The 60,948-nt window shown below is 40.4% G+C and overlaps 3 protein-coding genes across 3 annotated transcripts; 2 read left to right on the top strand and 1 right to left on the bottom strand.

Moving 5' to 3' along the window:
* Nucleotides 1–18,275: 18,275 nt before the first annotated feature.
* Nucleotides 18,276–18,929, top strand: LOC140243600 (uncharacterized metal-dependent hydrolase YcfH-like). Its single transcript, XM_072323266.1, has one exon. The coding sequence runs from the start codon at nucleotides 18,276–18,278 to the stop codon at nucleotides 18,927–18,929; it is 654 nt and encodes a 217-aa protein (XP_072179367.1).
* An 11,814-nt stretch (nucleotides 18,930–30,743) lies between these two features.
* LOC140243601 (histidine protein methyltransferase 1 homolog) lies at nucleotides 30,744–37,756 on the bottom strand. The gene is made up of 8 exons (XM_072323267.1): nucleotides 37,681–37,756; nucleotides 36,126–36,250; nucleotides 35,574–35,727; nucleotides 34,597–34,757; nucleotides 33,808–33,944; nucleotides 32,427–32,525; nucleotides 31,400–31,515; nucleotides 30,744–30,790 (listed from the first exon to the last, which is right to left on the bottom strand). Exons 1-8 carry the CDS (start codon nucleotides 37,754–37,756, stop codon nucleotides 30,744–30,746), a joined length of 915 nt encoding a protein of 304 aa, XP_072179368.1.
* A 4,877-nt stretch (nucleotides 37,757–42,633) lies between these two features.
* On the top strand, nucleotides 42,634–50,649 carry LOC140243810 (protein FAM221A-like). The gene is made up of 6 exons (XM_072323477.1): nucleotides 42,634–42,726; nucleotides 44,726–44,899; nucleotides 45,793–45,983; nucleotides 47,022–47,231; nucleotides 48,470–48,669; nucleotides 49,915–50,649. The coding sequence occupies exons 1-6, from the start codon at nucleotides 42,650–42,652 to the stop codon at nucleotides 50,095–50,097; spliced, it is 1,035 nt and encodes a 344-aa protein (XP_072179578.1). The 5' UTR covers nucleotides 42,634–42,649; the 3' UTR covers nucleotides 50,098–50,649.
* The last annotated feature ends 10,299 nt before the right edge of the window (nucleotides 50,650–60,948 follow it).

The following is a 60,948-nucleotide window of genomic DNA, read 5'->3' on the forward strand; positions in this document are numbered from 1 at the left end:
TTGGCACTTACAGTAGCACCGTAGTGGTTTCAGTATTTATAATAGACCTATTTGGATTTAAAATACTGTAACCTGTGTCGGCCATAACTTCGGGCCTCTAGAAAATAAGGAGAAAAGATGTTTCAATTAACGGTTGTGCAATGAGTTAGGTGCATTGATGTGTCAGTTCCCCAAAAGATAATAGGTCACAATGAAGCAATGATACTGTGAAATATGTGGGCTTGTCTCCCCTTCCCCTCTCCCCTTTTTTCTCCCCCTTTGTGAAGAACATGGCATTCCATTAATACCATGCACGACTACCTGAACAGCTTGTAAAGTATATTCCATGCATGTATCCTGGTATGTCACAGTAAATTAAATTATCAGAGGTCAGGTTGTTTGCTTTTTTTTCTAATCATGTGACTTCAAATTTAACATTGATATCTGTTCATATATTAAGTGGACTGTGGGCATGGTCATCATGTTCTTGTTTTTGTTTCTAATCTCATCAGTACAGTATTATGTAATGTAGGGCTGCCAATACCTGCAGAACAAGCAGCATTGACATTCAACATACAGACAGGTGCTCATTCAAAAGACATTTTGAAGGCAGAAATAATTTTTTGGTCTAAAAATGAAAAATTGGCACCTACAAACCATGTATTATGTGTGCAAACCTGAATTACAGAAGAGAAATATGATTCGAAAGGCATATCGTCGCTGGGGTGACAAGACCTTGTATCTGCAATTTTGGTGAAAATGGCTTTTTTGGATAAATAGTCAAATAATAGGTTAAGTGATGTCCTGTCCAAATCCCAACTGTCTTACTCCAAAAATGAAGCCACCACAGCATGTCAAAGGAAAGGCTTTCCCATTCGCTATAGTGCTTTGGCCGCCATGTTTTTTTGCTCTTCTGAACATTTGACATTTTGTAGATACGAGGTCTTGTCGCCCCAGCGAAGATATATTTTCCCCCTTTTATTTATGGATTAAAGAACAAGCTGAGAACAAGCTAAGAAATACGGTGGAAAAAGAAATCTAATGTCACAAGTAAAAGACTTATTTTACTACTTACCCAGCTTAGTGTGTGAAATTGAGATACTTGTAATGTGATACTCAGATTCTCATGAGGCACAGATATGTACAATCATAGTTCAGTATTTGTTTTTCATTGAGCATAAAATGTGTGTGCATTCCAGTTAATTCAGCAGATTCTGTAAACATTGGCAATGTTCTAAAGGTCAGGTCAGACAATTACATTATGATGTGGGACGGTATAGTTTATCTGTGATTAATCACAAACTATCGGCAAGAAGCTAGTGAGTTTGAAGTTCCATAGAAACCATTCCAAGCAAACCATTCAATACTTATCCTGTAGAGGGATTGTATAGTATTGGTTAAGGTGTGATTCTGCTGTTAACGTTTTGTGATAATTAGAAACAACTCCATGAAATTCAATATTGAAGAACATTAAATTCTATGGGGACTTGAAAATTTATTTGATGAAAATTGGCTTTGAAATGACTGTGATATCCAAAAACAAGGGTAAAGAAAGAGATCCTAATAAAAGTCGGTGGCCTATCGCATTTTCTTAGGATCGCTTTTTTGGATATCCCTGCCATTTCAAGATCAATTTTCATCAAATAGACTGTGAATTCCTGGAAGAATTACATGTTCCTTCTAATTTCATAAGAGGTTTTTCATTGTCTCACGAACACACCATACACAAAACAGTTGGAAAGCTGCAGCCGCATCTAAACCAAAGCTGTACCATCCCTTTAACATGTTGAGGACCAGTTGATTTTTGCTATAATACATGTTTTTAAAGACCTCTGCCCAAATACTTGAGACTAGTCTTGTGAATACACCTTTACAATGTAACAAAGTACATTGGATAGTGTGAATCCAGAAAGAAAGGGTGGCTGGACTGTTATGTTTGTTTTTTTTAAATCCCTTACTTTGCTTCTTTCACTGATTGACACGTTTGACTGCTTTCTTTGGCAATTCGCACAGATGTCTGTAAACCTATTGCCAATATGTAGAGATAATCTCATCCTACCAAATCCCCATCGTTTCACTATAGCCCTTCCTGTGGGACTGGGGTGCTCTGCTATACCTGAGAAGGCTTGCTAGCTTCACAACTACCAGTATTTAAAAGTCATGTTTGGATGGATAACCAAATAATTGTGACAACAGCATGGTGTGGTTGAGGTGAATGCTTGGGCTGATAGAGGATTATGCATCAGTATGTTTGATAGATTGATTTATTATTACTCAGATTCAGGCTGGACTGTAATCCCTACAGTACCCCTGTCAATGTCAGTCTTCATACTTTGTGGTGCCACTGTTAAACTGTGTGTTCATAATGCTCTTTGCAGAATTTAGAGGATTGAGAATGTGTATAAACAATGTGTATATAAATAATGGCCATCCATGCTGTTTGTGACTTACATGGATAGCATTAAAAATGGAAAATGAAAACAAAACTTGAGTTAATGCTGTTCATTGTCATAATGTGTCAAATCACTGGGTAGTTTACCTGTCCTTCTGATGAGAAGTTTGTTTAGATTTGATATTTAATGCCTTATTTTGTGAAGATAAAAATATGCATATATGTAATTCTTCCCTGTACTGTCGAAGTGTGTCTTCACATAAATGGCTTAGTGTTCTTGGATATAGCTTGATACATTTGTATTGCCCTCACTAGAATTGTATTGCTCGAGTCCAATACAATTCTGGTTTCGGCAATAAATGTACGTTTGTATACCCCTCCAAGGCCAGTCAATACTATCATGTACAAATACACCCACCCACACACACACACACACACACACACACACACACACACACACACTGATGAAGTGCCTTGATATTCAACAAAGATACAACAAAAGGGGCTTGGTCAACATCACTCATCCCAACACATTATATATTTTTTTTTTCAGTGTATGAGCCAAGTACTGATCTGCTCATAAAATTTTCATCAACCTCACTTTGGTTTAAATATCCCAAGACTGAAGTATACATTTAAAATCAATCTGTCCAAATGCAAACCACACACAAACACACACGCACACACACAAACACACATAATGAACACAAATGTTCACCCAACCAACGTCCACTGATTAAAGACCTCAAATAGTACGAAAGCAGCAACAAGGTCTAGGTGTAGAAATGGGTACACAGTACACAATTTATTCGCACCAATCCTGAACATTTTAGACATTTAACAACTGGACACTGATATTTCAAGATGATGACCATTATAAAATGAAATCATACACTGCCAACAGTGTTTCTGTCACTTGAAGAAAAGTGAAGTATGAACACATTCTAAGAAGGCTAAGCTTTCAAAATTTGACTTGCATTTTATTTCGTGAGTTTACGCAAGAACTCACAGTGAGAGCCCGCTCGACGCGCGCGTAGTCATATCGCTTCTTCGCACGTTATGCACGAGGGAATAAGTTCCCTCCTCGCAGTCTAAATCAAGTTTTATTCGTCCCTGTTACCATGCATCCTCGCACAATCTTATCATATTGTGGATTGTTATTATCTGTAGCTCAGTTACAGCTGTCTTTTGCTTCGAAAGTGGACTTTTATTCACGAGAATTGCGGGATGGAAATTCCGCTTACCGTTCCTGGTGCTGCCATCGCTGTATGAAAAGACTACAACAATTTGTGATCTTGCAAAATGACATAACAAAAATATCTAGAATTCCACAAAATTTCTGTCTCAATTGACAATGTCATTCACACTTTTTTTCACTTATGTTTGCAAGGATACTGTATAAGAAAAAATAATGCCTCCGGCACCACTTCGTGGCGGAGGCATAAAGATATGTATGGCAAAAATATGCATTAATGAGCATGAATAAGCATAAATGATACATTTTGTGACAGAATTAATTTTACAATTTTCTAGATTACATCTCAGGCAATTATTATCAAAACTTTTTTTTTAATCTAGAATCTTTAAAATTAAAATCTTTTTAAATTTTCAAAATGTTCGTGGATAGAGGAGATACACAAACAAAATAACTTGTGTAGTTTAAACATCTATGGTAACTAATAATATCCCGACCCATGCACCAGTAAATTATTCATTCATTGTTTATAAAAAATGGCATACTGAGGCATTGATATCAAAGCAACATACACGTATGCACTCCTCAATAGTTGTAACCAAGTAGTTTTTAACATCACACTGTGTGCATGAGCAACCAGTGTAATCAGTGCTCATAGTGATCAACAGTTGATAGAGACTTGAATACTAAATTTCTTGTGTTACTTCTTTTTCCTGGTGGTGATGGAAATGCTGTTGCCGAGGGATTCTGTTGTTACAAGATGATGCCCAGGGCGATAGGGAGAAACTGAAGTAAGCCAACGGGCATTATACACGCAGTTATGACAGAAACACAATGTTTGACTAGTTACAGTGAAGGAGAGTGGGTGTGGTTCAATGAAGTTCAATAAGAGAGAGGGTTGAGCCCACAACTTATAAGCAAATGGACTGGACCTTATCTCATTCCTTCGAAAATAACAGATGTAATCTATCACAACCAACAAAGTGCAAGAGAGAAGCCTAAAGTAGTGCATGTAGATAGACTAAAGAGGTATCATGCCCCCCCCCCCCCCCTCCTGCAGAACTGGGTGAACCTGAGAGATATACTGATCAATAAGATGGAACCAACTTTAATACTAAATGCAAAGGAAAAAAGACTACTATGGTAATGAAAATAACACATACATACCCTATAACATTATTCTCTTTGCATTCTTTCCTTCCTTATTTTTCATGAACACAGAGGCAATACAGTGCCTGCGTCCAAAATCTGTATGAAGGAAATCATGAATAAGGCAGCCATGCAGGCCCACCTACACAAAAAGCTGGAGTATCCCTTCACACAGAAGTGCCATTACTGTTCATATGTGAACGAAGGCAGGGCAGACACTACTGGCGGAACCGTCATGCACGTGCAGGTAATGAACACAAATACCTGACCTTCTTTTGAAGCTGCATCAGACAAATTTGTGAAAAAGGAGGAGAGCAAGGAATGTGAGATGGGAAGGAAAGACTTGACCACAAGAGAGAAAGAAAGGAGCTAACGCCACTAACAGGGTATTCAGACGCAAAAAATTTATACTAGAACAGTATAGTGAATTTCCCTAGATAATCACTGCCTATTGGTGCAAGCATATATATACTAAGTTCCATGAAGATACCTTGAACCATTTGCGAGATATGGAGAAAAACATGAAATTTCAATTTTTTTTTTCACAAAATAACCTGTGACCTTTGACCTTTGACCCTGTGACCCTAAAATCCACACAAAGTATTATCCCCCAAGGATATACCCTCATACCAAGTTTGATGTAAAACCACCACACGGTTCTTGAGATATCGACAAAAACAAAACGGGACGTACTTACGTACGGACGGACGGACGACCTGAAAACGTAATGCCTCCGGCCACTTCGTTGCGGAGGCATAAAAAGTGAAATTGTAACATTTTCACCTGACCTTTCACCCTTTGACCTTTTACCTCATGACATGAAACTCTCTGCAGAATCATTCACAGTAGTGCATGTCTACACTACCCAGATAGCTTTCTGCTCAGATGGTTAGTCTAAGAACGAAAAGCCATATTAACAGTGTAACATCATGCTAAGTATTCTCAATAATTACATTTAATTGTTCTACATGGCAATGTGTATTTCATTGGAAAACAAATTTATGAAAGGTATGAGGATAAATCCCAGCATTGAAAGTAACTCTGATGATCGGTTCAATTGAATGTGAGCCACGTAAATTTGAGTATGTGAACTGGGCAGGGACTAATCACGCAAGACTAACGGAAAGGCGCCGGATATTTGAATGACCCTGAGTTTGTATGCGTGTGATACGTGACTAACTATTTAGTCAAGATGGCGAGCAATCAGTCTACAGTGTTACAGGATGAGGTGGATTCCGAGGTTGAGTTTGATGTTGGAGACAACATCTCCTTCAAAGTAAGCGAAGCAGTAAAGATAGCACTGAATCAACTTGGTTCGGATGGTTCAGATGCAGCATCTGATCGTGCAAAGAAAGACTGGGGGAAAGTAATGAACACAGACATGCTTGGTAGTATTGTGACAGCCATAATCGTAGGCATACAGCCACTTCTACAGGCGTCTGTTGAGAAAAGACCACGGAGCAGGCTTTCAAAGAGCACAAGGGCACGAGCAAGCTGTCGTCACTCCAAGCAACTGTGCAAAACCAGAAGTGGGGGCTGGATGCCCTCGAACAGTACAGTTGGAGGGACAACATAAAAGTCTATGGAGTGCCGGAATCTCAGGGCGAGGATAGCAACCAAATTATCATCTACTTGGGGAAAGAGATCGGTGTGGAGTTATCCCCAATACATATCAGTGTAAGTGACCGGGTGCGAGGGGTGGCAATGGTCCACAGCCAATAGTGGCCAAGTTTGTGAGACGAGATGTGAAAACTGAGTTCATGAGGAACAAGAGACCCTGGGGTCTTGCGCTCACCTGAGTACTGCAAGTTCACCTTTCATGCAGTCACTAATCTAAATTACACAAAGGTCTACCAAAATTTGACCAGGCATTCTCAAGTAGAAGATGGAACAATTAGGGCCCAAATTTGGACCCCATCCCCCCTCCCCACTTATAGTATCAATTTTAGCTCTATTACTGCTTGCTACCATGGTGAGTACTGAAACATGAAACAGATCTATACCACATACCAGTAGTGAATGAGTGAACGCTAGAAACTAGTGTGTTGGCAAGGTTTACATGCTTCATTACAACTCATTATAACTTGTCTTTAATTCGCTTATCAACCCCTCTGGAGTTCTTTGCTTTCTGATCAAAAGAATAAAAAATTCTTTGGACACTGTCACAAGAATACTGCAAATCACAAATTGAGCTGTAGAACTCAGCATATAGGATTCTGCGAATCAAAATTACCTTCATAATATCTCTGCATAGGTGGAAGATCACAAGACATATGATAGCTTTGGGAAAGCACATGTGATACTCAACAACGCTGTCTTTAACTGGCTGCAGGTGTACTGCAGGTTTGGCAGACACTGATCGCCAAGATACCAGGCCAGCTTGGATTCCCCTCAGAAGCCAGTGCGTTACTGGGCACAGGCATGTGTGGCATCAAAGCTATAGCACTCAGCATATAAGATTCTGCAAATCAAAATTACCTATATAATATCTCTGCGTAAGGTGGAAGATCACAAGACATATATGATAGCTGTGGGAAAGCACCTTTTATACTCAACAGTGAAGTCTTTTAAGTGGCTGCAGGTGTACTGCAGGTTTGGCAGGCACCAATCGCCAGGATACCAGGCCAGCTTGGATTCTGGATCCCCTCAAAAGCTGTAGCACTCAGCATATAAGATTCTGCAAATGAAAATAACTTATAATATTTCTGCATAGGTGGAAGATCGCAAGACATATGATAGCTTTGGGAAAGCACATGTCATCCTCAACAGCGCAGTCTACTCTCTAAAAAATTGAGTGAAAATATTCACTCTTACAAGAGTGAATAAAAAAAGAGTGAATTTAGAGTGAAATTGAAGTGAATTTTGAGTGAAAATGTTCATTTTCACTCACTTTGGAGTGACCTCAGGGATCACTCGAAGATTATGGAGTGATCCCTGAGGTCACTCTAAAAAGAGTGAATAAAGATAGTGTTATAAAGATAGCACTGAGTAAACTGGGGAAACAAACAGTCAACAGAGTCACATCAATATCCACCATATCCCAGATTGCTGTAGAGGCCAGACACCTTGCAGATCTTGAAGTTGCTGAAGCCATGCAACAGAACACCCTTTCTTCTGCCCTGTGAAACTGCCTGCACGGTAGTGGGACAACCAAGTACCACAAGAAAATATCACAACCTACAAATTTTCCTATTAGATGGAATATCAAGGACTCTTGGCCTCAGCCAAATGGCCAAGAGCAATGTACAGAGTTCAGTTGATGTTTTCACAGAACGCATAAAGGAGCTAGCTAGTGCTTTGTCTGCATGCACAGGTGAAAAGGAAGAAAGCGACCTCTTTAAAGAATTGATTTGCAGCATCGAGTACCATGACGGATCAAGGTCCGGGGATGCCACAGTTCAGTGAGGAGATCGAGGCCCTTTGCAAAGAGCTACCTACCTCCATCTGTCATGAAAAACTGGGACAAGATGACAGAAGAGGTGAAACAATCTTCATTATCATTTCTGAATGAAAAAAAAAAAATCAAGGCAGACAAATGGGCACTCCTTCAAGAGAAACAACAAAAGAAATCAGAAAAAGAAGACAGAGCGAGAAGCTGGTAACTCTTGTCAATGACATCACCAAACTGGGGGGGGGGGGAATGTGGACTTCTGCTGCAGTTGCAGAAGAATAGTATTAAGAACTGCAGTCACAGGGGCAAGGGGTGTTGCGCCGGGCTCTTCACAATCAGCTCCAGTTTATGAGCAAAGTGTTGAAGTGCAAAGCTCCGGGAAAGGAATACTTTCAGTTAAACCACCATCAAAGACAGTTCACCAATGCCGAGATGCTAGCACATGTCAAGGAAGTTATCAACACAAACAACATCATAAACATAGATGAGATCCCTGAAGAAGTGTCCAGCACTTCTGGTCTGTCTTACACACCCCAGCAGATGAGGGAGGAGAAAATTTGCACCAAATCCTGACATGAGAATCTTGTTTTGATTGATTGGCTGAGATTTGAATATGAATGTAATGGGTCATAAGAAATTATTTCCTATATATATAAGTCATTGTTGCTATGTTGCCAGTAAAATCCACTCAAATTTTCTGGTATAGAGACATTATGGACAAAGTACACAACCTTTGAAATTATATAATGATACCCTGCTTGATATTATGATGCAAAAGAGAAGAGGAATCACGAACGATTCTTCGAATTTGTGAAGAGAAGGAACCGTTCATTTCTTCTTCTCACTGCCATGGTGTTCATGTTCTTTTCAGCGGGAGAACTGCGATTCCCCCGTCTTGCTAGGCATAATGGGATGCATTGCACCAATTTCTTGAGGTGATTTCACATTATCAAATAGCGCACTATTTTGGATTGGGTTAATTTCCCAAATCAGAAAATAGCACGCTATTTCGAAACATTAGAATTCCCTTTAACTGAAAATTATCGGGTCCTAAGAACTTGATTATGAGTGAAGCAGGATATCCCTTCCTCTTTCCAATAAACATTGGTTTGATCAGACAGACTGATCATGAAACATGGTCATTGAAGGAGAAGGAAAGCTACATCACACAACGGGCCAGGGAATTTGGAAGAATGGCAGTAGAATACAGAAAAATTACTGATAACACCAATGCTGATCTCACTAGTCTCATATCATGTCCCGAGAAATCTCTTAGTGTCACTGGAGCTACAAATCTGGTTGCTAGGTTAATTCATAACACTGACCTGCACAGTACCCCAAGTCTTGCCCTAAAGATAGGACACAGCTTGAAGACATGATGTGAAATCTTGCATGGTGAAGCCCTCGTGACAAACAATGAAACCTTGGAAACAATGTGTCGGGCATTCTTAGCCCTCTACGGGTTGGAATGGAAGGGCAGAGTGAGCCATCATGCTCTACTCAGAAAATGACACAACATGTTGTAAAGAAACTATTGTCGCCTTTCCCTACTCTGTTGCAGGAGTATCCTTTTCATAAACAAACATTTTGAGCTGTATATTTGGTTTCTTCACTCTTTCTGCGCGCTCGCCCAAGCCCTGGACACTGCTCTACATTTGCACTTCACTTTTTAGCTTTTAACTTTACTCCCATTTTGTTTCTCATTGTATTTTCATAAGTTAATTTTTCATTTCGACAAAATGAATGACATACAATGAAGTCACATCTTCTTTAGGTGTAGACAGGACGTCTGCAAGAATACAGACGTCAGCGGAGGCTACTCATGACTGCCCTGCTGACTGCTGTTATAGGTAAAGTGGGGTAAGTGGGATACTGGGGTAAGTGGGACACTGGGGTAAGTGGGACACTTGAAGGTATCGTGTGTATGTAGTGTTAAAGGGATAGTACAGTATTGGTGGAGATGAGAATTGGGCTTTTAACTTTTTGCGAGATACCAAGAAAACACTTATGATATATTACAGAGCATACCATTTCAAGAGGAATTCAAAGTTTATTTGATGGAAATCGGGTTTGGAATGACTGAAACATCCAAAAACAAGGTAAAACAAAGCAATCGTAGCAAAGTGTGGGTCCCACACTTTATCAGAATCGCTCTTTTTCGATATCTCAGCCATTTCAAAACCAATTTTCATCAAATAAACATTGACTTCCTCATAGAATTACATGCTCTTTCATATTTCATAAGAGGTTTCTTATTATTTCACCAAAAAATGTTAGAAACCTGAAATTAGGTCTCAACCCATACTGTACGATCCCTTTAAAGACATGCCATAACTGGAGGAAATATTTTTAGCATAAGCAAACATACATATACCAACAAAATGGACGCCAGTTCGGAGAAGATTTGACAACCATTGGAGAAATAATCCTGCAAATTCTTCAACATCTTACGTCTTGCCATAAAACAATTGCTTCATAGCTATGTAAAAAATTACGAAGAATAATACGCACATATTTTTGATGTCCAATTTGGTGAAATAATCATCGTATTCTTACGCGATTGAAGGATTGCATAGCAAATACCCACACATTCAAACGACGTAAGTGAATTGGCCTATTTCGTATTTAAAATATATATTTTTTTTTGCATTTTATGTATAATTGCCTTCATCACGTGATGATGAAAGGCCTAAAACAGTCACGTTGTGAGAATGACATCATCCTACTGAGCAAGAAAACAATTGTTAATTTCATGATCATTTTGCTACTTTTCCTTGAATAATTTGACTATTATTGTGTCAATTTATTCACAAGAGATGCATAAATTGTCCCAATATGCAATAATTAGGGAATCTGATTCTAATTTAATGGACCTTAATCGGTTAAGAAATTACACCATATTGATGGCTCTTTGCCAGTTTGTATTTCACATTATGCATGAGACTGCTGGTGGCAAATTTGAAAAATACATGACTCTTGTAAATTTGTGTGTTTTCAGAGTTTACTCTGTTTGGGGTGCTAAATTGACATGAAAATAGTTCAGAAAAAAAACATTAATACTAGAAGATAATCTAAAATAAAGTATAAAGTAAAATTTAAGTATTTAACACTAAACTGTCCCACTTACCACATGGTTGGGGTAAGTGGGACGCACCGAATTCATGTGGGCATTCGCATTGCTTCATTTCTTCAAGTTAAATGTTGTTATAATTTGCAGTAATGGTTATTTTGATAACATTTTATATCAAGATGGTCTTTCAGAAATATTAAGACAAATTTTCCTTAGATCTAGAGTCTAGACTAGCGTAGACAAGGTCTAGTCATTGAATTGCAGGCAGCCCACTGATTAGATTATTATTATTCTTTAATTCAATGTAAGTGTGCAAGCCTCTAGCAGGGTCTAGCTTCATCTTGCCAAGAAAGAAGAAAGACTGGACCCCTACTCAGGGGAAATGGAGTGCAGAGTCCATGGAAGCAGCAATTTGCTATCCAGAAGGACAGCTGGAGTGATCTTCTAGTGTCTGCAGATTGGATGGCGGTAGCATGCTTCTCCGTGATCATCGTATCGTCATCCCACGCTCTCTTCGACAGCGTATCATTGACATAGCACATGAGGGCCATCAAGGCATAACCAAGACAAAGGCTCTGTTGCATGAGAAGGTGTGGTTCCCTTCCATAGACCGTATGACTAAACACACAGTTCGTGATTGTTTGTCTTGTCAGATGAATACAGTTGAGCATGCCAAGGAACCACTTAGAATGACTGAGCTTCCGCAACAACCTTGGACAGAAGTCAGCGTAGACTTCGCTGACCCTCATAGCGGTGACCACATGTTGGTCGTCATTGATGATTACTCGCGTTTTGTTGAGGTAGAGATTGTTTCCTCACTGCAGCAAGTCAGGTCATTCCGAAACTTGACCGGATCTTCTCAAGCTTTGGAGTTCCCACTGTGGTCCGTACTGATAACGGCCCACCGTTCAACGGAGCGGAATTCAGCCAGTTTGCACACTATTTGGGGTTCAGACACAGGAAAGTTACACTGTGTGCTGTTCGCGCTGAATTGTTTTTGCAATTTCGGCTTCTCATACGTAGGCCAGCATAGTAAAAAGACTTAATCTTCAGGAGAAATAAAAAGAGCTTATCTTCAGGCGAAGTAAAGGACTTAATCTTCAGGTGGAGTAGAGAGATTTCACTTCGTAAAAAGACGCCAGAGTTTCATCATGTCGACAAAAACAGAACCTCGACAAAGACTGGAGTCACCGGAAATGCCGCCGCTGTCCACGCAGGGTGACAGACGTGAGACGAGGAGCGTGTCTTCGAGACCATCTAATGCAAGTAGACATTCGTCAGTAGCCTCTGAAGCACTATTAGCTCGTGCAAAAGCAGAGGCAACTAGAGTTAGATTAGAATTTGCTAGAAAGGAAGCAAATCTTACACAGCAAAGGGCGGCTCAAGAAGCAGATCTTGCAAGACAAAGGGCTGCTCAGGATGCAGAACATGTAGTGTTAGAGGCAGAAAGAGATGCTGCTGTAGCAGCAGCGCAAGTTTCTGTTCTCGAAGCAGGCTTAAATGAATGCGAAGAGTCTGTAAAGGGTGTTGAATTGAATCTTTCGCAAAAAGATGTCAATGAACGTGTGGAGGATTATTTGTCCTCACTTGATGCAGATGGTAAGATTCCAGTTGATGGAAATAACATCAACCAGGGGAGTCCAATTCCCTCCCCTAAGTTCGTAAAAGAAGAACAGGAAGGTCAAGTACAAACAAAACTTGATGTACCTCCTGAAGAGGGTGTGTATTCATCCCAGCATGTTGCAATGCCAAAGTGTGACAATGAAACAAAGGTCGAGAGTGTTAATCGTAGGGAAGGCACTGCTATCCCATCTAACCTAGACACTGTAAACGTAGTTTCTGACATAAGTAATGTATTGCTTAAGAAGGAATTAGTGTTCAAGTGGCTTGGGTAAATTCAATGACCGTGCATTCAGTTATAGATCCTGGAAAGCTACGCTCGGACGCGTTATCACAGAGCTCCAGCTGACACCCTCCCAAGAGATGGGTTTAATCATGAAGTGGTTGGGTAAGGAATCTTCCCAACTGGTCTCTGCCATTCATGACATCCATGTTGACCGGCCAAATGTTGGTGTGAGTAGAATGTGGGAACTCCTTGACAGGAAGTATGGCTCCCCAGAGGCAGTAGAACACGATCTTCGACAGAGGATTGAAGATTTCCCTAGACTTACACAAAGGGAGAACGAAAAACTAGAGCAGTTTGGTCATTTGCTCCTGGAGATTGAGTATGCTAAAGAGAATGGGGATTTCCCAGGTGCATTTGGATTCTGCCAGAGGCTTGCAGCCATTGGTACAGAAGTTGCCATATGATCTCCAGGAGAAGTGGGTAATGGAGGGATCCTGGTACAAGGAAAGGTACCGCGTGACTTTCCCTCCTTTCAAGGTGTTCAGCGAGTTTGTTCGCCATCACGCGAAGATTGTGCTGTCGCGGAACACAAATGTTGGAAGCAAGAAAGCGACCCTTCTCTTCGGACGACCGCTACGCATGCGTCTTTCAGAAGCACCATCCAAACAGCATCGCACTGACCTCCATGCTTCTGTTCGCGATCGCGATGGAGACAAGAAACAACAGAACAAATTAAACAAATAAACTGACGATACTACAAGCAGCTGAATCCAGGTCTTGCAAATAATGCCCCAGCTGACACATTATTTGCTGTGAGCAAGAGCTCGTTCATCGATGCAGAGCTATGTTCCTGGAAAAGATACCACCAGCAAGACCAGTGATACTCGTCCTCGATGGTCACAGCTCACATCTCACTCTAAAAACAATCAGGCTTGCCAAAGCGAACTCCATACACATACTCTGCTTGCCATCGCATACGACAAACCAAACTCAGCCGTTGGACAAGGCAGTCTTCAGGTCAATGAAGGCTGGCTACAATCACCGTTGTCAGCTCTTCATGCTTGATAATCCAAATAGAATTATCACGAGGTATGACTTCTGTGAAATCTTCAGGGAGGTCTGCCACAAAGAACTTACAATGGCAAATATCATTAGTGGGTTCAAAGCCACAGGAGTGTACCCCTTCAATCCAAGTGCCATAAGAGCTGAGCACTTGCAACAGTCGTTCATCCAGACTGACCTAATGAGAGAAACCAAGGGTCCAGATGGAACACAAGATCAGAGCCAAGAGGAGGGAGAGCCACAACCAGCCATGAACGATACGCAGTTGGTCTGGTCTTCTGACCCTCTCGTGCCTGACCCTTCCCTTGCTGCAACGACTGCAACAGCTACATGTATGATTGATCGCCCAAGTATGTCTACTGATTGCAGTTCAAGTGTACCAGTGTCAACATCATGTACAATGCCCTTGCGATCATTTCCTAAAACCCTCAAGAGACCCCTCATTCAGAAAACACTGAGTCGAGAGTAATGGCAGCTGATGAAATTGTGGAGATGGAGAAGAAGCAAAAAGAGAAAGAAGAGCAAGCTGCATTGAAGGAGGCACGAAAACAGGAACGAGAAAAAAAGAAAGAGCATTGTGAAAAGGAAAAACAAGTAGCAAAAATGGTGAAACAGTCACAAAAAAAAGACAAGGCAAACAGCACAAACAGCAAGAAAACAAAACAAGCGAAATCTCAAAAGTCTGTGGAACCTAGAGCATCGCTGGAAGATGAAAGAAAAGACAATGAAAACTACTGCGGTGGTTGTAATCGCTTCTACTTTGATGATGAAAGTGACGACGACGACTGGTGGCCATGCACCGTATGTACTCGCTACTGGCATGAAACATGTACAGGACTATGGAAGGTCTGTGACTTGGAGAACTTTAAGTGTGAAGACTGTGACAGGTCAACAAAATAAAAAAACAAAACAAAACAAATGAAATTGCCACATGAATTCAGAGTATTCAGGTCGTTTTGATGATGTACAATTTCTCGTTTAATTTATGTTCAGCAACATATCAATTGCTAAACCTCCAGACTTACTTGGGCAGTGGGTTATCCTCCATAAATTGAAACATATTCCAGCCTTTTGTATACAGTGGAAACTCAGTATAATGAGATCTTTGAGACCGAGACAATTTGCTCTTTATATCAGGTATTTTGTTATATTAGTAGTTAATAAACAATACAAATCAAAAGAAATAAATTCATTGGGACAAGAGATATTAGTTTGTTATATCAGGTATTTCGGTATATCAGATCTCTTTATATCGAGTTTCAACTGTACATGTATCTGAATTGCAACTAAACTTTATTAGGTGATACGCTGATGGTCAATCAAATTCATTGGACCTTTTCATACAGCCACAATTAATGCTTGTTTCTAATGGCCAGTCATTTACTACACTGTACACATGTATGCAGTGTATGTAACACATGCAGATCGTAACATTTACTCAGTACATGATTGCATGCATGTTATATTTTGCTGGATGGTCACATCCTGCTGGCATGCATGTGTACATGTACAAAGTTTTTTTTTTTTTTTTTTACTTTCATGTTGGCCAAATATTGCAGACTTGTAAAACCTTGTCTGAAGTTGCATGACTGAACATCTATTACTGTTACAAGCCTGGTCTGAGAATATTGATCTTGAATCTCATTCCAATCATTATAAGCTGTGCTTTTCTGAGTGATAAGTCTTCACATTTTCATTGATGATTAAAGATATTTAGCAACCTTTTTTTTTCTTTTTCTTTTTTTTTTTGGGGGGGGGGGGGGTCAAATTAATTCATGAAATTTTTTGGAAAATTTATTTTACAGTGTTCATAAAAAGTTTGTGAAAACGGCACTCCATGGCTCTATTGCATGAAATTTTTACCTGAGAAAAACTCAGGTAAAAACAAAAAAATCTGGTTAGTCTGACTTCTGCCATTGCCTTTAACACGGGAAAAAAATGTTTTTTAAAAAAAGTTTTCTCAGGTAAATGTGAAAGGAATTTCATACACGAAACACATTGGGTGTCTGTGCGTGTACTGTGTTAAAGGTAGACCATTTTAACATGTAAAAAAAGGCTAATTACACGTATTGTGTACATCACAGTTCGTATCTGTCAGTGGATTTTCAAAAATATGATCCATTTTCAAGAAAAAATGCCAAAACACAACTACGTCGTGAATGCCCCTAAAAAAATCAGGGTCAGCAGCGGGTGATTGACAGATATGTGTGTGACGTCACAACCAGAATATACGATCCACCTCGGCTTCCAAGGAGCTCTCATATCTGCATCGCACTACGTGTCAAAAAAACATGTGTGAGCAATAATTTTGCCCTCTTTTGAAAGCACGATTATGAAGAACTGAAATGGTAAATTAAGGAAAAAAGCCCATATTTAAGGAATTTGAACATTTCTCTACATACACAGACATACAATGTATTTTGATTTGGGCCCATATTTTACCAAGTTTATCTTATTTATAGTCAACATTGTTTTATTCTTCCCAAACCTGTTATTGCGAAAATGTGTTGCATAAGTAGACGTCAATACTGGCGTTTTATTTCTCCGCTCTAATACTCGGGCACTGTCTTGCATACACAAAAGTTTGATCAATATGACTGACTAGCGCAACTGGCGTTGTTGGAGCAGACGGCCAATTCTGCAATAATTCACTAGCGTTTGCATTCGGACTGAATTTGTAGCTTCGAAAATTTGAGAAAACGCCGCTTTTGGACAATGGATCTGGGGCTTGAATCAGATTTGGAAGACAAATCGTCTGAACCCGAATCTGAGATTGCGGAATCAGATGTTAATGATTTTCAAGATGAACTGCTGGACGAATGTACAGATGGAACAGCGTGAAGATCTTGCAGATGATGCAATTGATGATCCTTCACTTGTCATTGCTGATGAAATTGCCCATGTTATTGAAGACGAGTGTCAGCAATCATATACTTGCAATGAAAACAGTGATGGTGATGAAGAAGATCCTCCTTTGTATCCTGGTTCGACTAGACACCTTGGTGTAACTGTTCTCCTTCTGTGCTGTTTCATGATTCGATTCCGTTCGTCAGAAGAAGCTCGTACAGTAAAGTGTGCTAATGCTGAGTAAGATGATCTAGGGTCTACCAACTACTATCGTCATGGCGAATCTCCAGAGTTTGGGAAATGAACCTCCTCGGATATGCGAACGGAGTACTTGATGAGGAGGAGTTTGTACTCCTATACGATGCAAATCGGCCAGTAAACCCAGATTTTAAATACTCAAGTTATGAGCAATTTGATCTAGGGCATTACAACGATGATGAGTGCAAAGCATATTTCAGGTAAGCAAACAGGTCGCTCTCGTGATCAGGGACATATACTGCGAGTAGGCTAGTACAGTGGACTCCCGTTATAACGAAGTCCTCGGGACCGGCAGTTTTCTTTCGTTATAACGAAATTTCGTTATAACCGAATGAATAAACAATAAAAATACATAGAGTTGATAATGTTGCGGCCCTAAATTTTATTTCGTTGTAACCGGAATTTCGTTATAACCGTGTTCGTTATAACGGGAGTGCACTGTACGACATCCTGCCTCACTGCACTTTCCAAAGGGCACCGGATGACCCCTGCATTACGCAATGCTTGCAGGCTTATAGGAGGGTGCTGGTGGACAGAATAGGGGGAGCTGCCATCAGTGGGTCCACCCTCATTGCTGCCAGCTGAATGAGGCTGAATTTTCCAAATGGCTCCGGTTGTAGCCCAACTGTCACCTGCAGTCGAGAGAGTTTGAGACTGAGAGGGTTTGTCTGCAGCCGTAAGGAAGTCAATAAGGTCAAAGAAATGTTTGAAATCAACACAGGACTCAAGTTCAACATTGGAAGAGCTCAAGCTGGTATGGAGTTACATGTAGATCTAGGCCGTCCTGATGCTAACAAAACGAAACTCAAAACTGTACATGAAACAACCTCAAAAAGTGAAACATCCATCACTGTTACAAATAAGACTTGGTCTATACATTGATGTGACAGTTATAATATCAAATTGCATGAATCTTGACATCACTTCTATGTAAGGCAAGGATAAAACGACAAGGCAACCATCAGTAATGAAACAAGAGCTCTGTAATCAAGTCGTCATTGCTCTCCATATGGGACACCATGGAGCAACCAAGACATCCAAAAGTGAAAGCAAGGCCTGGTACAAAGTGACTAGATTTATTCGGAAATGGCCATAGACAAGCCAAGGGAGAGATGCTGGCTGGTGTCGGTGGTAATTCACCCAAATTATGCTAGCTCAGCAGGTGAAAAGGAGATAGATGACCTGAGTAAGCTCATCTGCAACCCTAATATACGGGTGTTCGGAGAAATAGGGTTGGATTACACCTCACCTACCCAGAATTGGGGCAAGCAACTTTCCTTTTTGAAAGCCTGCCTCAAGATTGGGGCGACAGGGAAGGTGTTAGTACTTCACATCCGGGCTCGCGAGGACACCGCAGATAAGGATGAACCCTCCCGGATTTGGCGGAAGGCGGTGCAATCATCCATAAACAGCTACCAGATGATCCATATCCACTGTTGTGCCACTGGGACATCCGAGTTAGTGGCCTGGCGAAGGATGTTTCCCAACATGTATTTTTGTTTCACAGCCCGGGTGCGATTTTACAGCCCCAGCCAGCTGGAAGCACTGAAGATGGTGCCACTTAACCGCTTTCTGGTGGAGACTGATTCGCCACATCTTCCCCCCTCCCAGGATCTCAAGATCACCACCCCGGTTTATATTGGGGAGGTGGCCTCGCTAGTTGCTCGAGCACGAGGGGAAGCCATCGCTCCCCTTTTGGAGGCAACCAGGTTTAATGCCCTCACCCTCTACGGGAATTAAAGGGAAGGCAATAGGACTTCCAGTGGGAGCTGGCACAGCCCCACACTCATCCACCGTCATTGACAGTGGGAGGATGCCCCCCCCCCCCCCCCCACACACATGTTTGAAAGAGTATTTTGTACAAAATGTTTGGCAGGGAGGAAATTCTATTTGGTGAAGTATTTTTTCTGGGTTTATACCTCATTTCACTCAGGGTTGCAGAGTTTATCTATGTGTGTCATTCATCAACCCCGTCACCGGACTTCAGCACGACCATTCTCCAAACGTGGATGCGGTCGCAGTCGAAGCCACCAGGAGCAACATAAACGGAAGAGCAGCAAGAGAGTTGACGCCGGTTTCAACATTGTATCAGCAGGAGCATCTAAACCTGTACCTGAGGAACAAAGGAGCGGCCGCACTCCTCCCATCATTCAGGTATGTTTGCCCCCTTTTCCCCCTCTTTTCCCCCAACTGTAGTTAAATGTCAAATGTATTATTTTGGTGCGACTAACGAACCAGAGCTCAGAGGCCTTGGTAGTATCTCTAAGGCTAATAACTCAATGCCCCACACGATCACGCTGCCGACATCCTTGCAACCATGATGGAAGCTTCGCATAAGGGAACACATGACGGAACATGATGGAACTTGACGGAACTTTGCATGACGGAACACATAAGCGAAGCGAATGAAAGACAGAAAAAGAACTATGATGCGAGACTGACAGTAAATAACTATGCAGCTGCTGACTCCAAAGCTAAATCCCTGTTGTGATGGGTCGGTCCCTGTGTAGTAATTAGGAAATTAAGTGACCTGAACTTTGAAATTCGAATCAAACAGGCGGGTAGAACTAAACTTTTGCATCATGACCGCCTGAAGCCATATACTAGCACCGATGTTCCACCATGGATCACAAATTTAGCTCAGAAGTTGAAAGATAAAGGCAATCCAATGAAACGTCAGGGCGGAACACAGACTAACCCCAAGGACACAATAAGCCCCCGTCAGAGCATGCGACAGTCACAACCCCCACAGCCATTCAGATGGTGATAGGGCCACTTTCAGTCTCGTGCCTGACGAACTGACATGCTCCCACGGCCACCTGTGCATGACCTTTGAGTACTTCAAGCCACTGGCCTTCTTTCATATGGTTCCCTGTCAATCCAGAATAAATTTCTATGCCCGCCATGTCTTACCTGGACATTGACATGACATTGATCTCTCCAGTCAGCCCCGCTGACACGACAAGGTCTCCTCCCGACTACAATTCAGCATTGGCGGCAACCTCAGCCTCTTGAAATGTGCAGTACTATGGGGGAAACATGACTACATCGACGTGGCAGCATGGACCGTCATCATCGCCTGGAGAGCAGGTATTTCTTCCTTCCGCCCTAACGATGCCAGCAAACAATAGGAAGAGCAAAGCAGACAGCGCTACCACTTTTATCCTCGAGGATGATTGCGACAAACTTGACATTATCCTGTCTGCAGTCAAGTCTATCAAAATAAAGCTGCAGAACGTTATGGCAGCAATCCGCGCCGATATAAACTCTCTGCATGCCCTCCTGGACGACGAAGGCGAGGGTCAATGCCAATGCACGACGGCTGTCCAGCAGGATTTCGCAAGTGGTGTAAACTTTTTAGCTGCTGCAATCTCGAAGCACAGGAAGTGGAAGTGAAGTGAACCCAGAACTTTATAATCAAGTCGTCATTGCTATCCGTATAGGACACCATGGAGCAACCAAGACAGCCAAAAATGAAAACAAGGCCTGGTACAAGGTGAATAGATTTACTCAGAAATGGCCGTCAGTACAGATGAAGAACATTTACAACCCAGTATCCAGTTTTCTAGCAGATAAGACTTATTATGCCGTCGAAAGATGGTACTGATAGAATTATGTTACATAAAGATAAATTTGATCTGATAGTAACATCTCCCTACAGAAGGCACGACAGATCTCCCTACAGGAGGCATGACGGATCTCCCTACAGAAGGCATGATGGCAGTTTATCTCACCCCTCCTCCAACTGATTGCCCCCCTGATATCAATATGCAGCCAGGATACCAAGTTGAGAATTGTGATGTTATCATCAGGAAGGGTCATGCTGAACATCATCAAGCATTCTAACTGCTGGGGTGAAAGATATGTTGGCTCGTTGCCAGAAAGCTTCTTGTGGACCTTGGAAACTTTGCAGTAAATCATCACCTAAATACTATCATCTATGTGTTCTGAAGTCTGTTGCCCTTGTATCCACTATTAGGGAGCGCTGAGTTGAACAAATGACAGATTGCATTTGTAGTAGTTGCAGAATGAAATTTGTTCGAAAACTGTTGAGAATTGTGATGTTATCAGTTTACTGGACTTCTACGCAAGACATCAGGAAAAGGACAAGGCAACCATCAGCAATGACCCAAGAGCTCCACAATAAAGTTGTCGATTGCTCTCCGTAAGGGACACCATGAGGCAAACAAGGTAGCCAAAAGTGAAAACAAGGCCTGGTACAAAGTGCATAGAATTTATTCGGAAATGGCCATAGACATCCCAAGGGAGAGATGCTGGCCAATGTCAGTGGGAACTCACCCAAAATATGCTAGCTCAGCAGGTGAAAAGGAGGTAGATGAGCCGAGTATTAAGCTCATCTGCAACCCTAATATCCGGGCATTTGGAGAAATAGGGTTGGATTACACCTCCCCTCCCCAGAATTGCAGCAAGCAACTTTCCTTGTTGAAAGCCTGCCTCAAGATTGGGGCGTTCATGACCGCCTGAAACCATATACAAGCACCGATGTTCCACCATGGATCGCGAATTTAGCTCGGAAGTTGAAAGATTGAGGCGATCCAGGGAAACGTCAGGCTGGAACACAGACTAACCCCAAGGACACAATATGCCCCCGTCGGAACATGCGATAGTCTCAACCCCCACAGCGATTCAGATGTTGATAGGACCACTTTCAGTCTCGTGCCTGAGGAACGGACACGCTCCCACGCCTACCTGTGCATGACCTGTACTTCAAGCCACTGGCCTTCTTTCATACAGTTCCCCGTTAATCCAGAAAAAATTTTTATGCCCACCATGTCTCACCTGGACATGACATTGATCTCTCCAGTCAGCCCCGCTGACACGACAAGGTCTCCTCCCGACTACAATTCAGCATTGGCACCAACCTCCGCCTCCTGAAATGTGCGGTACCATGGGGGAAACATGACCACGTCGACGTCGCACCCTGGACGGTCGTCATCGCCCAGAGAGCAGGTATTTCTTCCTTCCGCACTACCGATGCCAGCAAACAACAGGAAGAGGAAAGCAGACAGCGTTACCACTTCTATCCTCGAAGATGATCGCGACAAACTTGACATTATCCTGTCTGCGGTCAAGTCTCTCGAAATAAAGCTGCAGAACGATATGACAGCAATCCGCACTGATATCAGCTCTCTGCATGCCCGCCTGGACGACAAACACGAGGGTCAATGCCAGAGCACGACGAGTGTCCAGCAGGATTTCGCAAGTGGTGTAAACTTTTTAGCTGCTGCAATCTCGAAGCACAGGAAGTGGAAGTGAAGTGAACCCAGAACTTTATAATCAAGTCGTCACTGCTCTCTGTATAGGACACCATGGAGCAACCAAGACAGCCAAAAGTGAAAACAAGGCCTGGTACAAAGTGACTAGATTTATTCGTAAATGGCCATCAGTACAGATAAAGACCACTTACAACCCGGTATCCTGTTTTCTAGAAGATAGACTTATCATGCCATCAAAAGATGGTACCGACAGAGTCATACTGCCCAAAGATAAATTTGATCTCATAGTAACATCGAGATATTTCTGTGGAGAGGGCACCTTGCAAGGATTCTGTATAATGCAAGGACACCATGGAGCAAGAAAGGTAGCCAAATCTGAAAACGAGGTGGTACAAAGTGACCAGATTTATTCGGAAATGGCCATCAGTACAGATAAAGAACATTTGTACAATCCAGTATCCAGTTTACTGGACTTCTACGCAAGATATGGGGAAAACGACACGGCAACCATCGGCAAATAACCAAGAGCTCTATAATCGGGTCATCATTGCTCTCCATATGGGACACATTGGAGCAACCATGGATGCCAAATCTGAAAACAAGACACGGTACAAAGTGACTAGATTTACTCTGAAATGGCAGTCAGTAGAGATAAAGAATGTCCACAATCCAGTATCCACTATCCGTCATGGCGAATCTTCACAGAATTCGGGAAATGGTCCTCCTCGGATATGCAAATGGAGTGATTGATGATGAGGAGTTTGTACTCCTATATGACACAAATTTATTTCAATTACCGGTACTCAACTTATGAGCCATTTGATCTTGGGCATTACGACAAGTAAAAAGCATATTTCAGGTAAGCAAACAGGTCGCTCTCACGAGGGACATGCTGCTTGTAGGCTAGTACTACATCCTGCCTAAGTCATCATTATGCTCTCCCTATGGGACACCATGGAGCAACCAAGACAGCCAACAGTGAAAACAAGACCTGGTACAAAGTGAATAGATTTATTTTGTAAATGGCCATCAGTACAGATAAAGAACATGTGTACAATCAAGTGTCCAGTTTACTGGACTCCTACACATATGCAAGACATGGGAAAAATGACAAGGCAACCATCAGCAAAGAACCAAGAGGTCTATTCAATCAAGTTGCCATTGCTCTCTGTTGGTTGTACAGTGTGCATGTTCATGATTGTGAATTGTCGCCCTCTAGTGCCAAGTGTTGGCCAAGGCTTTTGCCATCATGGCCGAATAAAGCCATCCATTTCCCTCTCACCTCTATCTGTGATCGTCTGGTTTATTCTCCGTAATGGCGTGGCGACTTGCGTTGGAATAACGAACTCATTGCTAACTACCCAGGGAAGATTATTGACTCCAAGATGGAGGTCAGACGTGCGGCAAGCTGGTGCCGTGACCAAGTTGCAGATGGTGACGTGACAGACGTCAGTTCTATTCGTCCATCAGTACAGATAAAGAATTTACAACCTAGTATTCGGTTTTCTAGAAGATAGACTCATCATGCCATCAGAAGATGGTACCGACAGAGTCATACTGCCCAAAGATACACTTAATCTTGTGTTATCAAGATATGTCTGTGAAGAGCTTGCCCTGTAAGGATCTCATATAATGTAGGGACACCAAGGAGCAACCAAGGTAGCTAAATCTGAAAACAAGATGTGGTACAAAGTGACTAGATTTATTCAGAAATGGCCATCATTACAGATTAAGAACATTTACAACCCAGTATCCGCTTTTTTAGTAGATAGACTTATCATGCTGTTGAAAGATGGCTGTACGAAGACGTGGTACAAAGTGACTAGATTTATTTGGGAATGGCCATCAGTACAGATTTATAAAGAACATGTGTACAATCCAGTATTCAGTTTACTGGACTTCTACGCAAGACATGGGAAAAACAACAAGGCAACCATCGGCAATGAACCAAGAGCTCTATAATCATGCTGTCGTTGCTCTCCGTATGGGACACCATGGAGCAACCAAGGTAGCCAAGAGTGAAAACAAGGCCTGGTACGAAGTGACTAGATTTATTCGTAAATGGCCATCAGTACAGATAAAGAACATGTGTACAGTCCAGTATCTTCGCAAGACATGGGGAAAACGACAAGGCAATCAAGGCAAAGGATCTCCTTACAGAAGGCATAATGGCAGTTCAAAACTCCAACTGATCGCCACCCTGATATCAATATGCAGCCAGGATACCAAGTTGAGAATTGTGATGTTATCATCAGGAAGGGTCATGCTGAACATCTTCAAGCATTCTAACTGCTGGGGTGAAAGATGTGTTGGCTCTTTGCCAGAAGGCTTCCTGTGGACCTTGTAAACTTTGCAGTAAATCATCACCTTAATATCATCTATGTGATCTGAAGTCTGATGCCCTTGTATCCATTGTTAATAGGGAATGCAGAGTGGAACAAATGACAGATTGCATTGGTAGTAGTTGCAGAATTAAATTTGTTCGAAAACTGAAAAACCCAAAATACACTCCAGAAAAGACACATAGAAAAGAAAGAGGTATTTGTATTCTGTTTCATTATGATTGTTGTGGTGAGATATCATCAAGAGATTGTAAGTGTGATTTAGAGTCATTCACTGCTGCATTCTCCACAGAATGTACTTCTCTACCTCCTACTATATCCTTGGCTCCACCAAGCAGGGAAGAGAGTCATTTACTGACACTTCTACATAGTACAGTGGAAGATCAGTACAAGGTTCTTTGGATCATCAATTTTCTTGTTATTATAGAAATCTGGTGATGTCACATTTGTAAACATATAAAGAGCTAGATCTGGGTATATTACCTTGATGATGTATATAAGAGATATTTTTTATCAAAACTCAAAACTAGTTTACCAAGACCTCATTGTAACTAGAGTATTGGGAAGTGCCTTAATCATGCCAGTACTCGAAAGTGTGTGTGTTCCAGCAGGTTTAGCTTTTATAAATATATGTATACGTATATGATGTATTTCTTTCATCTTGCCAAGTTGCATGTTGTAATGAAAAAAACAAGAAAAAAAAAACAAATGAGTTCAAAGAAAAAAAAACTACTGAAATTTATTTCAAAGAGAGACTCAGAACACTGTTCATAATAGTGATTCTGAATCAGAAGTAACTAGTACTGACAACACTTGTCTGAGAGGTATATTAATAAATCAATTTGATATAAAGTGTGATATTTAGACATTCACTGGTATGGTTGATCACCTGATTTGTATTTTATTTTTCTTATTTTCCCCATCTCACAGCATGTCCTTTTGATAAAGCATTTTAAATTTTATCATTTGAATGACAAATCCCTAGTTTTAATATTTTGTTTCATCTGATTCTATACTGTATTTTGCACTGTATTGCAAAAGTCATACAAAATCCATGATACCTCACGATATTAGGAAAGTAATTACTGAGGACTTGTGTGTCAAGGATCATCTCAATTGGTCCCTTGCATATAATGGAAGCACAGTTCAGTCGTGAAATCCTGAGCAATCTCACGAACAAGTCGCTGGAAGGGGAGTTTGCAGATGAGAAGTTCGGTGCTCTCCTTGAGAGCGACAAATCTCACCAAGTGCAACTGTGCCAGGCCTGTAGCGACAGGGCTTCTTCACTCCTCTGGTGGTTGGAGCACTGTTGCGAGCAGCCTTCGTAGCCAGGTGCTCACGAGGAGCCAGTAACTAGCGAGCCGTCTGCATGGTGCAGGCCACATTTGCTTCAGGTAACGAGTGGGAAGTTTTTTTCAATGGTTTTGAGGAGTTCGAGAAAGAAAGGAGAGCCTACATTCAAAAAGTCACACGTGCAACCCTTGGAAGAAAGACGGGGAATGTAAACATAAACCACCATTATTTGGGGTATGTCACCCTCTGATTTGGCATTTTAGATTGCTAGATTTTAAGTTGTACATGAAGATGCAGGTTACCACGGGTTATAATGGGAGACTGGACATGTTACAATATCTTATCTATTGGATAACTTTTGGTTTTGTCTTTGTCTGTCCATATTTTTCGATTTGCATGTAGATCTCACTTGGTTGGAGTGGAGGTGCCACAGTTTGTAATATCATCAAAATGATAAAAATCATAATCATAATCATAAAAATGATAGTTTGTAATATTATCAAAATGAGAAAAAAAAAATAGTACATTTGTTGAAGACCTGACTGTAGCTGTCTTTGGAAGAACGTCACCAGCATTAAATGAGAAAGAAAAATAGTATGTTTGTCAAGGACCTGGTTGTGGCCATTTTGGAAGAACGAAACTGGCATCCAGTTCTGCTGAAGGAAAAATTAGTCCATGCCACTTGAAGATACAGGACAAAGTGGCAAAGCCGGCCCTTTATTCTGAGAAGCTTCAAAGATGTCTAATGTATTCATCCACAGGACACTGTGTGATAAGAAAGGCAACTGTGAACCATTTAGTGGGATTTTAATTCTTGCAGTGGGAGGTCTCCTGCAATTTTGTGCAGTTGCAAAAAGACCCACCTACACTAACCCCTTCAGATGAGATCGCTGATGTGTATGGCTCACTCTGGACATCTCTCTTCAAGTCATTGAATTCACAGAAATTGCAGAAGCAAGAAGATGACGAGCAGTTTGCACAGCTCCATGACAGAGTCTGTGTAGGACAACATTATAGCTATAGCCCCATGACTCTGGCACAATTAGCAAGTTTTTGGTGGAATTGGGTTTAACTCTTGATGAGTTCCTGAACCAGGTGAAGGTGGGTCCCTGCACCCCCCCCCCCCCCCCCCCCCCGAACCTGTCCCAAACAATGTGATGGGGAATCCCCCTCAACAAGATTAGGGCCTTTTTTTCTTTTCTTTTTTTTTTGGGGGGGGGGGGGGATGGGGGGGGGGGGGGTAAGAACTCAGTCAGGAAAATTGAAGCAGATTGGGAGACTTTTCATGACGTGGCCAGTGAGATTGCTGGCATGACAAATCTCTATGAAAGATCACGTGGGGCAAAATAATAACTCGACTTGTTTTGCCGGCAAAAGACTTTACAAGGCAAGCACCTCCCAATGCCAATGCAAGTGATCTATAAAATTACCTCCATGGGATTTATGGTGCTGAAGGGAAAAAAACAAACAAACTTCAGGCCGCTTGAACAAAAAAAAAGTGAAAACTTGTTCCCAAAGCTCCAAATACGACAGAAGAATGATTTTTTAAAGGTAAAACAACTACGACAACAAAAAAAAAAAAAAAAAAAAAAAAAAATCTGTACAAATCCCCCCCCCCCCCCATTCCCGCTTAGTCGGCGTTTATGGTGACTGGGCGAGATATCTACTAAAGATTTGTGTCTACTTTGCCAGCAAGCCCCGCAGCTGCTATCAAGGTCTGCAATCCCAAAACACTTTCCTAATATCAGGGTTCTCCTCCAGCTTGCGTGCACCGTTCCGGTAACATCATGTGCATGCGAGAGAAGTGCCAGTTAACTGAAGCATCTAAACACACATACTTGAGAGCCAGCATGACCAAAACTCGACTAACGTCTCTTGCGCTTCTCCATATTCACTACCACAAGGTGATCAACCTGGAAGAGGTGGTTGATATCTTCAGCAACACAAATCCGAGAAGGATGATGCTGAACTTGGTATAGATAATAAGCCAGTTCGGAGTTCCACTTTGCGCATGAGCAGAAACAAGTTCATTCGGACCAACATGCATGTTGGTTTTTAAATTCACTGGGATAAGCATCTGTGATGTATGACCTAATGATTATTCATGTAATCCTTATAAATGCCGCTTGCCAGCACATCCATCTGACAGCAAAAGTGGTATTTGGCAATATCAATAGAAAGAGGTTGTTAATACATTCAATGCAAAATAATGAAATGGATGCTTTCCCATGTGCTACTTGACAGATCATTCTGGTTATCTGGTGTGTACAAGTTCATTCTTTGTTTGATCAGGATCAATGAATTCCATAAATTGTTACGTAAAGCTTATGCATTATGTCGCTCTCAAAACGAATGAAGTGCCCCTAACCGACTGAGAAAAAAGAAAGGTCATTCGGACCAATGTGCCCATGAGCTAACTCCGAACTGGCTTATACAATTCAGTATATAGGCACGAAGATAATCAGAGACTTTTCTTCATGGCTGATACATGTGTCAAACCCAACTATTAAAGGTGAAGAATTGATTGTTTTTACTTTTGAAAATATACCCTTCCCAGAGTGAGACCCTATCCTGCTTGGTTGCTTAACTACCTAAAAAAGGTCCACTATTTCCAATTTTGAACCCCCCCCCCCCCCTAAAAATCCTAGTTACTGGCCTGAACTTTTCTGCCAAGATTTTATGTCAGTGGTACAAGACAAGAATGAAAAATCCTCTGATTTTCTAATACGATTTCAGCCAAGAAAATAAGACAGGTTTCACTGTATTGTAATATCCTGACAAATCAGTCTCATTTGACCTGTTGGTTGGTTTGGTTAATTTCTCTGCGGTCAAGATAAATTGAACTGATTTGTTGACATTGTGCAGCCTGCAGAGTGTGAGCTCTTGTTCTTTTCTTTCTTTCTTTCTTTTTGGTCAAATTCATTTGAGGTCACCACAATGTAAGGGATTGCTACATGACACACAGAATGACTGATATCGACATCAGGAATATGCGAAGCGCTCTTCTTTACTTATGCCGACCTTTCCATTGCTACATTTCTGACATTCGTAATTGATATTCACACATTGTTATCTATCTGTGTAATCAATCTCCTATTCCCACTTACAGTATGGTTGGTTACTCAGGCCAATAGATCACATACAAGTTGGTGGTAGTGAATTCTGCAAATTAGACAAATCCAAAGCTAGCAGGCACTGCTGTTACTGCTGGGGCGATGTTTAATCAAATAATTACCTTCATCGTTGAAAGTGATCACCAAACTCGATTACCTTGACCAGCCTATCCTGTCCTTATTGCAGAAAAATGAATGTGACTGACTTAAAAAAAAAATAATAATAATGTTAACATGACTACTGTGATGATGGGCTCTAGAAGGAAAATAAGAATCATACACAAAAGTTAAGACACTTAAATTCTATATGTTCTTTAGATTTTTATCTTATATCCTGCACTTATACCCTATTTGTTTTTACTTCATGTGATAACATCAGAACTATCGTATACTATGGTGTGTTAGTGTGAAATGTAGATTACGGGATTATGATGAAAAATAATTTTAAGTGAATTAATGACCTACAGTTTAAGAACATAAATTAATGAGTTGTTTGTTTCATGGAAACATTCCATATCGGCAGAGTAAGCTCAAGTAACATGCTCAAGTTCATACAGGTGTTGCTGCCCATGTGAGAATAAAGACACATTTGTATAAGAGTGTCCCTGGCACCATTTACATCCAGCTGCTGAGAAAGGAGCTTCCACCTTGCCTTTTACACGTGCTCATTTGCTTTGATTGCAATCTACCACTTCTTGGAAAAGTCATCAAAACACCACAAAGACTTCAAAGGAGAGAGAAAAAAAAAACACACCTTTGTGGTAATGCAAGCAACAAAATCTCAAGGGATGTCTGTATATGCCTGTAAAACTAAAGTCACCACTAGAGAAGTTGCTTGAGCAGTGGGAAGCTTTCGTGCTGTACTTTGGGGAGGAAACTAGAAATATTTCAGACAAAAGAAGTCAAGCTGATACTGGAGCCCATGCTCAAATCAGATAAATGAACTGAAAATACTAGATACTAGAGCTGTGATGAAAATTTGATCCTACATATTGAAGAGAAGATCAAAATCATAATTTTGACAGTCTACATAACCATTTAAGAGTTTATGGAGAGTAAACAGTAGGCATCATCTGTTCATGAAGAGGTATAGAAAATAGAAGTGAAGCATTTACTCATAATTTGTCTTGGATGGTTACAGTACAGCAATCAAAGTTTTTTTTTTTCCCACTTAGTCAAAAATCTTTGCAAGCGGCAAAGGTTCATTCTGAGTTGTCAGTGTCACAAAGAATATATCACAAAATGCTCACATGATTTGAAGTGTGATTACACATAAATCACATTTGGTGTGTTCACTTTTGAGGCATTAATTCCTCTAATATGGATATACCTGGATGGTGTTCTCGAGCCATGAGCAGCATTTTAGAGCCAAACAGGGGATGTTCACATACTCAGATTTTCCTCACGTTTGAATGGCCATGTTATCAGACCACCAGACACCAATATTCCTGCTGGGATGGAGTCCATGCTCACTTGTATGCGTTTGGCTTTTGCCGCTGTCTGATGTAATGTTCATCGGACTGCTCCTCTATTCATCTGATGATGTTTCACACAGGTTTCCATGCGACATCACCTGCCCTTCTTGAATTTCATCTGAAGAATTTCTCTCTGGACTCCTGGATACAGTTCACGCAGGAAATCAAAAGTACAAGATGGTGCATTCAGCTATAAAATAATTGTAATCTTCAATAATGTCTTCAGCATCAATACTGCACAGTCACCTAACTGTAATCACTACACTGAAGGAAAAGAAAAAATCTTCCAGGAATTACTTTCTTGGTTGTTTGTTTGTTTGTTTGTGTGTTTGTTTGTTTCTATATATCAGCAGTATGCAAAGTTAATGTAATATCAAGTCACTTTTATGCATCCCAATTATACAAGCAACTAAAAGGTACAAATAGCACCAAGACAATCAAATTCTAATAACCATTCAATTCACGACCGCAACACAGTCTGATCATGTATTTGATGCAAAGAAATTAGATGCTGCTACCTTGATGTTCAAGGTGATGATACACAAGGCAGTCCTCAAGCAATCCTTTTCAGTTATCAGGAATAACCTTAGTCCAAGTATGCATAAGTTTAAGTTGTATTATGTCACAAGAACAGCCTCAACTAGCTATCTGATAGTATGCACAATATTTGAATTTGTAAATAGTTCATTGGTCTGCTGCATAAGTTTACAATCAAAGTTCAAACACCTTTTTGACTATCCACAAACTCACCTTGAGATATGACCTTGCGGCACTCGATGTCAAACTCCTGAAGCCCTTGTACGTATTCCTCAAATTGTCTTGTACCTCCACCTACTCCAAAGTAGTGGGTTTTTGCAGCAATAAAGCTGGATACACAGACAGTCAAGGCCACTATTTATACATCAACTGAGTGAGTTCAAATAAAAGGTATCACAATTACCACAGAAGTTTAGATACTACCTACTTGCTTTCATTATGATAATATCTGTATTTCACAGAAGAACATGTTTCCAACTAGAAGCAAGAATTTGCAAATCAAGACAATGCATACACGATGATGTGACTTAAACAACAGCTAAACGAAACCACATGAAAAAAGGGAATCATTGTGAAACAAGAGAGGTAAATTCAGCTCAGTGTAAACTTGTAATCAGTATAAGCTTATGATCAAAGAGATTTCACATTCAGCAAGACTAAAAATAAACACCCCTTCCCTTCCCCACCCCCCCCCCAAAAAAAAGATGGCTTTGTGTATTTGAAATTTTCAGAAACTGACTTACCAAACATTTTCTTTTGTTGCTTACTTCTTGTTGAATATTACACCAAAATAATGAAAAACTGTACAATCATCGGCCAGTGTCCATCATCGGTCAGTCAAAGTTCATGAGAAATCTCTCTTAAGAAGCTATGGAGTACCACAATGCCACACATGTTTTGCAGGCAACTCCCTTTATACAAATGAAGTATATAGAGGTATATGTTTCAAAAGTATTTTGAATGAGTTTTGGTCTTGCAAACTCTGCAACATCTATGGTTTATATGGTACATTTCCTTCTTCCATTTTCAACGCTCTCCCATAGAGCGCATAGAGACACTATGGTAGTGATATGCGGTATATAAGAACTGTAGTATTATTCTACTATTTTAATCACTATAGATAATAACTTTGGGACCTGAATTTTCATTTCGTTGATACTAAATTCGTTATAACCGTTTTTGTCATAATGGGAGTGCATTGTAATATAGTTTCTTATTGTTCGTTGGTAGGAAAGGATACACTGTCCCGCTCGACTTCAGGAGAGCCTTGATAGTTTGATAGAGCCGAGGCTGCGAGTCTACGTTGTATATCGTTTCCGAGGTCAAGATGACATCATACCTGCAGTGGAAATAAGACAATCACATCCAACTTCATCAAACAATGTTGAGATTATGTAGATGTTTTCAAAAGCTGGAAAAAAAAAATGGATTGCATTTATTTACCCATTCACATAAAATGTTAGTTACATGCTTGATGGGACCAATAAACAGCCAATTTGTGATCATGTGAAACTGGTGTCATACGTCTATGGAATGAAATGCACATACAGCAGCACATTCTTCACACATTCTTCATATATCAGCTTTAAGTCTCTAAACAAGACTTTTTCTTGTCTAAACAACGTGTTTGTTACATGTTGTTATTGGCACATCATTTTCTTGACATGGGACAATATCGCCACAAAAAAAAAAAGAAACCAGACAATATCCTCATCTGAAAGAACACAACAACAAATTTATGATAACAGATTTAATTACACAAGGTAAATGAGACACTGTTAGCTTCTGGCAACAGGAAGATTCCAGAACCCTTTATAGAAAAGGCAACTATATCAGGAGGAAATGGAAAGAGATGACATTATAACCATTGTTTAAAAGACAATTTACATGATGTCTTCCAACTTAGGCCAAAAAAAAGGTTGTATTGGCGTAACATGAGATTTTCAAATAGGGTCGGTCGGGCAGATTTTTTTTTTTCTTCTTCTTTTTTGCTACTTGCATTTTACATGTAAAACTCGTGCTCAGCTCAGTAAACAGTTACAACTGCTGCTCCGAATGTGCTGTGTTCATCTATTCTACAAATCATTTATGAGGCCGATATTACTGGAATTATACCCCTTCACAGAATTTAAAGATGTTGAAATCCCTATCCTGAATGTTTTCACTTCATATTTTACTATTTTGACTTAGATAAGATAGATGCAAATTGACCCATATGTACGATCTTGTCATCGCACACGCGATCTCTATTACAGCCCACATATACAGATTCGTGTAAGTTCTCCACACAAGAAACCTATGGCAAAACTGTGCACAATACATCGCAGTCTGAAGGCTAAGTATACACTGAATAAATCTTGTTAGGGTACGTGTCCGTGTTGGAAACAGATGACGTACTGATCAAGGAAGGCTTATGCAAGGCGTTAGATCTCTCCCTTGTACATCCGATATCCCCAGAGCCGTTTCCACTTCCGGGTTTGTGCGATCACGATCGCAATCGACAAGATATTTGATATCGATAGCAAAAAAAAATAATAAAAAAACATGGGGTCGGCGGAATTTTTAGGGTCGGGCGGGTTACGCCAATGCAACAATTTTTTTTTTTTTTTTGTTGGCCTTACTGTATTGCTTCCTTCTCCAGCAAATCCTGCACATAACTCCAGTCTCCTGCAAAGAACCTGCACTGGTTGCCTGGCAACCCCTGAGCGGAATTCAGTAGCACATTGGGTATGGTCATCAGCTCCACAACCTCTTCATTCTGATGACAGAGGAAGGAATCAGATTACCATGGTTACCTTCCTGAAAGTGCCCGAGAAGCTATGTGGAGTAGACAAACAAATCTATTGGCAGAATATCACTGATGACTCTGAACTGACATTAATGATAATGTTATGCCAAAGCAATGGTATTTGTAATTTGTTGGAAATCATAATTGAAAAAAACAACAACAAACAAACACATAAATGATATCAAAAGAACACCTGTGCAGGCAAAATTTAAGTAATTAAATGTGATAGCATGACAAAAATTTTGTAATCAAATTACAAACACATTTTCACACACACACACACACACACACACACACATAACAGGAATGGAAGTAATAGTTCCACATATTCATGACTATGTATTTAAACAGCATGGTCTTAAGATAGTTTCGGGTAACTTTAGTTGGTTCGAATGATCTGGAGTCACAGATGACATTCTCTGGAAACACTGCTGTACTACCAACCCTCTCACAGAGCTTTTAACCCGTTGAGGACGGGCCGATTTTGCTACAACATGCATTTCCCACAGACACCTGCCCAAGTATACTCGGGACTCGTCCTCAACGGGTTAACAGTGGTTCATTTCATAGTCACTACTTACAATCTATGCTCTCCTGTTTTACAACTCTTCTTACTACTTACATAATCCTGGAAATGAACCCTGGCCTCTTTCTTCATGGCATAGATACCCGGCAATCCAGTGCCACAACCGAGCTCCAGAACAAACTGGTTGGACAGTGGTATGCTCTCCTCTTCCAGGAAGGTGACAAGATCAAGGGAACACTCCCAGACTTTTAGTCCTCCTGGAAAATTAAACAACAAATTATGAGCTAAGCGATACATCTGATGCGGCTAGACTACAGACAGTGGAACATCCACCGCCTATATCCACAAGTCTTGCTTTAGTCGTTTTCTTATGTACAAAAAATGGCACTGATTCATAGTCCATAATAAGAAAACAATGATTAAAGCAAAACGAATGGATATAGGCAGTGGATGCTTTGTGCACATCCACCGTTCTAATTTCACTGCATAAGATGCATCGCTTAGCCAAGCTACATACAGTCTCGCCACATCAGACGTTTAGCGCGACAGTAAAAACCATAGCTGCATCCTCCGCCTAGATTACAGGCTATAGTCGTTATAGATGGATATGGAAATGTTCTAATACTATTGTGTATAGTCAAAAGCCGAAGGAGGTTCTCCGGTCCCTTGGATTCGACTCACTGTCATCATCAGTTGGATGGTATCAAGGGTTTTAAACTCTTTTTGCACAAATAGATACTGCCATTCTTTTGAGTATCTGGCATACTGACACTCTATTGAGTTTGAGTTTCAAAGTTTTTGAGGGCTTATTGATATGAACTTCGATCATTTTGAATAAACTACCAGTCAAAACCTGAATAGCAATAGAAAACCAACACTTCAGAATACATTTACCAACTGGGAGACTGTGAGCATACATGCAATTGAGCAGGAGTCTGGAAAATAAAAGTTGTACATTTTGATGATAGGGTGATTTCTCGACTAAAAATGGAGCGAGAATGATTGTTATCATGAGACATCAAAGGCAAACAGTATAGTTGTTATGCATGCATTTGACTGATGTGGAGTAATACCTTCATATACACAAGGGACAAGATCTGAATGATCCGACAATGCCTCTTTGACTGCACTCAGCCCAACAGATGCACATTCCTTGACACTCTCCTCCACACGCTCTGGGCTGAGATATGAGATGTGAAAAGGACCACATTCCACGGAGACGACAGCCTGGTCAAACAGTAAAGAGAACAGCAAAATTATGAAGCTTCTAAAACTTCTTTTACAATCTTTTAGCCACTTTTTTTTTTATATACTACTCTTTGCTATAGCACTGATCAACATTCTTGTATGAGGTGACATATGAGGTAGAAATATTGATTCATCTGAAAGATATTCTTCTGGTCATATTTATCATTAAATGTCCTGTGCGACTAGTATTACTCTTGGTCTTGCTATGGTAACAAAATTGCTGTTTCTAGAAATGAAATCAATCCTAACATTTTATATTTTTCACATCAATAGGAACTGTATTTCATCACAATCAATCTACATAAAAGCAATCTTTTTATCAACATTTTAGAAGGGGACTAGCAAGTTTGAGAGTGTCAGTACTGTATGTACAATACCTTGTGGTCAAAAACTTCTGGGTCATTCTCTGCTTGGTCCACAAAGATTTCTTTGGCTGGTCTTAGCTCCAACTTTCCTGGGGAATTCTTTACACAAGGCACCGGCCTTTTACCACCATCCTCTGCTGAAAAATCAACCATGACACAATTAAACAATAATACTGGCATATAGATTTGTATACACAATAAGGTGTCGGCAAGAAAATGTTTAAATAGATGTGATCAATAAACTCAGCAAACATAAATTCCCGAAAATATTAGAATGATATAACATAATGATAATGAAATAGGGATTATCTACATGTAATCTATTACAAAACCCAATTTTGACAAAATGAAAGACACTGTAGTGTCAATATCTGCCATTACATACAGCACCATAGCATACATACTACAAGTACAACTAATCACAAAGTGGATAGGGCAGGGGAAAACTGGGTAGGATGTTCTACAGGATGGCCTGGGATCCAAGACCTACAATTACTAGTACATGTAGACATAAACATAATGTGTATGTTGCCAGGGCCCTGAGCCTGCAGCATAAAAGTTAAGATCAAACTAAGTCAGAAAATGAAACATAAGCCATTGTGATTGGCTGATGCCTGACTTACATGTAGATCTATGACTGATTTTCTGACTTCATCTTTTTATGCAACATGGCCCAGTATTGGTTTTGTGACATTTTCAGTGTATTCACGTTGTGACAAACATTACAATTAGATTTACAATGAATAAAATATCGAGCTTTAATACAGAGTTCACAAAGGAAATTAAGAGGATTTCTTACAATAAATGGTAGTATGATCTTAACTTTAACAGTTCCTTATCTACATAAATGGAAAAAAATAACATTTTAAACTGGTTGTATCTAAACACACTGCAGAGGTAGGCCCAGTCAGATGTCATGTCATTTCAGCATTTTTTGCTTGGGGTACTTTCTCATATCTCTGACTATTAACAGCGCCCAAACTAGCTCCATAGCAAAATCTAGCAGAGCCAGACTTATAACATTATCGGCTGCAATTGTAAAGCATAATAACCACAAGTTTAACCTGCTCTTGTCTTATTAGTTATCTAGACTAAAACTCTCTGTTTGCCGCAGGCTTTGAACAGGGCGCCTATTTGCAGCAGGGGCCATTTTATTCATTGATGGAAAGGCCCAATCAGCAGGGGCCCATTTCATAAACTTGTCATCAGTGACAAGTTGTCATAGATGTGACAAGCTACTGAAATCCTTGCATCTGATTGGCTGAGAGCAAATTTGTCATAGAAATGTGGCAGTTGTCACTAATAATAAGTTTTATGAAACGGGCCCCAGGTGTCACTTCTTACAGTATAACATTTGCGAGTATTAAACTCCTGCTTGTGTTCTATCAAAAGTGAGACTATTAAAGCATATGTGATGTTCACTAGCTGTTTATTGATGAATGACAGTGCCTCTGCCATAAATAGGCACCCTGCCACAAACTGAGTTGTTTACTCTGGTGTTTAATAGCATAATAGGCCCTAGTCCACTATTTCAAAACAAACAAAACCAGTCACCAATAAATTTTACCTCCATCTGACAAACTTGCTTCATTGTCATTTTCATCCTCAGGGCTCACAGAAAAGTCAAATTTAAAGTCACCCATAGTGAACAACTGTTGCTATCATCCACAAACAAGAGTCCATGTCAAATCACACACACACACAAAGGTTTCCCATTGATTCTAATTTGGAGTAGGCCTAATCACATCCACCATAGTCCATACCACCACGAGGCACTGCAGAAGGTCTACGCACTCGAGATCCTATGCGGTGGTACAGTGTAGTTCAATTGCTAATCAAGTTCACTCATCATTGCTCTTCGAAGTGTTTAAAGGCTCTGCCTCTGTTCACACTAACGTTAGATCTAGATCTAACATGTTAGTCGTGTTGCAGCCTGCATAGGATGGATGGGTTGGTCGACGCCTTGACGGTCGGGCTACTGGACTGTGAAGATAGACTCCTCCCTGGCGCTGGCCTGGACTGGCATAGCGCGCTTTGGACTTCTTCCTTGCCTTGCTTGTAAGTTGTATAGACGCATCTACATCGTCAATGAGACTCAGGTTGTACAGGCTGAGATCCAACGATCGAGCGGGAACACTGGCAATAAATTGTTACCACGATTCTTGATGCAAAATCACCGTTCGCAGATCACAAAAGTCTTCGGTCTTAGTGGTGCCTTTAGCACTCGCCACTCGTGAGGTTACTGTACACTTGTGCCACGTGCATTATACTAGATAACTATGATGCCATGCCCATCACTGCATTGCACGCCATGCGTTTGTTTATGTTTTTTTTGCCTCTCGCTTGCTCTTGCTGAATTCCCTGCACTCGCGTAAATTTGTCACGAGATGGCGCTAAACCGAAAAAAAATATGATTGTATAATACCGGTGTATTATTGTTTATAACCGGTGAATAGATATACATTTTAAAGATTTTGTAATTCCATCACCTCTCATGCAGAGCTACCAAGTCTCACGCATTCTGCGTGAGACTAAAGAATTTAGGGGCCATCTCACGATCTCACGCATTACACCCATTTTTCTCACGCATTGGGCGAAGTCTGCAACTTGGGCCTATAATAATGAGCATAGTTCAAAAGATTTAAGTGATAGTTGCAATTGAAGGTATAGAAATTTTCCCTTTTGTCTTTCAAAATAAATAAAAAATAGTCACTAAAGTATGCACCTAATCGCACCATTAAGAGCTAAAAATTGAAAAAGCTCCCTACCGTGGGAGGCCACGGGGGGGGGGGGGGGGAACCCCTCCCACACCCTCGCTCGCGCGCACATTTGCATGCCGAGATGCCGAGTCATGAAAATCTCACTCATAATTTCTTTTTTAACTTGGCATCCTTGCTCATGTTTCTTGTATTTGTTTTAGATAAAATCTTTATTCAGACTGGTGACTGAATCATGTCAAGTGTGTACAATTTATAAATGTTTAATCAATGTTTTGCACAAAACCTTTTTGTTGTCCGTCAAACAGTGTATTATAAATATTTTGTGTCACTACAATGTAACAACTTCATTTGATTGGTCTGAATAAAGGCTATAAAAAGCGTCAAAAAAAAGAAAGATTGTATTGTTAGACTGAGTGTAAAACAGTGTCTAGGCCCTCTCCAGGATCTATGATCAGATCGTTGCAGTGTGTCTTGTATAATATCATTAATTTGAAGGGGGAAAAGACATTTAGTGCATTTTATGTAACGTCAAAGTACGCAAAAAATCAGACGTTCTTCATTCAGAATAAAACTCGGTAAGTTCGACGTCCTAAATAATCGACCAAAGAGAGAGGGAGAGAGAGAGGGGGATGTGAATTTGGAAAGCGAAAAGTAAGGCGAAAAAGGAACATTGATGATTATTATGAAAACCCCAACGGCATGTTGCTTGAGCGAATGCAGAAATGTTCGTAAGTTATAGGCCATATGTGTGAAAATTTGAGGAAAATCGGACAATTCGTTCAAAAGTTATGAATTTTCGAATTTCTGGTGACGAGACTGCTGGACCAGAATATTAGCCTACTATCAAGATCGTAACACCGCATTAGGCCTATGCACTACAATTATAAAGAATATTATTATGGAGAAAATTTAACGTGATAATTTTCATTTAAGATAGCGTATAAATGAAAGCACACTAGACTTACCTCTTTCAGAAAGCAAGGGGAATTATAAATTATTACCCTTGACATTATGTCAGTAACAATCCTATTCATCCAGGGCATTTGTATTTTTCATGATATAATATCATAGCCGGCGGACCCGGGGGGGGGGGGCAGGGGGGCTCCCTCCCCCCCCCCCCCAACTTTTTGTGCACTATACAGAGGAATACATAAGATGTCATCACTATGCCCCCCCCCCCCCACTTTTTTTTTTTTTTTTTTTTTTACCCGGAAACTGTGAGCGCGGTAACGTTATGATTTTTTTTTTTTTTTGCTTGTCCCTGCTGAAGAAACCCGGAAGCGGAAGGGGGGAGATGAGCTCAAGACCCCCCCCCCCCTTTTTTTTTCTTTTTGCTTGTTAGCTCATGAAACCCGGAAGTGCACACACACACACCCACACACACACACACACCCGCATACACACACACACACTTTTGAAAACGCTACGCCGGCCCTATGAAATTTTCTTTGTGACATTTTCCTTTGGCATCGTAGTGCATAAATATGTTATTATGATGTCTTGCTATGTACAACTGTAGTTTTCTGATCCAGGAGTCTCGTCCCAAAAATTTCGAAATTCATCCTTTTGACCCGATTTTCCGATTTTCTTCAAACTTTTACTGAACTACTATGTGCTCCGTATACCTTCCTACATTCACTCCGAATCCACATGTTCATAGACCTATAATTTTGTTTGGGTTTCAAGCCCTTTAACATGTCTTGACGGACTCCACTACAGTGTAGGCACCTTTACTCTAATGCAAACATTATTGGAACGAGGTGATGACGTCATTGGTTCACATGATTTTCTTTAACTTTCATTTTCTGTATGAAGTTTATTCTTCATACATTCAATCATTTTGAATGAGATCATAGATGAAGAAACTTCTATACAGTATTTTACAGGTTGCGTTTGACGGATCGTTGCGTTATGTTCCTACTATTACACAATGATTTCATCTATTAATGTGACGTGGAAGGATAATTCAGGTTGTTCAATCACTAGCTACGGCTTGATTTCTCAAGTCATTTTCATGACACGTTCACATTTCATGACATTAACCGGGAGATTCCCCTGACGCATATAAGCCCCGTATCTATCTATTATATTTCAGCAAAATGTGTTTAGAAATAGACCCAGCAACTGAGTTTGAGAACATAATCCGTTCGAAAGCTGCATGGGTCTATTCCTTTCTGTTTGTTTGTTTGTTTGTTTGTTTATTTGTTTGGTTGGTTGGTTGGTTGGTTGGTTGGTTGGTTGGTTGGTTGTGGTTGGTTGGTTGGTTGTTGTTGTTATTGTTGTTGTTGTTGCTGTTGTTGTTGTTGTGGTTTGGCAATTCCATCATCATCTCTCTCTACAGATGGGAACTACTGTGATCCAAGTCACATTGAAGAAAATTACACCTCCAAAGTAATCGAAATTATAAGAGTATATATAGATGTAACATTGTGTTTTGAGAAAGCAAGAAAACAAAAGAGATCACTCGAGTAAATATTTCTTAGAATTACACAAGTATTCAAGCGGGAAGATATACAAAACGATAAGCTTTCCGGAAAGGAATCATCCAGCTGTGAGTCATTTCAGGATATCAATCCTTCCGACATGCACACTGGCATAATTTTTGCCAAAATATGGGCATCTGATGTCCACTCCCAACCCTCCGTCGGTCAAGATATTACATTAGAAGAGTTTGTTCGCAAAAACCGATAAGTCCATTTTTGAAGATTTTGAAGTACGGTCTCTGTCATAAAGTACAAAATGATACTTTTTAAATGATAAGTTGGTCACTAGGCTACATATAAAGGTACATTTTTGAAGTATTGGTCAAAAGAAGCAAAAATTTTCTTATAATTCTCTTCATTTTTCTTGACCTTTAATCGCAAATATCTCCACTTGGCAAATATGGACTTATCAGTTTCTGCGAACAAACTCTTCATTTATTCTGTAGGCTTATATGATACGCCCAATACACGGGGCGGATCCAGGAATTCCGTATAAAGGAGGCGCCACGCCCGCCCCCGCCCCCTATTTTTTCTTTTTAGTTCTTTTTCTTTGAAAAAAATAAAATAAAGGGGGGGGGGGGGGCGCCCGGTGAACCCCCTCCCCAAAATATTTAGAGAATCTAATTTTTCGCGAAATAGGGAGTTCCCGACAATTCTACGAGTGGTTAAATTCCCGATCACATAGATCTATTAAAGTACTTAATATAAAGCAAAATATAATTAATCTTTGGATGGGCTTTAGACCCAATTATAGAAAGAGAGGATATTCCTCTCGTTGCTCGCTTCATGATTACAGTCTTCGTGGGAACGGGAAGCATCGGGTATTGTGAGACTCGCAGAATTCTTGGCATCAACTGTCTTCATCTCTGGTAGGGGCTCCCTCCCCCTCCCCCCCCCCCCCCCCCATCAACTATAATTATACAACTTCTGTAACCAGCAATACTGAGAGTCTCGGATCCATTTTGTTCCATTGTTTCAGTTAGGAGTTCGCTGTCGGCCTATCCAAAGAGATTTGTGGGGAGGAAATTAATCTCTTTATTCCTACACCAAGCAATAGAATGTACTATTTTCTTTGAGCATTTGAGGATACCATAACCAAAACACACACCCACTGCTAGCGTCGTTGGTTACTCGTTGCAATATGTGTATGCGGTGTGTATCCGCCTACGTATTACACACGCACGATTATTCACATCAACTGAACATACGTACAGCTGACTGAATTGGAATGAACTGTCTATGATTTTAATACCGGTAATTATGAAGTGAAGCCTAAAAACCGTGTCATCGTTTTACAACTTGAAGTGTCGGAACCTTAGCCTTGAACATCGTCATGAGTGACAGGGGATATATGCTGAAATTTGGTCCAGGGGCCGCCGAATCTGTCGACCAGTATCTGGAATATCGAAGGTTTGCTCTTTGAAGTTTGACTTCAAAAATAAAAACCATGGCATGGGATGGCATGATGTAAAATGTATCGATAACGAGTTAGCTATTTATATCACATCACAGCACGTTTAACTTGTCGTAGAACCAGAAGTCTAAACTCTAAGTTACGTTAATGATCTGCATTCACTGTACATGTACCGTATAACAGTTTCCTCAACAATTACTTATTGACTAACAAGAACATTTGAAGAATTAGATCCAACACTATCAGTTTCAAGTTTTAAGTTGATGCATTCCTATCAAAGAAGTAAACTTACAACAGATGAGTTCTACTCTGCCACTGCAGAGACCCAGAGTAATTATCAATCAGTAGGCCCTACCTGTAATGAGTATAAACACTGAGTCACTGCAATAAGCCAATAAATCCCAAAAAAAGTAGGTCTAGGCCCTAGCTAGGCCTACGTTTATTCAAGTTGTCATAAAATAGAGTACCTAACCGTTACACTTTATACAGTGGAACTGTAACCGTTAACGGTTAAGGATTGATTCTGAAATTGTAGAATAGGAGAAGGTCTACGTTAAAGCTGTCATTTTGCCACTTGTTTTCTTCGCAAATTGACACCGACGCTATACACTATCAATATGCACTGTTGCCACGCCACTATAAACTCTGAACAGTAGTAGTAGTGTGGAAAGTGCATAGGCCTAACTGTTAGGCCCTAGCAACATGTGTTAAAATGTATAAAGTAACGATCCAACTGAAATATCAAATAAAAGCTGAAACTATGCACACATAGGCCTATATGTACTCACGCACAGGAGAGTAGATCGTATCACCGGATGCTTTTTTTTTTCGTGGCTTTGAATTCCGTACTCGGAGGATGAAATTTCGGCTAAAAATAACACCACTTTAATATTCACAGAATCCTGGATATTACGAATTCAGCTAACTTATGTCAATTGTTCGCTCCAGTTTTTAGAAAATATGCTTCAGACATAGGGCCTACCCCTCTAAAAAAAAGTTGTCTTTTTGCGCGGTGCAAAATCGCATTGTATTACCAGACACGATTTTCACAATGAAATAACGTCTTTCTTACATGTACCTAGTCCTTGCACCAGACTCACAACTCATCCCACAAATCACCGTACACATTCTCACGGAGCGGATGACAAAGGAAAAATCAGCAAATGAGGCTCAAATTTCGTATTTTACAGTAAAATGTCTATCTTGAACATTTCGAACAGTTCACGGCTGACGCAAACACCTTGTGAGAAATCGACAATTTCTATTGTCTATGGGAGCTGCATGCGCTGGTGACGAGTTGTGGGCCCCTTCCTTAACGCACAACTATGCATCGTTCGCGTTTGAGGACGATGGCTATAAATTTCCGATATCGATCAGTGAACTTTTGGTTCTGTTGGAATCTTTCAGCATTTTTCCTGTATGTGAGTGGGATTTCATAGAATTTCAGTCACAAAATGTGATTCAAACATGCATAAATATTAACTACATTTTGTATGACGAGGTGCGGGTCACTCAACTGTAAATTTGAGGTGAAATGTGAATTTCTTTGTGTTTTTACATTCTTATGTCACGTTTTTTGCAATTTCAATCCACACAAAGTTCTGTTAATAGGCTAATCTACGAAGTCTCGCGCATACAGAATGTCATTAGTACGCAAAGATGTGTGTGACCGGTAATACCACATGTGATGTCAGGTAATACCATGCCTGTAAACACAAAAATGTTTTGTTATGAAAATTCATGTTCAGTAATGTCTAAATCATGGTTTACATGAAAGTCCATTCAAAGCAAATTGACCATTAAATTTTAACTTGTTAAAAGTGGGTTATCCAGCTGATTTCAACAAAGTAACTTTCAGCTGCCCCTGTGTGCCTATTTGAGTGTGCTAGAGAACCTACCAAACTTGAATCCTACAAGTATGTACGATATGAAATGTGTATGAGTGTGATGAATTCAGTGATCGAGTACAATTGAAATCTGAATCATTTTTGGCAGAATTGTTGGTGGTGATGATGGGGGCACGCTGTTCACCCCTAAGCAGTATGAGGACTACAAAAAGAGAGTTCTCCCAGCCAGGATGAAAAACCGACTTTTTGTCAGCTGGACGTCACCGACTGGAATGGACTGCAAGCTGATTGGCCCGGAAACCAAATGTTTTTGTCAGCACAGGTAGGTATAACCAAGAAATAGGTATATCAGCAGCAACAACAACAACATCATCAGTGTTCAGAACATATTGAGATTTTAAAACAACATCTCATGCTTTTCTTGTAGTAACATCCACGCTAAGGGCTCCCTCTCTCTGCAGCAGCATACAGATGTAGAACCGTAATTTTTTTGTTGTTTACTTTGATGTATTTCTGGTTTGTCTACTCTCCTTTTGTTGTCTGTCTAGACCTTGTATTAATTTGCATTACTAAGTAGTTTGCTTTCCGGCACTGCCTTGCAGTCTGACATTAATTCAGGTAAATTGATGATATTCAGATGTCACGTCCATGACCATGGCTTCAGATACCTTTTCTCTTCTTCTGTTTTGTCACCTTCATTCTTTCTCTATTCAGGTGTCTGATTAAATTCATTTCATCCAACACCTGATTCTTTAGTTGAGCCCAGACAGCTCCCATTCTTACGTAATCACCCCCTCTTCCATCATCTCATGCTCCCCTTTACTTATTGGTTGATTTATTGAATTAGACTCTTCCACTTTATTGAAGTCCTCCGTTCCATTTAGTTCTATTGGTTGCTCTAGATAATTTGAATATATTATATGTAAATATTGGTTATGTAAGTTATGTTAATGAAGTTTACTCAAAGATCTGATATACAGTATGTACATGTAGTTATAAATTAGTTTTCTTTTCCTCAGACATTACATACAGCACTTTTTCCTTGACCTGTCATGCAGTGTATAGTCAGTCTGTACTGACAAATTCAACAATTTCAAGACATGAAATCGCGCTAGAGCTGCAGTCTAAATTGTCAATCTCTTTTTTTGACCGACTTTGCACTGAAGACGAAATGCCATGGCCCGTCAAGTTCACTCTTTTTTTATCTGCCAATAGATACAAGCAGCATAAAACTGACTTTGAGGAGCTACCTTTAGAGAGACCGATCCTGTTGCCATGCAGGGTCAAAGGTTGCAAGTGCTCTGCGTTTAACTACGTTCCACTGAATGGGAGCCAGCCAATCAGATGCAGGTGCAAGCACTTTACAGATGAACACTCGGCAGATAAACATCATGGCTGCCAGAAAGGTGAAAATTCAGACAAGACACCCGTTTTGCTTCTTAGACCCTAATGATAACTCAGTTTTTGCAAGGAGGTATGATTGTGAGTATGAATCTTTAAGTAATGTAATGTCATATTTTTATCATAATGATTACAGTAATGATAGTAGCAAGAACAATAAAAGTGACAATACTTTATTGTTACCATTCTTATTGTCATTCTCATGATTAGTAAATTTGATATTATTGATCATTTATAATGCTGTAAATTTTGGTACAAGCTAGTATTCATCTGTTTACTTATTTGATAGAAGCCTTGCACCTGTGCAAAGATGTTTCCCTATCAGATTTTGATGATCTACTGGGGGATTTATTATATAAAGGTACGGGTTAAATGCAACGATGTGTGTACATGTAAGACTATAATGGATGTCAAAACAAGTCTCTTGCATGCACAAGTCACACCAAAAGATACCAAAAAGTGTGGGCCTTCAACATATCTTGCCTGAACAAAACAGCATTCAGAGTGTGGCCTCAGTGATTGCTGTGCTGTATGAGCAGTATACAAAATGTGTAGAACTGTTTCAATATGTCCCTTCTTCCAGCAAGACTTCATGATTTATATTATGTACTGGTCACCCTGTTCTACATTCCTGTTACCTCATGTCTGACTGATTTATGTTTCATTTTTCCTTTAGTCATCTTGGGATTAAAGGGATGGTATAGTATTGGTGGAGGTGAGGATTGAGCTTTTAGCTCTTTTTCTTTTGCAAGATACTACAAAACCACTTATTTTCATGAAATGTTACAGAGCATACCATTTTAATAATTCAAAGTTTATTTGATGAAAATTGATTCGAGATGTCTGAGAATTCCCCCCCAAAGTAAATCAAAGCAATCTTAATAAAAGATGGGTCCCACCTTTTCATCACCTTTTATTTGATCACTTTGTTTTGGATATCTCAGCCTTTTCAAACCAAACCAGAAGCCAGGTCTCAAACGAAACCATACAACCCCTTTAATGTGACTTTTGTTTCTCCTTGAAAATCAACAATGATGATTCAGCGGGATGCCAATGCGTATCCTTCCGGAGCTCATTCACTTGTAGCTGTGGCCAACCTACGTACGCACACGACACGATCGTCGAGACGAAGGCGGAGCGTGAGGCCAGGGGTCATCCAGTCGGTCGGGACGTCCCCTACGCGGCCATGGGTGGTCTGACCGGGTTTAGCTCCCTGGCGGAAGGCTACATGAGGCTAGATGATAGCGGAATTGGTGAGTTGTGGGTGCATGAAACTTCATTAAAGGACAAGTTCACCTTCATAGACATGTGGGTTGAGTGAATGCAGCAATATTAGTAGAACACAACAGTGAGAATTTAAGGAAAATCGGACAATCCATCCAAAAGTTATGAATTTTTGAAGTTTCTGCTCAGTCATGGCTGCATGAAAAGACTAATATAGCTTGTGATGTCTCATGAATACAACGATATAAAGAAAGAATAAAGAAAATTCAGCATATTTCCATTTTTCTTGCATAACAACAGAACACTCCACTTCTCTCTTTCAGAAGGCAGGGGGAATAATATTACCCTTAACATACGTCAGTAGCAAGTCAAAGAAATGTGCACTTTATTAAAGAAGTAAAGTTTTGTGAAATTCTCTTTTTATTTTCCTTATATAGTTGTACGCATGTGACATCATACACTGTAGTAGTCTTCTCATCCAGCAGTGACTGCGCAGATACTTTAAATATTCATAACTTTTGAACGGATTGTTCGATTTTCCTCAAACTTTCACTGATGTGTTCTACTAATATTGTTGCATTCTCTCAATCCTAATGCATATGAAGGTGGACTTGTCCTTTAAAGGACAGTTGATCTGTAGAACTTGAAAGTTAGTCTGAAAAGAAAGAGTAGGATTTTGTGAGTACAACAGTCATTTTCACAAAAGGGTTCTTTAACAGTCAATAGGAATGGGCAAAGTCTGTATGTTAAAATCAATGAAATTCTTATTTCCTCCAAAGATAATTCTATTGATTCATGATCTGACAGTTTAATCATGTTGAATGCTAGATCATATATCTTGTTGGCATCAGTGTAAGATTTGTAGTCAGCCATACATACATTTGTATCCTAATTTTTTCTTTTGCGTGTTTTGCTCCCATTCCCCATTTTCCCCTCTCCGCTCCCCATAAAATGCTCTCTCCACTTGCCTTCCATTTGTTATGGGTATTTAAATGGATGGTATATTATTGGCAGGGATGAGAATTGAGCTTGTGACTGTTTGCAAGATACTAAGGAACCACTTATCCTACAGAGCATACCATTCTAAGAGGAATTTACAATTTATTTGCTGAAAATTGGTTGTGAAATGGCTGAGATATCCACAAAAAAAGGAAACCAGAGAGATCCTAATAAAAGGTGGGTCTCGCCTTTTATTTGAATTATTTGTTTACCTCTTGGGCATTCCCAATTGAGTCATTCCCGTATCATTGGTTCCACATTTAATCAGGTACGCCAGATGATGCATTTCTCAACCAGCCAATCGGAGCCGCTGACCATCCATTCCTACGCATGCATGGACCAACTCTCAACCGGTTGGAGGGCAGAAGCAACCAGGAGGTCGCGAGGATGACCGATGACCTGGCGAACTTTAAGCTGACCGGTACGGACGCAGACATGGAGTATTACGAGAAGAGATACCAGCAGAGGGTAAGCAAATGTTCATCATTAGCAGTTTTGATTTGTTTTGTTTTGTTAATTGTTTGTCCTTTTTTTTTGCCTTAAATTCTAGTTAATTTCCTCTTCCTGGAGGAGGGGGGGTTTAACCTTGTCAATGAAAATGAAGGAGAGTGGAAGGGAAGCGTGAACAATAGACCAGTTTATAATTAACTCATGTACACATGGGTACGAATGCCCTTTCTATTTTCTCACTTGGTTAAGCACTTCACTTGTTTTCAAAGTGACATAATGCATAAGTTTATCTGTAGCAATTTATGGAATTCATGTTCAAGCAAAGAATGAACCTGTGTTGAGATCAGGTACGTGATCAGAATACTCCATCAGTTGATAATTTAGCAGGCATCCATTTCATTGCTTTGTAATCAATGCAAAAAGAGCCTCTATCCTTTATATTGCAAAATTCCATTCTATGACTTGCTGTCAGGTGGATGTGTTGGCCAGCACCATTTAGATAAAGATCACATGAATAATCATCGCATTACACATGCTTTTCTCAGTAAATTTACAAACCAAAATGCCTGCATGTACAAATGACCTTCTACTCATGCGCAAAGTGGAATTACGAACTGTCATGGTCTATTATTAGGGCATCATCTTGATGGCAGTGATTTGGCTCAGTCCGTAGCAAACCCCCAATCCAACTGACCTTGGTTCAATACACCATATCTGTGATGCATTACAATTTATGGATGTTTCTTTTCCCTCAGCCCAGTAACGAAGTATTTCATTCATGTGCTCCCTCCCATTGCGTTCCATAGGCAAGAAATCACCTAGCTGTTGCTAGGTCGGGCAAGCCTTTGGCAAGGCAACTTTTGCAAATGAAGCATGCATAAAATCTTAATACATTATAGAACCGGTCTACTTCCAAGTCCTTCTGAGCAGTGTTGTACATGCCGTCCCCTCTGCTCTCGTAAGAAAGTTATGGCCCGGTGAAGGCTTAACTATTCACCTGTAATTTATGGTGCCAAGGATATTTAAATTATGGCTGGGAGTCTGTGCAGAATGCATTTTACACCATAGTTAAACAATAGTCATATGATTGAGTCTTTAAGGCAAATGTTGGGTACATGCTTTATACCTCAACAGTTATCCTTCAAGTTAGCCCTTCATGATATCCAAAATACCAATAGAGGATCCTTGAACTTACCAAGTAAGTGAAAATTTAAAAAGAAAAAAAGAATGATGCAAAACTTTTGTGTGCTTCCATATATACAGCTGAAAGAAGAGAGGCAACGAGCCAGAGCCGCCCCAAACATCAGAGCCCCTGCAAGGAGGCAGCCTTTGCCTTCAATCAAGACAGCAGCTGGCAGCACGGCAGCCAGTAGAAAGACAGCAACCAGTGCCGGCAGATCGCAGAGTGGCAAGTCAGCGAATAAGCCATCATCGTCTGGGAAATGACCAAACTCCAGCAAATCGTAGCCGTCGAGGGCTGGCTTTTAGTGAGGGAGAGGTTTGTCAGTCCATGCAAATGTGCAAATAATTTGCTGTTACAATTTTTAATAAAGCAATAGCCAGGAACAATCAATCACGTACTAGATAATTCAGCCTTGTCATTTGAAAACTGTAATTATTGCAGCTTACAGGAGTATATAAACAGTGTCTATATGCAACGTACAAGTCCAAAGATTTTGGTCGTTGGTTTGAACTAAAATCACAGAGTAACTTTGCTGTGCCAGTGAACCTATCCATCTACTGTATACGCCAATTATTTCGCGAGGTTTTAATTTTTGCGAATTTCGAGAGTCCGGTGCTCTTCGGGAAATTAAAGACATGCGACAATAGTAACTCTGATCCCAATATGAATGTGGACGCACACATACACATTTCTCTGTTCAGTACAGTACTCCACGAACGCGAATTTAATCACTTGCAAAATCGTTGGGAAGACCCGATTCGCGAAAATTAAGACTCGCTAAACATATGGCATACACAGTGATTACATGTGCAGCCACTGGAAACAAGAAAGAGCAACTGCTAAAGAAGAAGTGACTTGTGCTAGAGTTGAATCTCATAATGAATAGGTGGGATATGACAAAACCCTATTTATGATGTATTACAGGGTGATTTTGCAGACCTGAACTCTTCATAGGAATAATATGTCTTTTATTTTTGTGTCACAATGCAGTGAGAAACCTGATAGTGCATGGTATTCATGACATGGTTTTTAGGTCCTCCTCATAATGAGGTTTCGCTGTATTGTGCACACAGACTTCTCCTTTTGCACTTAATCTGTTGTATATGCTTTTATTTTCGCGCACCGGTACAGATATTTTTGCGAATGAGGAGGTCATGGACATTTTCGAATTGACACAGAGGCCTTCATAAGCAACCTCAGCACATGGTGACATTCTCGTGTGTTTTTAAATTTGAGGTCCAACTGTCATTCCTGAAATTTGTGAAAATAAAACCTCGCGAAAATAACAGCTTATACAGTAGTTGTGAAGTTGTTTGTAGTCATAATGACTATATCGTTATGATGATGGTCATCATTATCATCTTTGTTTTAATTATTTGTCACCAACTGGTAGGCAGTCACCCTGCATCGAATACTAGGCCATGTAGAAAAGTTCATTTGGTGTGTTTTTTTTCTTTTAGAAATTTTGTCTGAAATATGAAATATATATCTATTATACTGTATGTCTTTAAGCCTTGTATGGGAGGGGCAAAGTGCACATATTATGTAATGTTTTAGAAACTATTGCCACATCTCCTTACACTAGAGCCCACATCAGGTCTGACACAAAAAACAGAATTTCAGAAATGGATTTGCTGTGATCACCTCCAAAGATGGTTGCCAAGATAGTCACCATCTCAATATTCTTTTCAATTACTTATTATAACAATATGAGATGCTGATAGAGTCTCTGAAAATCTTGTTATGACATAGAACACCTCTCAACTGAATCAGAACTTTTAAAAGTTAGTATATCTGATAGGGTTTTGTAGGATTTGGAGTGTGAGTGCTGACTTTACTGCTTTCCCTCTTTCTAATTGCACACCAGCTGAGTGTAAAGGCTGCCTTAGAGCTTTCTTCTCTCTTGGTGCACCTGCTGAGTGTTACATATGGCTGACTAACTCTATCCTCTCTCGGAGCGCCAGCCGAGTGTGATGTTCCAGATTGACTATGTCCATGTGGAGGGTCCATTCGGACGGGAGATTTTGCCCTCGAGACAAAAAGTCTGCTATCAGATTGTCGTTGCCGGGGATGTAGGAGGCTATCGGGGTGATGGCCTGGGTCCGGCACCACGTCCATAGCTGAGCTGCTAGGGTGTTCAGCTGGATGGAGCGTGTACCCCCTTGTCTATTCTAGGCAGCAACTGTAGTGTTGTCCGCGCGGAAAAGAACAGTGCGGCCCCGCACACACTGCTGGAAGTGGCGGAGGGCTAGGCGTACAGTTGTACCGCACGCAGTTCCAATACACATGTGTGAGGGTTGATCTGGGATGGCTCATCTTCTTCTGTGTCCATGTCCACTTCTGACTGACCATCACCTTGTTGACCTAGATGATAAGAATGAGAAAAGTAATGTACATTGTAGATGACCCCATTCAGTGCATTTGGCCATAAAGCCACGCCAGCAAAAAATGGAAAAAGAAATAAAAGAGACAAATTTTATGAACGTTAAAACCCTCTGTGCCATACCGAGAGTCCATACAGACCCTTTCATAAATGTTATAAATAACACAAAATTAGTGACATGAAGGGGGGGGGGGGGGGGGGGACACCTGAGGCTATCGGGATGATGGTCGAAGGTGGTGCATGAATCTAGCTCTTCGAGCTGCCTTTGTGACAAGAAACCACCATTGCATTACAGCTATCACAAGCAACATATGGAATGACAATTGTCTTGCTATCTGATGATTCTGAGGAAAGGTAGTATGTCAGAATGAAAGCAATCAAACTTGCTCTCTATTGTATCTGCTGTTGTCTGACTCCCCCATCTCATCCTCCCAGAGAAGGTCGTCCTGAGTGCCATCGAAGTCGTTGCTTATGCCGCATTTCAGGAATGCTCCCTGGATGATTGATGGAGGCAACTCGTCCCAGACCTTCTTGATCCAGCCGCATATTGTCTTGAGATTTGCCTTCTTCATTCTGCCGCCCTTGGTGAAAGACTTCTCCCCTTGTATCATCCAGTCTGACTAGCATCTCCGTAGGCCATCTTTGAAGGGTTTGTTGATACCAACGTCGAGAGGGTGAAGGACGGATGTCATGCCTCCGGGGATCATTACAAGGTTGGTGTTGCTCTCTTTCAGGAGTTCCTTGGTTGGAGCCGTGTGATGACACGGAAGAGCGTCCAAGACTAGCATGCTGCGTTTACGAGAGAGCCCACCCACTCGCCGATTCCAGACGACCCGCAATCAGTCTTCAATGAGCGCCTGATCCATCCAGCCTTTTTCTTGAGCCCTCACGATGACACCTGAGGGGAACTGTACCTTGGGGATGGTCTTGCACTTGAAGATAATGTAGGGCGGCAGCTTACTCCCATCAGCTTCTCGGCAAATATTTGTTGTTCTTCTCACTCAATGATTCCTCAACATTCTCACGCTGACGGACCCCGCCCCCTTAGCTGAGATGGTCGTGTTACTCGGTACGTCAACGTCAACGGTATATGATCGCCGTTGCCTATCTGGCTGAGTGTGTAATTGTGCTGGCGGCACATCTTTATGACGTACAGCGGGAACGTAGTAGTCTTCTCCTCCAGATTTTCAGGGAGATGTTGGGCGATATGGGTGCACCTGCAAAAGGATAGGTCGTGACGCTTCTTGCAGCGGTAGGCCCAGGAAGTACCCGCTGCGAAATCTCCGATGCTGCCTAATATCGGCGATGGAACGTGCCTTCAAGCAGAGTGCTTGAGTGGCAACAGCGTTCCCAGCAGCCCTCTGCTCAACAACCCAAGCGAGAAGCTGCTGCTCCAGCTCTGGCCAGCGTGCCTTGCCGGTCCTCGTGGCCTTCTTCTTGCTCGGCATGTTCTCTTAGTGCAGGGTGGTCTTGTTCTGCCGCCAGCATCGGACGTTCTTCTTGTCTACATCATACTTCCTACCCGCTACCCTGTTGCCAAACTCCTCTGCATACGAGCAGACATCGAGTTTGAATGAAGCTGTGTAAGAAGTTTGACGCATCTGGGCTTGGCTTAGTTATTTTCTATCTTCTTCGTGGCTTGGCTTGGTTATATTCTGTCTACGTCTTGACTTGTCACGAGAACTTGATCGGGTCTTGAAAAACTTGGAGAGATGATGCTATCGAGACAACAGTTGGTTCTGGAGCTGGGGATCGAATGATGGAGACCCCGGGTTTCCCCTACCATTTATAAGCCTAGCTACATGTCGGTACTAATTGTAGGTGCCCATGCAATAAAGTACCAGTTGACAAACGGGACGATATATGTTGCAATCGATCAGGTGTTTATTCACAACAGTCGTACCCATGAAGCTGGAAAGAAAATTATATAAGTGAAATATACAATAATGTGGTCTAATTCAGTTTCACAAATTACAATAAAATTGCTTTGTCATTCATATATGTCTAATGATTGTTTTTACACTAAAATTATGCATTTATACAATAATTACTAAAGTTATATACATCTATAAATCACAGTCCTTCCAATCTGATATTTGCTAAAGAGTAACATCAATACTAATTCAATCACTCTTCACAGTATATTTGTTATTAAATCTTAACCTCTATATACAAACTTATAAAATATTGTAATCATAAAAATCACATATACATTGTATACAGTCACATTTAGATAGCTTACCTCTGTGGTGAACATTATATCGCATATTAGCAGCTTGTTTCTATGGTTCGTTAACTTTGATTCCTTTTCCTTTAAATATTTTGTTGCTTAATGTACCTTCAATGTTTTCGGTAGTAGCTACAGACGTGAAACTGATCGGAGCGTACAAAATCATTCTACTATTTTGTTACCATTACAAGATCAAAGGGAAGTGCCTACGCTCATACAATAATCAAAGCATACAGCCTACGCGTATTATAAGGCAGTACGCTCATCTAACAATTAATACTGCCAGGGAGAGTAACTGTTACCATGGCAGCAGCCTGGGGACAGCTGCCACACTAATCAGTAAAGATAATTACTAACCATCAAAGTACTTAGGCCCGCCGTGCCCTGATTAGCTGGTTACAAAATGTGTTAATCCCTTTACTGGCCGCTCTTCCTATTGTCGTTCACACACTATTGTGTTGAAACTCGCAAAACAACTCCCGGACCTGGAACTGGTTGACAGTCATTGATTGACAGCTATCAATAGGGCATTTTGTAATTTGTGATTTGATCTATGTACACATCTTGCTCAATGCTTTCTACATTCATATACCAACATACATCTCAATATCAATATATCGTGAGCCATTTTGAAAAGGGCATGGTTATGAAACTATTCCTCTTCTTTAATCACAAAAATTCATATTCATGATTTGGGGCTTTCATAAACAACAATCTTATCTGATTTATATATCTAATTGAATTCCAATGGTATGCTTACGCCATTCACTTACCCAATCGTTACAACATTCGGATGAATAATTATCTTTAAAAATTAATCATGATAATCTTACCTGACTGAATTAGCTGTTCACTCAGACTCTCAAAAGTATTTGCATGATTGTCCTCGTTATCACGAAGGTCACAAATATTTTGCTATCTGACTGAGTGTCACTATAATTATGTAAACCGCAGCTGGATCATCACCATTGTCATATTACTCATTAAAATGATCAAATTACTTAATATGTAAATCACTATCGTTATCTGCACCATCATTGCCCCGCAAAAAACACAATCATGGAATATTCAATGTTATTGTCATCTCCATTGAAATTACCTCCACCAGTTTTCATACTCTTAAAATCCTGATCATAACGTAAATATTGTAGGCATCGTACCATCATCAAATCATCGCGCAGTGTTAGCAATCATAATATACCACCTACACCAATTCATCACAATCATAATTATAACATTCTTAAGCTTTAATGGCATCGTACCATTATAAAATCAGTCTTATCATAGTTATCATTACCACCAACACCAATTCATAGTCTTTATTAAAACGATCAAAACACAAGCATCATGATTGTATTTGTACCCTAATCGGTAGTCAAAGCATTGTTGATATCAAACTCCGCAGTAACAGCTTCTGGATTTATGAGAAATTGTTCTGTAATACCTTTACCTTGCTTTCACTGTGATTCATTGCAGTCAACGAGTAATATTAATAATGATGATAACTATAGAAAAGCACTCTGAGAGTGCAGACTTTACACTTGTTTCCTTTCTTCAATACTCTTTGATAGCAGCAGCGTGACACACTTCCGGCCAGGGCTAAGTAATGGAAATTACTCGGCTGGTGGAAAATGCACTTTTGATCATGTCCAACATTACACACATTACAAGCGTGACATATATGTCTGGATTTGTTATCTTCACGGCTCTCGAGCACCAGGTGACTAGGCCTAACACATAAACGTGTTCCACAGAGGTGGGGTGCATTAAATGAGCTATCAGATGGAATATCCCATGATCCAGTGATCCAGATCATCAAAGCAAGTCTATGTGCGTGTATGGTCGTACGGGACTTGCTTCTCTCTGAAATCACAACATCCACCAGCCCATATCCGTTCTTTTGTCGGCCGGTGAAGACCCAGCAATGGCCTGGGTCTTCCACCTAGTTTGAGAATCTTCCTTTCCAGCTTTTGCTGGTAATCAGCTGGAGTAGACTAGCTGCCTATTATCTTGAGCCATGTTCGTAGTTTCGTAACACTAAGAGAGTAACACTTGTTTCGCTAGCTTGCTAGCACTCAAATTTTTAGATTGTAGGCAAGGCCTTGGTGTGGGAACAGCTAGCCAATGATACTCGAGGTTAGCCTCTCTCTAAACTAAGTTAACAGCAGCAGCATCAGCATCAGTTTAGTTAAAATAATTGCTCCAATAAAGCACCTCGATGAGTCATACTGGCACATAAAATCTGAACAAAGAAGGCACAAATTTACGAAATCTGTAAAGTCGTGATAAGATTCGTCAGATGTAGATATAGAACTTGAGGTCTAGTGCACTGTAGTGCTGAATTATTGTTTGGAAGCGCAGCAGTATGTACACACACAGGCACTTTGAATGAAGCTACCTTAAAATTTACCTCAAAATTTTGGAAAATCCTATGATCCAGTGTCCCAGATCATCAAAGCAAGTCTATGTGCGTGTATGGTTGTAAGGACTTGCTTCTCTCTGAAATCACAACGTCCCGCAGCCCATATCAGTTCTTTTGTCGGCTGGTGAAGACCCAGCAATGGCCTAGGTCTTCACCTAGTTTGAATGTTTTCCTCTCCAGCTTTTGCTGGTAATCAGCTGGAGTAGACTGCCTATAGTTAACTTGAGCCATGTTTGGAGTATCGTAACACTAACAGAGTAACACTTGTTTCGCTAGCTTGCTAGCATTAAAATTTTTAAATTGTAGGCAAGGCCTGGGCGTGGGATCAGCTAGCCAATGATAATTGAGGTTAGCCTCTCTCTTAACTACCTAAGTCAACATCAGCAACATCAGCATCAGTTTAGTTAAAATAATTGCTCCAATAAATCACCTCAATAAGTCATACTGGTGCATAAAATTTAGACAAAGAAGGCACAAATTTACGAAATTTGTAAAGCCTTAGTTGATAACCTTGTGAGGTGTAGATTTTGAACTTGAGGTCTAGTGCACTGCAGCACTGAATTATTGTTTGGCAGCGCAGCAGCATGTACACACACTGGCACATTGAAGGAAGCCACATGTACCTTAAAATCTACAAGTCAAGTCTACGCGAGTGTAGGGGTGTTGAAATGTTACTGGACAGCACAGATTTGTACAAGCAGCATTTAAATGTTTCTGACACAAGCGTGTTGAAATTTCAAACGTGTATACAAGTACAGCTTGTATATGTATTTAAGATAAAGAAGCATATTTTCTTCTTCATTGTGCTCATTTTGATCTTATGAATTTCACTTAGGCATGGCATTGCTTAAATTGATATCTATCTGTACGGGGAGAGCCTCGTCGTGCATAAAATGCAAACGGAACTTTTGTATGCAAGGCACTTTCCATGTAGACTTGTGTGAATTACATACATACTTTATACGGCTCACACGGGTAAATAATTATCCATTGAGACATATGTTAAAATTCAAAATTCAAAAAATTCTGTAATATAGCTGGGAGAAATGAGGTGTTTCATCTTCAGTAACCTGAACAAGTGAGGTATACCCTTTCATCCATCAAATTTTCGAGGGGGGGGGGGGTTCTTCAGCTCGAAACTCTGTCCAAGGGTCGCAAAGCCAGACTACAAGTTTCCTTTACTACTAAAAAAAAAAAAAATCGCATATTTTCTGTACATGCACCCAATGAAATATAGTCCCTTTAAATTCCGTGAGAAATGGCTTATCTTCCAACCAGGATGCAGTTTGTAGAGGAATTCACACTCAATATCAGCAGCTATTCACTTTTGACCACACTCCCTTTTCGGATTTTTGATTAATTTTTTACTTCACTTATTTCAATATCTTTGGTACAAATTTGTGATGGGGTCTTGGATATTCCATTGTATTTACAGGTGTGAGCCCTATACTCCTCTGAAGTCCAATATATTGAAGCCCATATTACATATAGAAGGAATACATTTGTAGAGAATAGAGCATTGTGTCCAGCTTATGCAAAAACATGTGACACAGTGATAGTAGAAGTGATATTGTGGCAGACGTGGCAAGTATGGCTTACACCATGCAGGGAGGTAACATTATGCTCCCTCACTGTCAGCAGAGGAGAAGGAGAGATACAAAATTACAGTCAACCTTGTTTAAGTTGACCTTGATAAGTCGAATAATCATCTTAGTTGGAGTTCTTTTCAGGTCCTCTTCTATTATATTCAAATCCCTTATAAGTCGAATTTTCTCGAAGCCCAAGCTATTTCTTCAGTCCAACTAGATTTGACTTGGGCATGGTTGACTGTATCCTATGTTGTTTTCGGATGCACTGTGTAGAATAAGCGATTGGATATCGTTCCGTTCATGTACTACACACCTTGGACTGTACGCCTTATTAATCCCTATTTCAGCCAGACTCCAAGTCCTGTATATCACTTTCAATTAGCCTTTCAAAACTCTGTTATTGACATAGAATGATCCAGTTATTTCTCTACATTATCACATGTCTCATGTAAGGTATTCATCATCAGATGGGAACGGAATCATTCATCTGTTTGAGTTTTCCAAACTTGATACACCAATTTCATTGCGTAAAAACAACCAAAGATTCCTTCTATACCAAGTTTCAAGTACATGTACACTTTATGTGCACAAGACAGATTTTTTTTTTTATTTTGTTTCTATTACTTCAAAGGAACTCACAATATTTACAAGTGATTCTCAAAATCAACAAGATCATGAAATATAAAAATAATAAAAAAATAACCATAAAGTCACTTACACAGAATAGATACATAGGGCCTACAGTGGCAGATATTTGAAATGTACAACAAATATCAATTATGCGCGAAACTCCGAGACGGAATAAATTCATCCAAAGATCACTAGCATCACCAATTTTCCATTATTGCGTACATATAACTAACCTCTTAAACATAGTAAAAGAGCCCAACCAGTACAGAAGTCCAGGACAGACAGAACTGGGTAGCGGAGCGATCCACGACACAAAACATGACCTCCCCCGCCCCCCTCCACACACACACACACATTCACACATCAACACCCAACTAAACCTCCTCACCCGGCTATTAGAAAAACTGTTTTGAAACAGCTTTTCCCCGAGGAGGAGTCCTGTGAGTTTTCTACCAAAGCTAGGGTATACATGTAAATGTATTGCTGGTCTCAGACTGGGCTACGTCATTCTATGCAGCTCATTCTCTGCCAAAAGGTGAAACAGCTGTAGGAAGCACACTCTTTTTTACTGTGTTGACAGTACTGACATTGTTTAAACCATGTTTGAGATTGCTAATTAATTCCTTTACAATTACAATTTTCAAAAACATGTTTCTAGAGAGTTTTGAATAACACCTTTTAAAAACCTTATGTTTCAAAGCAGTATTTGATTACCAATACGAAAATGTAAACCACAAAACACAATTTCAAAATCATGTTTCTGGCCAGAAAATGTTGCCCAGGTTATGTAACAAAGTAAATAGTTTATTTTAGTTTTAGAGTAGAACATCTAGAAATTAGAAGTTTACCTAGACCTCTAGCCTAGCTAGAGTTAGACACATGTGTAGGGCTGCTTAGATGTTTTATCCAACACATTTTTTATAAGTAGCCTCATCATTACTATCAAAAAGTTAACGCCTTTTTATAGGCACGCCTTTATTCTATCGTCAAATCTAAATTTTAGTCCTCGGAGTTGTTTTCTTACCACCAATAAAAGGATCTCCGCATATTCTGGCGTTCGCTGACGGCTGCCATTCAGAACCATCGCAATTCAACTTTTTGAGTGCAACAGTCCAGTGTTTTCGTCGCTCTGGATCCTTAGGGAATCGGTGAAACGAAGGCTTCTTTCCACTCATAAGAGTGTGGTTTGTACATCCAACAGCCTCACAATTTCCAGGCATTTTCAGTATTGAAACAAATAAAGTTAGATGACAAATGAACAAAACTGCGAAGCGGAAGACGGTGTCAACCCCGTCATCCTGCCGCCCGCACAGCTACCGTAGTACAGCTTGCTGATGCTCGCAGGGCACCCCGGCAGAAAACACGTACAGCGTTACCACTCCAGGGCCCTGTACATACCACTCCAGGACCCCGTTTTGTCAAAAGATAAATTTAACGTTAAGTCAAGATAATCTATGATTAACTTCTCATATCAACTCTAAGTCCACTTAATCTATGATTAACTTCCACAAATTAACTTGAAGTCTGTTTTATCAAGACACCCACAGTTGGAAAAATTTTAACTTCCTCCAAAATCAACATTTAACTTTTCTCAACCGCTCCAAATCCATGATAACTTAATAGTTGATAAAATATTAGCTTTAAGTACAGACAGCCTAGGTAGACTGAATTGTAAGGCAATTTACAGAAGAAAGATGACTGTCACACTTTCCTAGTCTAGCTGGGGTCTTGTCACAAATGTTTGTCTGTTAACTGCTCACTTTCTCTAACATTTAGTTGCGTTTCGTTCATGTAATTATGGTCTTTTCCTTGCATGAAATTCACGATCGGCACGCATTGCTCACGCGACTGCTGCACGCC

This window comes from Diadema setosum, chromosome 20, assembly GCF_964275005.1.
Source record: "Diadema setosum chromosome 20, eeDiaSeto1, whole genome shotgun sequence".
Taxonomy (NCBI): Eukaryota; Metazoa; Echinodermata; class Echinoidea; order Diadematoida; family Diadematidae; genus Diadema; species Diadema setosum.

Excerpts from the sequence above, each read along its gene's own strand:
- LOC140243810 (XM_072323477.1), top strand. The coding sequence starts at position 42,650 with ATGAGTGACAGGGGATATATGCTGAAATTTGGTCCAGGGGCCGCCGAA. Across the intron at positions 45,984-47,021 it reads ACATCATGGCTGCCAGAAAG|CGGGATGCCAATGCGTATCC; the intron begins GTGAAAATTCAG and ends ATGATGATTCAG. Across the intron at positions 48,670-49,914 it reads AGAAGAGATACCAGCAGAGG|CTGAAAGAAGAGAGGCAACG; the intron begins GTAAGCAAATGT and ends CCATATATACAG.
- LOC140243601 (XM_072323267.1), bottom strand. The coding sequence starts at position 37,756 with ATGGGTGACTTTAAATTTGACTTTTCTGTGAGCCCTGAGGATGAAAAT. Across the intron at positions 35,728-36,125 it reads CAGAAGTTTTTGACCACAAG|GCTGTCGTCTCCGTGGAATG; the intron begins GTATTGTACATA and ends CTGTTTGACCAG. Across the intron at positions 34,758-35,573 it reads TGTCCCTTGTGTATATGAAG|GAGGACTAAAAGTCTGGGAG; the intron begins GTATTACTCCAC and ends TTAATTTTCCAG.
- LOC140243600 (XM_072323266.1), top strand. The coding sequence starts at position 18,276 with ATGGCCATAGACAAGCCAAGGGAGAGATGCTGGCTGGTGTCGGTGGTA.